At 37.2% G+C, this 72089-nt stretch overlaps 2 long non-coding RNA genes across 3 annotated transcripts; one reads left to right on the top strand and one right to left on the bottom strand.

The window, feature by feature from the left end:
* Positions 15516–26646, bottom strand: LOC110394484. Its single transcript, XR_002435652.1, has 3 exons — positions 26553–26646; positions 23487–23710; positions 15516–15814 (listed from the first exon to the last, which is right to left on the bottom strand). It is a non-coding gene; the product is annotated as an uncharacterized LOC110394484 (long non-coding RNA).
* On the top strand, positions 26700–62536 carry LOC110394434. Of its 2 annotated transcripts, XR_002435622.1 has the most exons (5): positions 26700–26859; positions 50007–50045; positions 50163–50187; positions 59943–60014; positions 62213–62536. It is a non-coding gene; the product is annotated as an uncharacterized LOC110394434 (long non-coding RNA). The 2 variants fall into 2 exon arrangements; XR_002435621.1 differs by lacking the exons at positions 59943–60014; positions 62213–62536 and having other exon boundaries at positions 50163–50812.

The following is a 72089-nucleotide window of genomic DNA, read 5'->3' as shown; positions in this document are numbered from 1 at the left end:
CATGTGCATGAAAATTTACTTCTCTTATTCATGGCAGTTCAGGGATTTCCATTATGGGATTCTGGTTCTCATATGTGGTTCTGTTGTTTGTCACCTTTGCAAACAATAAGAGGAAGCATCTCTGGAAGACTAGAGAACCTGCAGTGGCATAATGGGGAGTGAGAAAAGGGCTTGATGGCAGAAAAGGAGGAGTTTACTATACCTGAGATAAAGATGAATCTCCAGGGGAAAAAAAAAAGAGGTAAAAATATAAAGTGGTTGTTACTGCTCTTAAAACAAAGCAACAAAGCAAAACAAAAACCAGACAAAACAAAGTGAGTGATTCTCCTTTAAACTGTGTGGAGGCAGTGTCTGTTGATTATTTTGTGATTTGAATCTGAGTCCACCTCTGCTTCTTTGCTTACAATTGCCTCCTAAATTTGAAGAGACCCTTTCTCGGTTTCAGTTTAGATGTAGCCAAAATCTCTTGAGAATATCTTTGAAGACGTAGAGTACTATTACATCAGAGTTAAAACTGTAGACAGGATTTGGCCTCAGGCTTGGAATAACCCAAATGACTCTTCCTCAGCCTATCCTTGCTCAGAATTCAGGAAAATCTGAACTCGATGATACACTTATAGAGCTAAAATCTATAGAAGGAACTCTAGACCTAAGCGTCCTTGTCATGATTTTTATTAGTATTCCATATCATAACCTCATGCTGAAGTGCCGTAAGAACTTTACTTTATCAGATATAAAATGCTTCAACAGTTACAATTCTTTGTCCAGAATCAGCTACTTCTTGGTTTTGGGAAAAATCATAGCAAGGGGATGTCAGGATTGAAGAACTAAAATATCAATATTTGAATCAAAGTAACTTTTAGTAAATTACTTCAAATGAGACAATAATAATTTAAAATAATGCTTATTTTCATTGATGTTGTTAATGTTTAGTATTCAGTATTATCACAGAATATGTTTGTATTTAGTTACTTGGAAGTCTACTTTGATAAGCTTATAGAATTTTGCCTAGAGTTTCTCTGAATCTTGCACTGAGTGATTTCCTTGTGTAGTTATCACTCTTAGTTGCTGGATGGTAAACTTATTAGTAAAGGACTAATCTGTTATCTCTGAAACACAAGACAGAAAAAATGCTTGATCATCAAACGTATGCTGCTAGAGATCTTCCAACTGCGATCATCTTCTATAGCTCCACAAAAGAATCTTACAGAAGATAAATATATATAATATTGGAATATTTTTATAATTTAAAATAATTTCCCTCAATTGCATTAGGCTTCAGTGAATGTTGTGCATTCGATGGGCTTTCAGCTTTCATGGTAACTTCACAAAACTTATATCAGAGTCTGGAATAGACAATGATCATTCTGAACTGCTATTAATTGATGCAAACATGAAATTATTTTAAATGTTCCTCTCATGGATTCTTTTAGTAAAGTATTTTAAATTCACATATTAAAAATTAATGACAATGTGACTATAACCTCCTCTGAATGTGGGCTGACTGCAATCATTACATAGAGAAAAATATTCATATATCTTTATTAAAAATAAAGGGTTGAGACGCCCACATTTCTGCTTAAAAAATTGCTCTTCTAAACTGCATAGTGTTACCATATGTTGAAATATACTTTTAACTTTCAAATCAATACATTACCTAATACTTGTTTGAATAGCCTCTACTTAGCCTTAGGAATCTCTACCACTGCTTTTCTTCCATGTCTTCTGCATACACGCAGATAAAAAGATTAGGCAACTTGCTAGAAACCTTAGAGGATAACTTTGGTCTGAAACAATATATAGTAAGGCTGAAAGCACTTTAAAGTACTATCAATTTTTTAAATTCCCCCGATCCCACTAACATTGCATATAATTTTAGGCATTTTGTGGATTAATTAAAATGTCCATGGCATTAGCAGCACAAGAAATGTATTTTTTTTGTGTGAGAGGGCAGAAGAGTGAGATGAAACTAAATCTAAAACTCTTGTACATGAGTACATGTACATCTGGAGGAAGAAAAGGATCCCCATAGCTCTAAACCTGGTTACATCTGTTCTAAAACCTCATAAATTTCTGCTTAGCAGTCCAGCTGGGCAGAATCTTAAAAGAACATCAAATAGATACTCATCTTGATAAAGCAATTATGTTGTCAGTTCACTTGATCAGCATGAGCTTGACAAAGCATGCTCCAAACTTGTAATTTTAGCCTAGAGCTCACAAAACTTGAAGAGGTGATCTATGGAAAAGGATGAATTATCTGAAGATGAAGGCTTTTATGAATTGTTCTTTAAGCACCAAATCCTGGCCTAGAGTTATTCAAAAGTTAGGTGGTACCAGCCCGGGGGTTGGAGGGAGACAAGAATATTTAGGCAGTGAACATATTCTTGCTCCCATCTGACAGCTCCACACCATAACTGTCAGCCGTGACATCTATCTTAAGAGTATGGCACTTTTCAAGTTTTTTTTGTGTGTCATTCAGTGATGAATGCACTATATGAAATCCCAACCTTGAAGAGAAAATTCTCTCTGACTGCCCAGATTTTATGCCCTCCATGTGGAGCAGGGCAGAGGCTGCCTGTGCATTCCTGAAGTTGTATCTCAGGCCTGAAGGGTGAGTCAGAGACTCCAACCAAGATGGATGGGGAAAAGAGTTAAGTAGTTGCACAGTAAAGATTAGAGGAAATTTTTTTATGACTCTGTGCCTGGATCACAACTGAGCCAGGCAACTAAGCAGTGCACAATGTAAGAGAAAGCTAAACTACAGGAAACACAGTGCATGAATGTGCAACTTGTAATCATGAGATATTTGTCTAAAAGAACAGGATTTTGGGGTGAGTAACTGGGTTCTTTGTACTTACGTACTACTTAGGCTAAATTTTGTGTCTCAAAGTATCTATGACAGTAGTCACTGGAGTTTTATTATTATGTTTGACTCATCTTCTGCCTGAAATTACAACGTAAATTCCCAACAAATTTAAAAAAATAAATTCTATTTTCTAAGCCAAAATCATTGAAATATGTGATTCTAATTTTTACCCAGTTAAATGTAGTTAAAAATATTTATGGGGTCAAGGCACTATGCTTTGGATCTAGTGATGCATAATGTTCCGTTGAACCAATAAGGGATGGCAACTTGTCAGAAATACACGTATTAGATCAGAATAGTACTGTGTGTTTTCCTTGAAGTTCTACTAGCTCACTGCCTGGTGCTTTTCAATTCTTGCTAGTACATAAATTTGACACATTGAAGTATTGAGTATTCAGCATCAAGTTTCTGATAGAACAAATGCAGTCCCTTGGCTGTCCAAGAGAATGAGTGGTTTGAAACATGATCAGAACGCCAGAGAGAAATCTTTCTAATAGGCACTAGAGAGGGTAGACATTTTTAAAGGATAAAAGCATATGGTAGTCATACAAGAAGGTATTCCTCTGAGAAATAATTAACATGATATATTGATAGTAGTTCTTTCAGATTAACATTACTAGTCATTACTAGTTTCCTTTGCATTTACTTAATGCATTTCTTCCAAGGTAGTTACTTTCTTGATAGGCATTGTCTTCTAATAAGACAATGTGACCAACTGATGTATGTAACATTGCTCCAGCATGTTCTCAGAAAAAAAGGCTGAAAAGGCTGAAATACTATGTCCTGTTATGAAAGTACAGAAATAACTTACTGAAAGATTTAAAAGTTTGTAGAGTTTATTATAAAGGTATATTTTAAAAGCTACACAGTAAAGCTGAATAGTGGAATTTATAAGAGCTCTTATCTTTTGGCCTCTATCACTGAAGTAGATTTCTCATCCCTGTGCCTTTGCAAGCTTCCTTGGACCACTAAAGTAGTCTTTGGCAGAAGAAAATGTGAGTAACTCATAAAATACATCACACATTTTATGAGAAAATAAATGTTTTGTTTAGTGAAAAATAGGCAGTGTTTGCTAAGCAATAGGTTTTGCCTTCTGGAGCCTAGAACAACATTTGCTAATTTCACAGAAGCACAGAACAACAGCATATCCTGAATTGGAAGGAACTCCTAAGGATCACAGAGTCCAGCTCCTGGCTCCACACAAAGGACCACCCAAAAATTCAAACCATATGTCTGAGAGTGTTGTCCAAATAACTGTTAAACTCCTGCAGGCTTGAGGCTATGACCACTGCCCTGGGGAGCCTGTGCCAGTGTCTGACCACCTTCTGGTGAAGAATCTTTTCCTAACACCTAGATTCTTTTCCACAGAGCTGCTCTCCAGCCTCTCATCCCACAGTCTATACACATCTCTAAGGCTGCCCCATCCCACGTGCAGAATCTGGCACTTGCTCTTGTTGAACTTTATCTTGTTGGTGATTGCCCAGCCTTCCAATTTGTCAAAATCTCTCTGCAATTTGTCTTCCTGCATGTAGTCTCAAGACTGAAGCTGTGAGTCTCATTCATCTTCCAGCCCTGTTAAAACCTGGACTAAGTCACGCCCAGCAGCTATGGTTGCTATAATTTTTTAAAGACCATTGAGTGTTGTGTGAAGCTTTTGGCCTCGCAGTGTCTCAGTGTGAACTTAGACTCAAATAGAGAATTAAGCTCACATAATTATGTTTTTGTGAGTCTAGTGTCTGAGTTCTAAGTAACAGAGCTCTAAAGTGATTAATCAAAAAATATTCAAAACTTCTCTGATAAAAGCAGTTTCATATGGTTTCCTTGCAAATTATCTAATTAGATAACTAGATTAATGATATTTAACTTGGGAGTGCCTGATCAAACTTCCACAAGATGGATTATTCATAATTTGAGTATCAGTAAGATTTAGTATATCTTTGCTTTATATTCAATCCTTATTCTTCCTACAGCTATTTAAGATATCTTTGACTGAATTTAAGTAAATTATTCCATAGCCTCCTGCTAGTGGAAGGGCTGACATTTTGCCCGTTTCTATTTTGCCTCATGCTACAGATCCCTTGTAGGTTTGTAAGTTTATATCCTGCATTCTTCTGTTCTACCCTGTTTAGGACAATCAATCCGAAATCTGAAACATCATCACTTTCTCTATATCTTCCTGCAGTAGTTTGTAGAAGTTTACAGGGTGTGTTGCTTGCCATAATGAAAGTAATAAAAGACTCTATTTTTAAAAGTTTATCTGTATTGCTGTAACATATTTTACAAGAGAGATTGGCAGCTTAGGTAATATTACATACTTTCTAGTATATCTGAGACAAATGATATTGTTTTTGGTTGCTTCTCTGATAGAAGAAAAATGAAAGTCTGACTTGTGTTTGGAGTTCTGTCATCCATGCAGGGATTTGTGTTTTTTTTAAGGTTTTATAGGATACGTTAGAGGGAAGTGTTCTCTAGTCAGTGTCAAATTTTAAATTCAGTTAAAAATGTTTTAGTCCTACTCTCAAGAAAGGAAGTCACAATGATGATTTTTTTGAGGGAAGTAGAAATAGTCCATTAGATTTTTGGTGTGTTTTCTCCTCAGAATCACTAGAGAAATGGGAATGATTTTGAAAGAGGCAGGTGTATTTAGAAATCCCAAAGAGAATATTCATGGCCATTTCTTAGTGTACAGGATTTTTACAGGAATTGGTATAAACAGTGCTGACTTGCTGAGTTGTGGATTACAGTAAAATTACTGATAGTATGTATAAGCAGTCTCACTTATGTAGGAAAACAAATGCATATCAATTTGACTAACGTACTCTGAAATTCCTCCATGTCACTGTATGGGAACTATAAATATGAACTAGAATGACGTTAACCTGATTTTTTTTTTTAATACCAAAGACAGAAAGTGGAAAAATGTCATAAAATCAGATTTTGTTTGACTGTCACAACTTGTCACCTACGTAATTTATGCTGTAAAAATATGAATACAGCAGGATGCTCTGCATGATTTATAAAGATATAAATAGTAAACAGTGCTTGAAATATATATATTTTATTTCTAGCTATTCTCTAGCCCCATTGTGTAATGGTGAAAATTGAACACAATTCACAAATTTTAACTTTTTGTTCCCACTAAATCATTCACACTGGATAAGGACATGCTGAACTTGCAGATAACTCTGAGACCAGCTTTGTTTCTGAAACCTAACAATCAGGAAAATTTAGATTCATGTAAATACAGCCTTAGACTATTAGGAGGTGGCATTATTGTCACATTTTAAACCATGAAAATCTAGAAAAAATAGGGGCTTTTTGACAGGTGATATTTTTTCTGTAGAAGAACTCTCTGGCTCTACTTCTAAACAGTAAGAATTTCCTTGGGAGGACAAAGAAAAAGTGTGTATCAAAGACTGATAGAGAAATAAGACCACTAATTTTTAGGGGTGGAAAGTTTTGAATGTAATCAATGAGTTAAGAGTATGCTTCACTTTTTGGATTCAAATAGGGAATTACTGGTAAATGTAATACTAAATTCTATCTCCATAGGCTGATACACAGGATGGTATTGATCATAACACCTTTTATATCTGGGATAAGTGAACATCTGAGTAAGTAGTGAACCATTCACATGGTTCCCCATGTCAGTTCCATGACTGATTTCTACCCAAACTTTGTGTGGCTTTTTATTCCATTAAGAGCAGATCTTGATCTTAGATTTAGACATAAGTCATTTAGCTAACTATTGTTTCCACTTTTTAAGCACACTTCAACCACAATGCTGCTACCCCTAAAGCCAGTCTGATTTATTATCGTTATTATTTTTTAATTTTTTATTTTTTTTTAGTAGCAATGGTATCAAATGCTATATGTCTTGAGGAATATTTTAACGTCACATTATTTCCATCTCTGCGTAATCATCTGTCACTTTAAATACCCGTGTCAAGTAAAGACTCCAAGTCCCCCAGGCCAAAATGCTCATGCTTTTCTTCACTATAAATTAAGGTATATTAGGACTTATCTTCTCTTGCAGTTTGTTTTTTATCCCATTCTGGCTGCTGATGACCACCTGAACAGAACTTCCTCCTTGAAAGGTACTTATCTAATATTTATTGTTTTCCTAATTTGTGAAGGAGAAGAAGGAGACTTGGATGATACCCCTGCATTTGGAAGATGGCCTAAGAAAACCTCTCTTTGCCTGTCCCATAACAACTTCTGAAGTCTCAGGTCACTACATTGCTGCACTATGTCAACTGCTTGTTCCTCCCTCCCTATGGAGAAATTTATAGATGGGCTTATTGAGAGGTGACGAGAGAGAGGTGATACTATTAAAGGGATTGCTTACCTGAGTAGAGAATATTTGCTTTCTGAAAGGGATTCCATGGTCTCTCTTTTCAGTTATCAGTCTTGTTTTCCTACCTCATGTTAAGACACCATGCAAATCATCACTAAGTTATGCTCAAGCTATTACTAGATCATCAGTGTCAGGTTCAATCAATTATTGTAGCTTGGTGGAGGTATTAAAAATTTGTCGACAATGAACCTTGTGAGCCTTTTTAAAATATGTTTGTAGAGGAGACATTTTGTATCTCATTAGAACAAATCCAACTCTGCAAAGCTCAAAAAGGTGAAGACAAAGATTTGCAGGGCTGCGTGCCCCATCCTTCCTAGGCAGACTCTCTGTGCCTGCTAGCATAAAATTGCCCTTGCCTTGCAGTAAGTATGGCATAGCTGACATTTTGCCTAACTTTGATTTTGGCTTCTGCTGCAGACACCATCAGAGTAGAGAAACACTAGCCTCCATGCCTTTAAAAACATTTCATCTGATTCCCTGATGTCTCCTGTTCCTCAGTTTCTGTGAAAGAGATAGGCAGTGAAGGTCACTGTAAAAAACAAGCGCAGATTATCCTTTCTCTCTTTCTCATTAATGCCAAGCCATGCACATGCATGAATGAGTTTTGTTGCTGTATGAATATCCTGAAAGGCTTGTCTTCAGGTACCATGCTTTTTCCACATGTTACTGATTGTACAGCAACCTTTTCCATACTGCCTTTACCTAGTCTGTGACTCTTTCATGGAAGTGCTCACAGGCTTGGATCCAAGTCCCTAGGGCTTCCATTATCAAGGAACAAATCAAGACAAATAAGGAGGTAATGTATTTATATTTTCTCCAGAGAGTATTATAAAATAATTCTGTTGTCTGGACAGGTATACATTACCTTCAGAAGTGCAGTTAGTGTCAAGAGTATGCTATCCAGAGGGCAGGTTATTAGCTGCTGTTCTCCACATATTTCCCCAGAAATATTTCCAGTCCAATCATTGGAAAGAGTTGATAACAGTTTCCCTTTCTGGAAAACAATGGAATTGCTTCCTGACAGAGGTACAAGCTAGATCTTGAAGCCACCATCCATAAGTGTACTAATGTATCAAGCAGACATGCATACTTGACCATTGGAAGCAGCAGTAGCAGTCAGGACAAGGATGTCCTGTATCAGTATGTTTCTGGTCCTATACAGACCAGTTATTTCCTTCACTGATGGAACAGGTTTGGTTTGTACAGTAAGGAAGACAAAATTAGTGGTTAGAACAGAGCTGACAGACAGGATCCCATTTTCTAGCTGTCAGTAAAAAGACTGGTTCTATAGTATGTGATTTACCTGCAGAGGCCAGCTGGTTGGCCGAGCTAAAACTTGCCGCCATATAGGCAAGTTGAAGGCGGCTGTATTTACAACAGGAGAACAGGAGATACTATACAAACAGATGACAGGGACCATACTTTTGTACATTGCCTCATTTAGGGCTTATACTATAGTCCAGTAATACTGTAATAAAAATCAGCTTTGTCTTCCAGCATGGAAATGAGCTTGCAAAGCCATAAAAGTGCTCAGCATTCAGGATTTCTATGACTTTCTGTGGCTAATGAGTAGAGTGATTCTGCGGAACACAGCTACTGAGAACTCCATTTTCCATATATATGTTTAGCTCATATTTTGTCCTGTCATTTAAACTGCATAATACTTTAAAAACTGTTTAAAGTAGATTAAGCATAGACGAGTTTTTGAGATCTTCTGGAGTATATATTTAAATATATGTTTAAATGATCTTTTCCCCTAGATGTATGTGTGTGTTTTAGGGAGTTGGTTCACTGTAGTAGGTAATTATATGTCAGTTTGAATTTTTCCCTTAGGAGGTTTAAAAATGCTAACACTTACTGAAACTGTATTAAGAACCATTGTCTTCATTGTCTGAGTATTTTGTAATCTGTCTGAGCCAATCTTCAACTTAAAGGTGGTTTATTTTGTACACATTACATCAAAAGAGGTTTCTTTGGCAATATTTAAAATATGTACTTTGCTATTTTTTTTCCTTTATTTTTTTCCTACTGGCAGTGTTTTGTATGCAAAAATTATGTCAAGGGAAGATCTTTCCTTTAAAAACTTATGCTTGCACCTATGCCTGAAGTCAAGAAAAGCTACTATTGTTTATTTCATTAGATCATGCAGTCAATTAATCAAGATTTGAATGAGAATCAAGATGTAGCCTTCATTCTGTCTGCTTATTAACTTTCATTATGTGTAAATTTAAGGTGTAATTGTTAACAGGATGGATTATGCTGTAAAGTTTTTTTCTTATAACAGCATTCCTTCACAGGTCCCTTATTAAAGCATACCCAGGGTGATATATTATGTTAAGAAGGTTTAAAACATAAGGTGACAATGACCTTCCCTTTAATTAACTATGATGGAAATAAAGGTGAGAACAATGATGATGAAGCTCTGCTGGAGATCATAAATCATCTTCTGCACTGGTTAGACAGGGCACGGCTACAAAAATAACCTTGCAATTCACAGGTTAAATGGCTCTTCCATTGTGCTTGCGTTCACTATTTTTATTTACTTACATACAAATAGTTTTTGTTGTGTGGCAGTGCAAAAAATGTCTGATCAATCAATGAGTTATTCTCTGAATATACTTGAAAATATGTAAGATTTTTATTTGTTAAAATATTACTAAATCTTCCAGCTTTTAAACAGCAAAGGGGTATATATACAGCAATGGCAATTTTGGGAGACTTCTGTGTTTTCCTCTAGAACCCTGTGCTGTAAAGGAAGGAAAGCAGAATACCATTTTGTTATAAGATTGTTCTTTGTTTCTCCTAATGATGCTTTGCTTTCTTTGTACTATATGAGATTGCCAGTTATGTTTTTCACAATGTGTAAATGGTTTCTAATTGCTCTAATTATGTTTAAGAGCATATCTCATGTTCTTACCAATAAGACCACTTCTTCTTTTTCTAAATACTTCACTGTATCTGGGAGTTATAGTCCTGTATTACTTAATATAGCAAACAGAGTTCACAATATAATAGGAACACTTAAATTACACTCTAGCAGAAGTCATAAACACATTGACAAGTGTCAAAATTTTTGTCATCTTGATTATCAACAACGTAGAAAAGGACATTAAGGGCTTCTTGTTTGAATTGGCATGTGCTGGATAATCCTATAAAATCAGAAAAGGTTCAGAAGCCTTCCTAATAAATTAAAAAATAGTGAAAATACTAGTGAATGTTTTTGTCTTTCTGTTTTATATCTCTTGATTCTCTGTAAAGGTGTGCTTTGGGTCTTTGAAAATGGTAAACTTGGAAAACAATGATTTTACAGTGTTTTTTAACAGGCATCGAGTAGGAGAATTTGGGGATTTATTTGAATACTTTTGTAACCAAAATGAAAGAGGTAGGTCTTTTAGAACCAAAAACACCTGAAAGAAAGAAGTACAACATCAGAAAGCCCAGAATGAATTGTTTGCTCATTTTATATGTTGCGATGCCAGCAGGCATTGCTGGAGTAAGTTCTGGGTGGTAACTTTTCTTAATTTCAAGATAGGAGAACGGGGTTTTATCTCAGGCTGTTTCCCAGTTTAGCATGTTAAGATAAATGAATGGAGCACCTTTGATATTTTGAAGTGCTGAAGCATAACAGAAACATCATGGATGGAGAACTAGCTATCTGGAAATTACTTCTGCTATGAGTAGGAGGACTTCCTAGAGCAGTGAAATTTGTTGTATATAAGTAATGTTGGTATATTTGATTTGTTTAAACAGAGTGCGTAAGAAGGAAAATCTCAATTCTTATTACTTCAACTGAGATTTAATTTTTTTAAAGTGCAGAATAACTATGCTTTAGTCTTTTCTCTGTGTTTGCATGCGAGTGGCAACGTGCCTAGGTTTTGTGACACAAGAAACATTATCGAGCTTGAAATCCATTTTTCTGTGTGTGCTGGGAAATATGCAAGCAGTGCACTCAGAATTCTGCAGTTTCTTGTCCCTGTTTCATTGTTGTGAACAGGATACCTTGGATATGCATTACTGTCAAACTGGTTTCTCTGGTCCTTCCTGCACTGCTTGACCTATGAGTCATTATAGGATGAAGCCAAGGCGTTTATTTTGTTTGGTATCATTAATCCAGTGAAAAAGAGTGCACGTTCCACCATCATTGAAGCACTCTGAAATTAAGGCCAGAGGGGTTTCATATCATCCATTCTTTGTGCCTTGCATAGGCTCTAAGAGCTTAAAAAAAATTCCTTGCAACAAATTTACAGATTTTTATAGTAGATAGTGTGACCCTGGAAAAACATTTTGAGAAAGTAATTGGAGTGACTGGGACATAAACTATTCCAAATGCTTCAGTGACAGTAGGGAAGTTAGTTAGATTAGATACCATCCCTCAAATAGATCTCAATGTTACTCTGTATTTGGTGGTTGGCATAGAACAACAAATGTTGAGGCTATCTTCTGGACAGAGAAGTAATAAAAGAGGATCTACTTAGGCTAAGCAGAAAGGAACTGCTTTTACCTAGTCCCTAAGCTAGTCATGTTCTTTGGTCACTTGTTTGGTCCAGCTCACTTGGATTTTGTTGACCATCTTGAAGCTCTGAGCACTTTTTTGAATAAGTTACTCCAGCATGACATGAGAAGAGCTGCAGATTCAAGCATGTGTATTCAGGTAATGCAGACTGACAGGATTCATAACAAAATAAAGACTTGTTTTCCTCTTGTGGCTGGAGGGAAATGGCTGTGCAGGTTTCTGGCTTAACAAAAGCCAGAGCACAGAAAGCAAGAGGAGTTAATTTCATAATTTAAATTCTAGATAGCATTGTAAGACAACTTCTAGGCAAATGATGATGCTTTGACACAACTTTTCTTATGCTGTACTTAAAAAAAGTGTCAGCATTTAAATCAACAGAAGCACCCTGTCCCCTTGAGCTGTCTGAAATATGATTGCACTCAGTTGTAATGCTTTGCTTTGATTCCACACTAGGATGAGAAGGTGGCTTTATTGACCATTAATGAAATGGAAGCCTACTGATTGACCTTGGACCAATCTCAGATTATGAAATCAGGAATTTTGAGGAGTGGTTAACAAAGCCTTCTTTCTTTACTTAAGGAAGTGGGAAAGTGAGAAAACTGCATTGACTATTACACTCTAGGAAAGGGTCACCCTCAAAGCAGATCTACTCTCAGAGTTTCATCCAGTTTCCTGATTTTGGGATGAACGATGTTGTTCTAGACCCACCCTCATGAACAGCTTCCGGAAGTCTTGGAGTTTTTGGGTTTTTTTTTCAGGTTTTGTTGAGAATATTCTTACCAAGACTAGTAGTTACCAGGCATAATGGCTGAATATTTTGCATTACCTGCACAATTTTTTTAAGTCATGGGGTCTCAGAAAATTAGCCAAGCGGCTTAGAATGAGAGAAGCAAAGGGGAAAATAACAGCGTGATTAGAGACCCCAGTAAATCAAAGCCTCCCACCCAAATACTGAGTAAAATTATCTGGACTAGAGTATTATTAGCTCTCACGGTGCCACTGGGGTGGTGAGAAATTTTATTCTGAATCCTTAATTAAAAAATGGAAAAAACTGGAAGGAAAAGGAATTTGTCGTTGAGCAAGTGAAAGTCAAATCAATTTGACTGTGTCTTTTTAAAAGCAGATTTTGCTTGGTTTGTTACCATTTTCATTTTTTCCCATACTCGGTGCTAATCAGGCATGACAAATAGGCTCACCTTTGAGCACACTTTGCACTAATAATGTCATAAAGTAACTCCCTTTAATTGGTACCTCAGGCCACTGTCATCAAACAAGCTCATAAAAAGAAATTAGTGACAGCTTTCACTTCTGCTGGATTTATGAAAGATTTCTCACCTATGCCCAGCCACTTTGTGTTTACATTACTATTCTAGGTTTGACCTTTAATCAAAGAAGAAATACATTATGTTTTCAACAGCAAGCTTTAATTCAGACATGTATTCTTGCAGTGCATGTTTATTGTGAAAACTTTGCACTTAGAAAATACAAACAACCGTCAGCTTACAGGCAGGCTTCCAGTTCATTGTAATGTAGTAAATATGTTTTAGAGCCAGATATGCTTTTTTTTTTTTTAATTTGTAATTTATTCCACAATTTATATGTTTTTCCTTCACAAATTGTATAAGCAAAACTCTCATATGTGCTCATTATTCAAAACTGTTCACCCGATAACTTCTGTGAATAATTCTTGGTCTTGGTCTGTAGCTCATCCTCAAGGATCTCATTGTGAATATTTGATCATTGAAATTCCAGCTCAGTGACTCATCACCTAAATCATATGGTATGCTTCTGCCAGGATGGAGGAACATAGCCTTTAATTTTCTACTTAATGATTCAGAAAGCGGTGAGCACTTGTCCTCTGAAAGTCAAGGCCCTTTATCAAATATCCAGAACTTGAGGTCTTATCTTAGTCATTGGTTTTAGCAGATATTGGAGGTAATAGCTTATAAATACAGAATCTAAATTCTCTCTCTCTCTCTTTTTTATATTGATTTTTAAATTAGGTGCTTTAATGAATGCTCCTACTCTTATGTCCTTTTCTTCCAGCAAGTATTCCAGGCAACCAACAGACAAACGTGAAGATTGCATTTTTGCAAAACATAGGATTTAAAGTAGAATAAAAAATTGCTAACAGTAGCAGAAATTATTGCTAGTGTGCTGTAATACATGGTCACAAATTGTAATTTGAAAATAAGAATTAATATTCAGATTTACGGTATAATTCTTTCTATTTTTATTTGAGTCCACCGTAGAATTTTTTATTTTGATTCATAACAAATTTCTGAGAAGATTTAGATTTGAATTTCTGGATTCTACAGCACAAACTTATGGCTGTAACTCTAATGATTTTAGAAAGCCAGAAAAAAAAAAGTCCATTCTGGTTCAGCTGTTTTCCTTTTTAAAGAATACTAATTCTTCTAGTAATAGTATGTTTTGTGATATAAATTTTGTGGGAACTGTATTTTGCCTTCTCAAGTGCTTTATATTAGTTCTGGATATTGTTAAACTATAAAAAGATTAATAGGTTTAAATAAAGGTGGTTTATTTAGGCTGTACACAATGTCTTGGTGCTGGACCAATTTGGCCTCTTTCAAACAACTTAATTTCAGAGGTCTTCAGTACAACCTAATATGTAGAATAAACAAATTCAGCATTCAGTGATATTTTTTTTATTGTTCATATAAATGTGCATTAAGATTTAACAGTGCGTTTGGATTACAGCTTTCCATTTATTTATAATTTTCTCTATGCCTAGGTCTCTATAGATGGCTGCTGTGTTTCAGGCTCTCAGGGTTGATGGGGACCTAAGTTAGTGCATTATGAGCAACATTAGGAAGAAATTACAATTCTCAAAATCCTAGTTCTTCCTAATTTATTTTCTTGTTATACCAAGGAGAAAGTTATTTCAATATTTTCCAATTTACCTATCTACCTGGCCCTTTCCTGTGCAGGTCTTTGCCAATACAAAAGTTGTGACACCATTAACCTCTCTACGAGAATATACTCGCTGTCAAATGCATGTGTACTATCCAAATGACAGGTTGGATATTATACTGAATGTTGTTAATAGTACTTTATCCGCCATCACTATCTTCTGTTTTATGAACTACCTGAAGCTGCTGTATATTCTTTCTTACTCTGTGGGTAAACTGTGTATCCATCAGACTTAGACCTAGCCTTAAGCAGAATACATGTCTATCATAAAACTGCTGATGAATTAAAGCATTTTGGACATGTTTTGCCATCATGTAAAAACATTTATCTATGTTTTTATAGGGAACATGTATATTTGAATAGATATATTGGGAACATTCTGCAGCCCACAGTATTCAGGAAGAATTTTGCTCTAATTTGAGATACTTCTAGTTAGATTTTAATGGTGTTTGGAGAAAAGGTGACACAGTGACTTTAAATGAATGTTGTAAAAATAGCTTGTAAGTTACTAGAAATTCAACATTAATATAAGTTTCATTATTCTTTTCTTTTTCCCTGTGGGTAAAACTTTTATGTAAAATGCTATCACTTGCATAGTTTATACTCAATAAAAGTTTCAGGCAATGCTTCTTTTTTTTGGGCTGTTTGCAAAAATTTGCAAACCAGTCAGGTACTGATACCAGATATGGCAGCAGACACATTTGGGAAAAAAACCCTCTCAATAATGCCACAAAATATTGTTTCCTAATGTGCTCTGAGGTTTCAAAATTCAGCCTTCCAAATATTAGAAAAGTCAGTATGGAATAGAAATATCTAGTTTTTCATACTGAAAAATTCAAAATATGTAGTTAAATCACAGTTGCCTTTAGCTAGATGAATTCATTTGAATAAGTTCTTTCTCAGATCCAATAATTCCTGAGCTCTTTTTTGGTTGGTTTGATTTATGATAGATTTAGTGAAAAAAGTGAAATAGCTCAAGAAATAATATCTTCCTTACTGTAATAAATTTCCTTTTACAGTGTTAGAAAAGATCTACTATTTCCTGTTGATCAGCACTGTTTTCAAACACGGGAGCCTGTCTTCATCTTCTAGCAAATAGGGAAGAACCAGTGTGGGAAGGATGATGCAAAACTTCTGCTTTAGGCTGGGGAGAGGAAAATTAAAATGAACAAAATTAAAGTCTGAATCTTCATCACAGGAAGCAGTAACTGTACTTATCAGTATAGAGGGTGTATGACAAGCAGCTTAAAGATGTCCTCAGTGGTGCCCTCCTTGTACAAATTTCATTTACTTTGCAGGCTGCTTTCTAGAGAAAGAGAGATGGGAAGGAATTGCCCAATGTGAAGAAAAAGGCACTAACTTCCTGCAGAGCCACCAGACTGCAAATGAGGTAATTTAACCAGAATCTATCCTGCTTCACTAAGCCAAATGGCTTGAAAAGGTACTTTGTGCTCTTACGTTATCTTCTTCTAATTTGTTCAGTTGACATTGGAAATATGATAAAGAAACCAGTCAAGGATGCCTTGCTTTGTAAACAGTGTTATGACAGCACCATCAAGATTTACAATTAGAAGGTAGTGCACTCATTTCTTGTCTCAAGTAATGGCACAGTTCATACAGTCAAGTTGTAGTATTTATTAGATATATGAAGAACAAAATTTGTGCTGGTTTAAAGGATTTATCTGAATTGCTCGAGGTGAACAGGGATGTTCTAAAGTTCATATATTAAAATACCTAGTTTTCAGACATAATTCATTAGAGATTTTTCATGGAAGCAGTTTATTTGGTGTGTTAAGTTAAATCAAGGTAAAATCTCTCCCATTTCTTCCCCGTATTGAGTCTTTCTAGAATCAGTGTTTCAGCTGGGGCAGATGGCTCCTTAACTGCAGGGCTGATGCAGCTTTGGGTCACAAGGGGAAAGATTTTTGGAAGAAAAAAACACCAAACAGATGGTGTGCATTTTTTAAAAATGTTTTCAAACATCCTGCTGTGTCTGTAGGAGAGGAACAGCAAAAGAGGTGGCTATGGTCGGGACCATACTAGAAGTAATGCTCCGAAGTTGATACAATGGCTCATGTATTTCAGTCCTTCCCTCTATTATGGTAGTATGCAAGTACAGGTGTGGCTTGTGCAGCCTTAGTAGCTGCAAAAACTACCTGAAGGAGAAATTCCTTTCTTCTAAAGCTAATGCAATCTACTTTTCAGGTGGTGTCCAGAAAAAGAATATTTGCCCTTTGATGTTTTTAATTACCCGTACTTACGGTAATGCTTTTAGACTTTTTAACTGTAAGAATTACTGCCCTAAGTACCTAAAAATTGTTTGCCTTTGATGAATGCAAATATGATAAAACATTTAAAAGCACGTTAGCATTCAGAACTACAGTAAACCTGTTTCAATGCTGCTTGCAGTGAATATAGATAATTTTTTTTTAATATATTGAAATTCACAGTGCACTTTCTAAAAACGTGGTCTCAGAACAGTCTCCAAGTAACAGTTTAAGCACATTCTGCATCCCCACACTTGTTCATGCGGGTGACAGGATTTACATAAATAAAACTGTTCGTCCCAGTGCAGTACCATGAGTTTTCTATATTAAAACTACTTCTTCATATCCATTATTTATAACCACATTTTTGACATTTCTGTATTAGTGCACTACCATAAAGAATCTCAAAAGCCAGTTCCATATGCAAAAATTAAACACTAAAAAAAAATTTCATTGTTAATAAGAATGTTTAACTTTTCTTATTGTCTCTCTTGCTAATAACAGCCACTTTGGATTGTTTCTCATGTTTTCTAACGCTGGCTAGTTACTTACATTGAGGGTGTCTTAGCCCAAAATGTAATTCTTTTCTTTGTGGATATTTTCATGTGTGTGAAAAATACATGTTTAAAACAAAAACAAAACCCAAAATGCCTTCTTTAAATCTGCAACTCCAGTAATCAATACTGAAGTAATAAGTTTAACTGAGTTCAGTATTTTTACGCAAAAGTTGTGGAAGTTATTGCCTTAATCTCTGCGAGTGTCAAAACATTAATTTGTGTCAAGAACATATGCTTTCAGTACTTAAAACAAGCTTGTTTTTGTGCTGTTGCTCTGCCTTGTTAGTTCTTACACTTCAATTGTCTAGAAAGGTTGCCCCTCTCTACTATACAAAAAAAAAAAAAAAAAAACAGGCAAGCATAATTTCATCACTGATTGAATGAATGCAGTGAACAGTCATTCCTGGCTGAGAAAGGCTGGGGTTCCTGCCATTGTTCTCTTGACAAATAGTGAATGTCCTCCCTTTCCACTGTCTGACCTTGACTAATTGTGGAGAATTGGTGCAGCTGTCCCTGGCTCATTCAAGGCTGCAACACAAGGGCTTGTAAGAAACTTTAAGCTGCCATCATAAAACTCCAGTTTGAGGACTTCATCGCAATGCCTGGTGCCCACTTTTTTTGTTGCTGTTATTTGGCTTGTTGCTATTTACTTCCTCTGATAGTGTACTTTATAGTCATTCAGTTTTCATCTCACTTGCTTTTGTATATGTTTCAGAAATCTATAGATAGTAGTGAGAGCATTTCTGAAATGGCTAGATAAAGTCACATGGAAAAATACTTATGTTATAAAACCATCAATTAAAGGATGTAGGAAATTAAGCTTATCTGGAAAGTAGCAGAAAAGAATGTTTGTCCTTTTATTTTTCCTTCTTAACACCACAATATGTTGTTGGAAAATTTTTGTCAAAAATGTCAGTATATTTATTTGGAAAATGAAGAATATAATCAGAAGAATCTTGTGCATATTAACACAGGAACACAATTTCTGCTGCTTTTAAATATTAAGGGTAACTGAATACTTTAATTGTTGTATGCACGAAAGCAAACTTTAAAGCTTTTTCCTGTACAAGAAATTTTTCATAATATAAATAGTGCTTTAAATGTCTATTAAAGATAATATTATATGTAATAGAAAAGGCAACCTGGAAATTCTACTGGAAATCGCTTGAGAATTTTTATTATTTGTTTTGTTTAATGTGGGTGAAATATGCTTTGTGAAGAGGAACAATTCAATGTGTCTAGACTACTTTAAGTCACACTTAGCTGTTAATACTAGGGTTAAATGAGACTTGTTTGAGTGGCAAACAGGTCTTGTATTTGGGTAAATTCCATTTGTATAGAAAGAGCAATTGTCTCATTTCAATTAAGGTTGAACCTAGAGTTCCCTAAAGTTCAGTTTGTCACCTACTGTGTCTTTCAGTCAGGCTGTTTCTCAATGACAGATACTTTTGATAGAATAAGCAACTTTCTGTAAAAGTGTCACGTAAAGTGAAAGGCCTTATTTGCCTGCTCCACCTATATAGCAAATCTTTCAAGAATAAAGAGAGCTTCTGGATCCTTGGATTGTTTATGCCTACAGGATGACTGTTCAAGTCAAGCACATTAAATAAATTAAGAAAATCAAATAAAGCCTCCACAAGAAGGAATCTGCAGAAACACAAGTGTCAGATTATCTGGTAAAATACTTACTGAAGGAATGAAAGAAGCAGATGAATTTTCAGAAGTAATGAGTATTTAGTAGTTTATATTGGCCTGGAAATGCCTAAACCAGATCGGGTGTGTCTATATAACACTTTACTCCATGGACTGTTTTTCCTGAATCTGCCACAAAGAGTGTGACTTGTCCCAGCGAGCAGAAGGACTTAACAGAACTATATTCATAAGATGTTTTTTTTCCAAAAATATTTTACCATTTTTATCTACGTTTTTAGGCAGATCAGGTATTCTGTTTGACATGTTGTTTTCTGCATGGGTGTAGTAGCAACTTGTGGCCTGAAGTACTGCAGGCAAATTTGATTGTTATGGATTCCTGGTATTTTAATATGTTGTTAAGAAACACTTAGAATTCTCTTAAAAATATCCCCATCTTTTCCTTTGATACTTAGACCTGTACTTGAAAACCATTTAATGCCAGTTTGTAACCTGCCTGAAAACTTTCACCTGAGATTAAAATTTATGAAATGAGTTGGTTGACTAAGAAGTCTGGCCTGAATGAGAAGTCATAGTCTAACTACTATGTCACTCGACTACAATGCACAAGTTCCTCCTTGGATTGACTTGAAGGAAGATTGATGGCCACGTCTCCCTTCCCACCTGCATAATAGCTTTCTGACAAACCTTGATCTCTCTCTAACTTCTTATGTAATGGAATATAAGAATCTAGTGTTACCTGACTGCCAGTTTTATGGTATCTGAAAATGATCACCTTTTCTTTGAAACATGGAGTGGACCATATTAAAGAGTACACTGGCAGTTATTGAACATGTATAGTTGTATTTTAAAGCTCAAAAGTAGAAAACAAAAATTCCTCTAATTTGTTGAATGGCAACAAAGTAAAATGCATATAAGGAGACTTTTTGTAAATGATGTGGTTGTTAATACGGCATCCCTAAAGGGCAGTCATGACATGAGGGCCTTGCTTCTGGTTGAACTGAATACATAGGGCCACAGTGGGAAGTGCAACTTTTTGGACTTCCACGTGGCTCCTTAACAGGCTAGAGAGCAAGAAGAAAATGCACAGGCAGTGGAAGCAGGGACAGGTAACCTGGGAGAAGTATAGGGATGCTGCTAGGCTATGTAGGTATGGGGTCCAGAAGGTCAGGGCCCAACTGGAACTAGACTTGGCAAGAAGTTCAAAGAAGAATAAGAAAGACTTCTGTAGGTACATCAACCAGAAAAGGTAAGTCCAGGAGGAAATATCCTTGCTAGGGGTAATACAGGCAGGCTAGTAATAATGGACAAGGAGAAGGCTGAGGTACTCAACTACTTTTTTGCCTCAGTCTTCACTAGTGACTGCTCTACACAGAACCCTCGAGTGGATGGTTCAGAAGGTGGGAAATGGAGAAAAGTGATGCCTCTCCCACCAAAAGTGAAGATCAGGTTTGCAACCACCCGAGGAACCAGAACATCCACAAGTCTATGGGTCCTGATGAGATGCATCCCAGAGTTCTGAGAGAATTGGCTGATGTAGTTGCCACCCATTCACAATGATATTTGAAAAGTCATGATGGTGAGGTGAAGTCCCTAGTGACTGGAAAAAAGGGGAATGTCACACTCATTTTTCAGAAGCATAGAGAGGATGACTGAGGGAACTACCAACCTGTCAGCCTCACCTTTGTACTGTTGAAAATCATGGAGGAGATCCTCCTGGAAGCTATACTAAGGCACACGGAAGTGAGAGAGGTGATAATGGGATAACCAGAACAGCTTCACCAAGGGCAAGTCCCGCCTGACCAATCTTGTTGCTTTTTATGATGGTGTAACTGCGTCATTGGGAAGGGAAGAGAGACTGATGTCATCTATCTGGACTTCAGTAAGGCCTTTGACATGGTCCCCCAATGGGGATACCTTTCTCTTCAAATTGGAAAGATATGGATTTGTTGGGTGGACTGTTTGATGGATAAGGATCTGATTACGAGATTCTACCCAGAGCGTAGTGGTCAATGGCTTCATGTCTGGATGGAGCCCCTCAGGGGTCAGTACTGGGACTGGTGCTCTTTAACGTCTTCATCAATAGCATCAACAGTGCAGCAAACTCAGCAAGTTTGCAGATGACACCAAGCTGTGTGGTATGATTAACATGCCTGAGGGATGGGATGCCATCCAGAGACACGTAGACAGGCTTGAGCAGTGGGCTCAGGTGAACCTCATGAGGTTCAACAAATCCAAGTGAAAGGTTTTTCATCTGGGTTGTGGCAACCCCCACTATCAGTACAAGCTGGGGAATGAAAGGATGAGCACTGCTGAAAAGGACTTGAGGGTACCGGTGGATGGTAAGCTGGACATGAGCCAGAAATGGCCCTTACAGCCCAGAAAGCCAACTGTACTCTGGGCTGCAGCAAAAGAAACGCGGCCAGCAGGTCGAGGGAGATGATCCTGCTCCTCTACTCTGCGATGGCGAGTAGAGTAGAGTACTGCATCTGGATGTGGAGTCCTCAGTACAGAAGAGACAAAGACCTGTTAGAGCACATCCAGAGGAGGGCTGCAGAAATGATCCAAGGGATGGAATGTCTGCTCTATGGGGACAGGGTGAGAGAGCTGTTCAGCCTGGAGAAGAGAAGGCTCTGAGGTGACCTGATAGCAGCCTTTCAGTATCTAAAGGGGAGCTATAAGAAAGAAAAGGACAGACTTTTAGCAGGGTCTGCTGTGACAGGACATGGGGAAATGGTTTCAAATGAAAGGAGGGAAGTTTTAGACTGGATATAAAGAAGAAGTTTTTTTACAGTAAGAATAGTGAAGCCCTGGAACAGGTTGCCCAGAGAGGTGGTGGATGTCCCATCTCTGCGGACATTCAAGGTCAAGCTGGACAGGGCTCTGAGAAACCTGATCTGCTGTAGGTGTCCCTGTTCACTGCAGGGGAGTTGAACCAGATGATCTTTAAGGCTCCCTTCCAACACAAATGATTCTATAATTTTATGTACATTGTGGCCGAGACTGCAGATCTTGCAAAAAAGTCCTTCAGCAACAATGCCAGTCTGAGTCCTACTTGAATCTGCAAGTTTTTGGTTTTTTGCGTGAGAGTGTGCTGCCGTCCAATTTGTGCCAGCACAGATGTTGCAGGCAGTGAACTGGCTGAAGGACGTATCAGAAACCAGGCAGTGAAGCTTATGCTTATTCTTTCCACCATTTTATAGTGAGTTAGATATGATAGGAAGCTGGAATATGCTCAGAGAGAAGGGATATTTTGAACTCATATCACACTGATAATATGGCAGATGCAAAGGCACTGCTGGGGCATGTTTTGTGTGTTGCAGGTGGATAGTAATTGTGAGATGTTTTGAAGAAGAAATCTTTAATCAGATATTGTTGCCAAGCACTCTGTACTATGGAAACTTGGCCCTTTCTTGGATGATTTTAACTGTTGGTATTTTAGATTTTCTGTTGTGTGTAGATTAGGATTTGATTAGTATGACACCACCCTCCTGCTGCCTGTCTTCAAGCCTCCCTGGCTCTTGATTTCAGGCACAGAGAAACAAGCTTATTCTCCGCAGTGGGTATGAAGGAGTGAAACAGAGCTTGCCCATCTTTTGCCTTTTCCACTTCTGTCTGCTCAAGCAGTAAACTAAGGTGTTGGGGGGAAACAAGGAAGCAGAGTTGATAGCATTTCAGGGTTGTGTTTAGGTATGCCTTTGCAGAATCTCAGCTGTGCCAGGCAATGTAGTACAAACTGAATAGTATCTAATTCAAGCTATCCTGCTTTGTTTTCCCACAGTCTTAGAGACTTAAACCATCAAAGAGGGTTGCTGGTATGTGGCTGGCTCCTTGAGATGCTTATCTTTTTTCTCTATAGAGCCCCTGGCATCTTAAGAGAAGCAGTGCTTCCAAGGAACTTCAAGGTCTAAAATAAGTGGGACAAGAACACAGAGGAAGAGACAGGGTAGCCATTATTCAAGATGAGTTAGAGATGGCTTTTGAACAGGTAGGATTTCTGTGCAGGTAGGACCTGTCTTTGTCCAATGTCTCTCCTTTTCCCTTGTGTATCTGTTTATTAGCTCTCTTCATTCCTTTCTTTTTTGATTTCCCCTCCCTGACACAGTCAGAGGGGTGAATGAATCCTGTTACAACTTCTCTCATCTCTCCCTGTCCATGGGAGGGAAGAGAGAACCCAGAGACCTAAATCAGAGAAGCAATGAACACTGGTTGTGGGAAGTGGTGAAACAATTACCACATTTTAAAGCTTGTCACAATGCAAATAATAAAAACAAGTATAATGCTTTTTAAAAATTAAAACTGATTTTAAAAAAAGGTTTTCTATGACATGATTGAGAACTACCTGTTTATTTTGCCAGTAACTCTCGCCTGTGTCTGGTTTTGCGATCCCAGTTTCAGTCTTCAGGACTCTGGAGCAGGGCTGCAGTCTTTGTGCAGAGGAGGTCCACAAACTCTCTAGTCATTTTTGGAAACATTTCTGGATAATATTCCGTGGCTGAATTCTGACATCCTCAGTGGGTTGAGTAACCTTCATGAATGCTGACTGACTGCTGTACATATTCATGTCTTGTTTATGTTTGCAAGGAAACACAAACAGAATAAGTTTCAGAACACAGCACAGAAGTTATACACTTATTATTATTATTTTTAGGAACACTGGCATTAATTAGTTAGGCCCTGCATAAAATCACAGACTTTGTGAGCTTGCTGTGCAGCTTGACATGTCTATACTAACCTATCTGGAACATTTTAGAGCAGCTATACTTATCAAGCAGAAGTAAAAATCAGAAAGATCCCATATTTTCTTGTCATTATACTGCCTGCAATATTTATGGCATCCTACGCACAAGAATGTATATGTATCCAAAAGTAAGGATTATACGCAAAGGATTACAGACAAGCTAGTTAAACTACTTGATTTTCATATGTACAGGCACATGGCACGACATGATTTCAGCACAATGAATCTGTTTCTTAAAATTCGATTACCTAGAATTACAAAGAAAGGCTTGCCTATTCTTTTGAATAGGAGAGGAATTGGCATATTAGATTTAATGCTTTCTTTTCAGGAAAACAAAGCGTCAGACAGGGTTGAAGTGTTGAAGTGCAATTTTCCGAGTAGGAAGAGAGTACTGCTCATAGACAGAAGACAAATTATTATGCGTCTGATTTCTGCAAATCTTACTTCACAGGAATTGTATAGCCAAGCCAAGTGATGAGGAAGACATGCAAGGGTTAATACGATTTCTATTCCAGCGAGTTTTGCTTGCCATTATTTTCTTTTTCTTTTCTCCCTTTTAACTGATTCATAGCATAAAATCTTCCTGGACACCTAATTATCAAGCCAGCTCACAGTCACAGCTGTCTGCTTGGAGAACCCATTAGATGCAGCAGTTGAAGCCTCCATAATTCCCCAAACTTCCCGGTTGTGAATATTAAGAAAAGATTTTTACATGTCATATGCAATTCGGAGGTGGTGTGAATGGCGTTGGAAATGACGAGCTCTGAATGCTTGTCCATCACTCCATTCACTGGTTACAGGTGGTCTCATTTTCCACTTTCAGATATCGGCTAGCTATGACAGCAGGCACTTAATTTGCATGTTCGACAGACAACAAACGGCCCTGTGCATGTCAAAATAGGTGGTGATGCGTGACAGTTCCTACACAATACTGTCTCCTCTTTGCTTGACCTTTGACCTCCCTGCATGTCTTCTCTCACAATCAGAAAAAAATGCACTTTTTGGCTTTGGAATAAATTTGATACCAAATTGATTATTTTCCTTTCTTCTTTTTATTCTTCTTTTTCCTCCTCCTCCACTTTTAAAGTATGCATGCATCCAGGCTTTCATCTTAATAGCTACGAAACTCTGCCAGAAGAGTCTCATAAAATTTAAACATAGGTAAGAAGCCAGGGCAGGAAGCTGCTTTGTTAAAATTCATTGTAGTTAAATTGCTTGAAAGTTCTTTGTAAATGCAAATGTAACCTTTAAAAGAGACCTTAAGTTGGGTTAATATTTGTTAAAAATAAAATTAAGTTAAAAAAATCACAGAAGTGCTTTATGTTCATTTTTCCTCCAGGGGCCGTATATCCATCTTCATATTTGCAAGTTGAGTGCACATTTCATCAGGACATTCCTGCAGTGTTTTTATGGCTGCTGTGGCTTGTATTAATATTTAGTAACAAGAATCATGCTTTTTAGCATCATTAGAAGCACACTCTAAGTTTGCAGTTTTATTTTAAGTCAAAATATTGAGAAGTTACTAAAGTGCAAGAATGTTCAAATGTTGGCAGCTCTGTGCAGTTTAGCAGGCTGTTCCATGTTTGGTTCCTGAGGATGACAGCTTTCTGTGTGTGCTGCTTCTTGGTTGAATCACATCAAAGGAAAAACTAAGATGAACTGGATTCAAGCACAGCTCAGCATTGCAGGGTTCACCCGAGCACCTGAATTTTAATTCCAAAGATATATGTTCCCCTTTGTCTAACCAAGAGTGACCATAATCCTCTCACAGATCTTATCTGAGCTGCAGTTCTTGTTTTAATTAAGAATTAAAGCATGACAGCAGATAATCACACCTCTGGGGTGTTACAAGATTTGAGATGTGGTTGCGTACCCAATACTCAAGAGTGTGATTATTCCACAATAACTCCACCTCTGCAGAGTCATCCTGTACAGGGCCACAGTTATGGGCAAAACAGCAAAATTGTTGCTGCTGGCTTTGAACATTGGTTGGGACCAGCAGTGATCTGAGTTGATCATATGCAATAATGAACCAACATTTTCTTTCTTTCTTTTTCTTTTCTTTTCTTTTCTTTTCTTTTCTTTTCTTTTCTTTTCTTTTCTTTTCTTTTCTTTTCTTTTCTTTTCTTTTCTTTTCTTTTCTTTTCTTTNTTTCTTTTCTTTTCTTTTCTTTTCTTTTCTTTTCTTTTCTTTTCTTTTCTTTTCTTTTCTTTTCTTTTCTTTTCTTTTCATTTCTTTTCCTTTCTTTTCCTTTCTTTTCTTTTTTTCTTTTCTTTTCTCTTTCCCTTTTTCTTTCTTTCCCTTTTTCTTTCTCTTTCCCTTTTTCTTTCTTTCCCTTCTTCTTTTTCTTTTTCTTTTTCTTTTTCTTTTTCTTTTTCTTTTTCTTTTTCTTTTTCTTTTTCTTTTTCTTTTTTCTTCTTTTTCTTTTTCCTTTTCTTTCCCTTTTTCTTTTTCTATTTCTTTCCCTTTTTATTTTTATTTTCCTCCCTTCCTCCCTTCCTCCCTTCCTCCCTTCCTCCCTTCCTTCCTTCCTCCCTTCCTCCCTTCCTCCCTTCCTTCCTCTCTCTCTTTTTCTCTTTCTTCATCTAATCTAGCTAATCTTTTTCTCTAGACTTAGAAAGTTGAAGGACTTTTTCCCCTAAAATAGTCTCCTCTATGTAGCAGCACCTGGTGAAATGTGACTGATGTGTATCTGCAGTTTTAATTTAAGACACAAGATGGTCTCTGGCGTTTAGCTAAAATGTTTACACTGTTGTCCTGGTGAGCCTTTTGTGATTTTCTTGCTGTTCTAGAACACCTTGCTGTCATTTTGAACTGTGACTAATGTCAGCTGACCAGATCTCCTCCTCCAAAGCAGGGAAATCTTTGAACAGAATTGATCATTGAAAAGCTCAGACTCATAAAAGCGATTTCCAAGTGGTGCTGGGACAGAAGTGCAGAAGTGTGGCCACTCTGTGTGGTTTGGGCAGTGTGTGTAAGTGCTGATTTCCTTCTAACAGGAAAGTTGGTCAGGCAGAGGAAGGTGAAGGGGAAGGTAGGGCAGTCGTATCTCTTGCCAGTCAGATTGCTGAGAGCTCAGGAGGGCATTTAAATCTCTTCCTTGCTTCTGTCAGCTGGCATTAGCAAAGACACCAACTGAGGGAACAGATGCTTTTCTTCGAGAGAAACAGCTGTTTGCGGTGGGCTACTCTTCAGCAACACTACTACCACTCTTCAGCTACTGACTGAACTGTTAGCTCTACTCTAGTCCACTCAGAGACTGTTTTCTGAGTGTAAATCTTAGACTTTGTAGCCAGATGAGCAGTAGGGCTTTAGTAATTTATGATGTGAGGAGGTTTGGGGAAGAATCAAGCTCTTGTGCAGATACAGGCTGAGGCACACAAAGCAGCTTGCTCTACCAGTCACTGTAAGAACAGAAATGCTTGAATTATGGTAAAGTTGAAAGTAAGCAATTGTGTACACTGAGGCAGGACTGAGGTATTTGTGAGTGGCTGATGGCCAGCAGCCATTAGTCTCTCAGTGGGGCCTACCATCCCGGGCCCAGCACTCCGCTAATGGCCATCCAGATTCTGGATCCCATTCGCTTGAGCTCAGCCAGCTCAGAGCAGCATGCTGTCCAAAGAGGGTAGATTAGAGAATTATATCCTTGGAGAGATCAAGGTGTATTCAAATAGGGAAGGGGAGAGGCATGCAGCTAGCCTTCTAAGCACAATAGGCTGTGTTTTTATTGATTTATTTTCCCCTGCAGTAACCCAGCCAGAAGTGAATTAGATGGAGCCTCAGTGACAGAAAAAAAACCCTACAGTGATGTGCAGAGTCAGTTCTTCATCCACTATATGTATTTTCATATGTACTTGCTTTGGCATGCGTCCTGAGGTGCTCAGAATGGGTAATCTGCTTTCTCCATAGAAATCCACAGCTGTAGTAAGTAATAATTCATAATAAGATGCCAAATACTGAATGAAGCCCAAAAGAATAGGGGAACTGCTTTGTCAGAAATCCCTCCTTAGCCAGTACAACAACAAAATCTTTATGAAATTTAATTTCTTCCTTGATTTTTGTGAATAAAGGAAACAGGCCTAGTACTCTGCTATCCAACACTTACTTGAGTGATCGTTACTTGAAATTCTGCCTTTGCATACAATTTCCAAGCTTGTCATTTCTCAGCCTCACTTGGCAAGGTGTCACTCACAACGACCCATGATTTTAAAGGTTTTTGGTGTTGTAGTAGTAGTGAGTTCTGCAAGACATTCTCAGAGTCTGAGGCTGTAAGGTAATGACTTTTTTCAAAACTGTGAGGGACCTAGGTCTTATCACTTTCAATGGAAACAAAGCTGGCAGACTTAGCGAAGATAAATTTAGTGGTGTTAATTCAGTTAGTAGAAAGTGATACATTAAAGCAACTGAAAACAAGATTAGCCTAGTTTATTTTGTCCTTAGATCTCAGGACTATGAATATAAGACTTAAAAGCTCTTGGTGATCTTTCTGTTTAAAAGGAAACCTTTATTGCAACATCGCACTTGTTAACACCTAAGGCTCTGAAATGTATTTCTTAGTAGCATTTCATTGCTGCTGCATATGTTTGTATGTGATTGTGTTTTATTGTGCAGTTTTGATATTCATTAGAAGAGAATAAATTTTATAATGTTATTGTTTGTTTACTACAAATATATATTTTAAATGTAAACTTTCTGGACAAAATAAAGAGGAAAGGAAAACAGATGACAATTGCTTGTGGACCCATAGCTGACCAAATTCCATTTACCTATCTCCGTCCTGTCAGTTCAAGAACTGTTCTAATAGTTCTAACTTTTAGTGAACTTTTCAGATTGTTTTTTCATGTAACTGATGGCTTTAGCAGAACCTGAAAAATGTCTTGAAGTTTCTGTTAACCTTGATGAGGTCCTAGTATGTGGAAGTGGGTTGCCAGGGCTGTTTGTTCCAAAAATGTGATCACATTCCCTAATAAATAAATAAATAATATATATATATATATTATGTGGTGAAAGCTGGTAAAACAGAATGGATTTACAAATTGAAAATGATTTGAACCCTCTAAAGAATGTTTAAGAAGCACTTCACTTTCCATGTACTCTGTAACACAATTGCATCTCATTTCAGGTTAAAATATATATTCCCTTTTATGACATCTGGAGTAGGCAGTGTTTGTCTAAAGCCCATCTCAATGGAGCCCAACATCTTAAATAATTTCCTCAGCAAGCACAGTGTCAAAATTTCAACTTGGCCTCAAAAACAGTCCTAAAGTGTATTGCTTCATCAAAAGGAAAAATTGTTTTCTTAAGTTTACTTAGTGTCTCTGTTTTCACTTGCTAAAATGATAACATTATCTTCACTCATCTTTATTTATATATATGCTGCAATTAAAGGAAGTATGTTTGTTCCTCTTCTCTTCTTAAAGTATTTGACAAAGAAACCCTAAAGCATCATGCTCGGTTTATGAAACCTACTGTGTAACTGCCTTGGCCAACTGAATCTGAAACAAGATCCAGAATTTGAGTAGGAAAGCTGCTGATTAAGGGTGGGACTTATTTAATACATGTTAAGGTCTTGTGCTAAATTTAAACTTATTAAGATCCTTCTGTAATCAGCAGACAGAGTGTGATTTTTTCCAGGAAAGGGTCAAAGAGATAAATCTACCATCGTCTAGTGAAGGAGTATACTCCTGAAACCATTGTTTCAGACTACCTACAAAACATTCAGATGGATGTTAGGTCATGTCTTGCACATATTTATTTTCATTGTAAGTACTTGGTACTCCTGTGTAAAAACAACAACAAAAAGTCCTGAACAGAATATGTGAGAGTGCAGTCATTGATTCTGAATAATTTGTTGGACTCCTATGGCGCAATTTAGGGACTTACATGAAGAGCATGAGAGATACAATCACAAAATGATTAGTAAAGGTAGAGCAACAGACTTATAAGAAGCATTATTTCAACATATCTTCTAGGGTTTTTATGGTGTTGGAAAATCTAATGATGTCCTTACTGTTATTTCCAAAGGAGATGGAGATAAAGGACTTCTTCCTCTTGGGGCATGCTCCTTCTTTCATGAAGGAAAATAGATGCGAGTTTTACAGGTTGCCCTTTCCAACTTGAGATGTGACTTTTTCACTGCTAACTCCAGTATTGTGACTGACTAACCAAATTAAGAATGTATAACTTTAACAATGTTTCACCAGGTCAATGGTTCATATTCATGTATAATAAAGTCAGCTCTGAGCTCAGCCCAGATCAACGGTCCACTTCTGAACCTTCACCTAAGAAGCACCATGAGTTTCACCATTGGTCTTGTTGGTTTAGGGTTCCTATTTTTTTTGTTTATTATCCTTTGAATGCATCTCTATGCATTTTGGCAGTGCATTTAAACTACCACAGTCCCACAGCGGGTCCAAACTTATCTGCAAATATTGTGCTTTTTCTTAGTTTACTGTTTCTTGACTGTTGATGTTTCAGCTGTCAGCATGCACATGGCATGAATATATTATATTTTTAAAAATTTTTGAAAAAAGAGACAGAAGCTTACTTCTGACTTTGTGAGTTTGGATTTTGTTTTGGTTTGTTTTTGTCTTAAGTGTGATATGTGATGACAAGTAGATCATGTAAAAGTCAATCTGGTCAGCCACATCTAAAACTCAAAGCCTTACGGCTTCATGTTGCAGGAGACCATGATAATCCTTCTGAAATATTCTTTAAATGCATATGCTGTGTAACTCAAAATATTACATTACAGCATATTTTACATTTGCATTTATTCTTTGAATGGTAAAAAGTTATTGTATATAAACTTATGCATTGTCACTACCTACTTTTAATTCTTTTGCAAGGCACGTGCAGCTTTAGGAACAGAAATGAGTTTAGTTGTGTTATATTGCTATATGAATTCTCAAGAGATATTCAGCAAAGGGTGCTTGGCCTACAGTATCCCCCCCTTTTCTGTGGCTAGGACTGTATTTCACATTATATGTATCATATGGTATGGATAATTTCTTTACTAGTTTATACCATATCAATCTAGTTTGTTTTGGTAGTGTCACAAAATGTTTTAGTCAAATTATGTCCTAAATGGAAGTATAAATCTGTTCCCTAATATGTAAATTCTAATGACTCTACTACTAGAAACTACACTACACTACTGCTATTGCTATTAATATAGCATACAACTTATAGCATACTAACTATACTAGTGAGAAGATTACTAGTGACTTTGTAGTCCTTAAATTTGGTCACCTATTTGAAATACTTAATATGGAAAATGAGAGTATGTGCTCTCTGTGTTTATCATATCCAGTGCTGTAAGATGTACACTTGGAATTTTGAGCTACTTTCTTCAAAATCTTGTCCTTAATATCTTGCCTGATGTATTTCATTATGAAATGTTACTTAACGTATTTACTGGATCTTTCATTTACACTTGGGGATGCTGTCTACAAAGAGAAACTTATTGTTAAAGGAAATTCTCTAGTTGTAATTTGACCAATTGTTTCCTAAATTTCTAAAACTACACATTTTCCCAGTGTTACAGTGGGAAAACACACTCACATACATACACAAAACAACTGAGATATTTTCAGTTTTCCTTTTTTATCCCCCACATTTATTAGTTATTTTGAACAATCTAGTGCCTATATTCCAATTGACACTCCAAGGGTCTCATTTTCAGCTGGCCCAGAAGTGAATACAATCATGAGCAGCACAAAAACTTTGACCTCTGTCCTGGTCATGAAAATCATGAACAAGCGAAGGATTTTACAGAAGGACTATGTCTACATAAAATACATGTTGTTATTTGCAAACCTGATCTGTTAGAACAAAGGAGCTGATGTGTGTTGTTTCAAAGATTGTTCCTACTTCCTTCAATGCCAGGTTCAGAAAGAAATCCAAGCTTTTGGAGTAAATTTCCGGTTTAGTAATTTCAGGTAATGACCCAGCGTTTTGGCTTCATTTAGAAAGTTTCCTCTACTACAGTTTGTAGTTCAGTGCCCTGACTTTAGATGAGAGCTTTTATGAGTAGAATCTCAAGATGCTGCAGTTGTGAGTTCTGATTTTGTACTTTGAACCCTCCGAGATGATTAGAGAGCCAACTCTCCTTTTCAGTAGATAGTGCTATATGATTTACTTCCTTATAAGAAGGCAAGAAACCATAGCTAACCATAATGCAATTCTTTTTTCTGCTGATAATTGTGTGTCAGTGTAAATTTTTGTGTAAATTAAAAGTTCCCTGCTTACTTTGCATCAATCATCTTATGAATTTCTTTTTTTTCCATAATATGTCAGTCTTCGTGTGTATGACACAGGGCAAAATTTGAGCATCTGAGATTGGATCTATACACAAACTGTGTGTGGCACCATGTCACCTCAGATTTAGGTCTCCTCTACTATGTGTCCACTTCTGTACAGCATGGAGTTCTTGACATTGCCAGTAAACTCTTACTGGCACAGATGGGACCTAAACAAAATTCCTAAATCTCTGAGGTGACCATATGGCCAATGGAGAAAAAAGCAAAACCATTTACTCTTTAATGATCTTCCTCATATAGGTTATCCAATAAGGAAAAAAATATCAAACAAACTCATTGTTTAAGATAGCTGAATAAACAAACAAAAAAAACCCCACAACTCTCCTTTACAACTTCTAGTATCGTTTATCGCAGTTTTCCTAAGCAGTAAAATTGTATCACTGGCAATTAATAGTTCTTTCATGCCTATTTCCATCTTATTCCACAATTCCAGGATTAATATTAGCTCACAGAAGCTATTGCAATAGAAAATGATTTTTTGTCTTACTTAGTTTTTAGATGAGTAAGTTATTTCCATGAAGAAAGTGAAAATCTCATGATACTGTGCAAAGTGAATATGAAACAGATCTTAGAATGCACAAAGATATTTCAAACTGCTGGCAGCTAAGTCATGTATCATATTTGAAAGAAAAATAAACACTTTTGCTGAATTTCAGGTTTAACTGTTTTATTTTCCTCTTATTTCCACATCAAGTGCACCTTTTCCTATCAGAAATTTACCATCTTGTCTTACAGAGGGGATGCACTAAAGAGATATGTTTTGTATCTCCCTCTCTCCCACTGTCTCTTGCCTAAAGGATTCATCTCTTATTGGAAAATATCAGTCAGTTGCAAATGTTGATATTAAAGTAATGAAGATAATTTCTGTTATTTCCACTGAAAATATTAATTAAACATCCAGAAGCTCTAACCAGGACTGCAGTGTTCAGGGCATTTTTAATAATTAATATGTGTGATAACACAGAACGTAGTGATGCAGACATCTCCGTGATCTCTGCTTATGAAAATGTTTGCTGTAGCAATACTGAAACCTCTTAATGTTTAACTCTTGGAAAGGTTGTGGGAATTTTTATTACATAGCAAGTGTAGAAGCAGAAAAATGAATGAAAAATTTAAAGGCACCATAAATATGGTTCAGTCCTAACTCCTGCCATTTATATGACATTGTGTTAAGCAGCAGAAAAAGAGATGGTATGCTGCTAAACTACTCAAAATATCCTAAAAATTAGTTCTGAACACAAATTACGTCCTTTATGCACATTATAGAGTGAGCTGTGCAGTCATACTTTCTTTTAATTTCTATTGGTACTGTATGTTTCTAATTTTTATCAGTACAAGCTGGGGCCTTTGTGTCTCTCATCAGCAAAATTCACACTTACACACTGCAAAACTTTTTTTTTTTTTTTTTTTTTTTTGTGATAGAATATCCTGATTTATGTAGAGTGGAGGAATCACCTCCAGCATTTCCTTAAAGTGAAAATGCCAAAATGCCATTAAGGACAAAGATCAACTCTTGTGGTTGTTTTTTTTTTTATGTTGTTACGACACCAATTGAAAAAATTATCTTTTGAAATATAGGTATTTACATCTATGATACAGATAAAATGTCAAACCATTTCCAGGATTAGTTTTTGTTGACAAGATCAAGGAAAATCTTTGTTTTAATTCTCTTTATTCTTTTCTAAAGGTATTCTGAAGTCTTCATTTAGCTCTCACAGCTCAGAATGAGATTGCACTGATTGCATTAAAAAGTACAAATCAAAAAAAGACCATAAATGTAGTTAATGACAAGTCCTTAAATTAGTGTCAGTATATAAAAATATTGTAAGAGCATACATCGTTTTTGTTCAGTGCTACCTTTGTTAAGCCTTGATTGTAGCTACAGACTATTCTAAATGGAAGAAAAATTTGGTGCATACATTTTAAACTATCAAATGATTAAAAAACTTTTTTTTAAACTGAATCAGCACTGTAAGCAGTACCTTTATTATTACATATTTTTTTAGTACATTCAGTCCTTCTGTTCATGAAATTAAATTATTTGACTACGTAAATAATATGCATAGTAAAAATAAATTTGGATATGTTTTTTACTGGAAGCTAAGCATTTAGAAGTTCCGAACTATGAGAATTAAATAACAAAATTTAAAGTTATCATTTTGGGTTGCAACAGATGAATGAACATGTGCCTAAATATATGTATAATTACAACTTGGAAGAATTTACTGTAACGTTATACAAAAAAGAATCACTTAACAGGTAGATTGATTTAGTCTACTTATGAGAATTTTGAGAATTGGCATATTAAAAATTTAATAATTTGCATGGCAGAACAGGGCTGAGACTGTTGGGACCTTTGAACACTGAATTTGCACCCTCGCACAGCTGCTATCTGTGATGCTGCTGCCTTGTAAACATTTGTGCTTGACTCTGTACAACAAGTATTATCTTGTATATATAAGTATATAATAACTAGATCCCAGTCTCCAGTCCTCAGGCTTCTTGTTCAAGGTCTATTCTGATCTTCATTTCCCCAGTTAAAGCATGGTGCTCAGGACCTCAGATATCTTCCTATGTCTGTTTCTGGTGTCCTTAACCAATTAACCTTGCTCTTCTACTCCCTCTTTAATAACTTTGCCATTCTCCTTATTGGCTTGATCTCATCTTTCTCATCAAGTTCCTTGTAAAGTTATCTAGTCATGATTTTTCTTTCTTGTGTTCTCATTTTGTCCAGCCAGTTTGATGTTTATGCTCCACACACTCAAATATTCCTCTGAGCTGTTTCTTGACATATATGTTCATTAGCTGATGTAAAAAAAAAAGTACATTATGTAGTGAGCTAATTGCCCTACTTGTTTAGGTATGTTCACTTATTTGTGTTATTTAACTCCATGACTCTGAATGGGAAAGGATCCCATTCCCTCCATTTTTCCCTTTCTTGGCTGAATGCTTCCCATGTCGGTGGTACATGACTGTACCACCTCCAGCGCTCACTGGATATGTATGGTGACTTGATTTGCTAAATAGGCAGGAAAAAAAACCAGTATTAAATAAGTAGATGTTTTTGTGGTGTGAGTACTTTTGAACACCAGAAAATAAGTACAGATGAATCAATCTACAGTTGAAAATGTATGCGAGCTTTTATCAAGAATGTTTTGTAATATTACAGAGCACTGCAGTGGTATTCTTAATGTGTAGGATATGAAATGGTGGGATGAAGCATAGTGTTTAGCACACACAGGAATCTGCAGCAAAACACTTGTCCAGTAGCTGGGAAGATGAACTGAAGGGTTTTCATCTACTGTTAGAAATTATTTTGATTTTTTTTTTTGTACAAGTGCCCTATCACCTGGGGACTGTGGGTATGTGTGAAAGGGAGACAAGATGGAACCTAGGAGGGCTTAAGTAGTTACAGCAGAATGAAAAGAAGTAGTTACCAAGTGTTTGCAGCACTGACTCTGGCTGGTATTTCCAAACACCTGGTTGGAGCCTGAGTGATTTTGATTGTCTTTTTAGCTCCTGGAGTGAAAAGAGGCCAGGGAAGTTCTGGAGGCCAAATAGTTCTCTGCAATTAACATGTTGGCAGCTCTTGTGTCTGAGGTGAAAACACCCTCAGGCTTACTTTCCTTTTCTGTGTCTTGTTGCTACCTGTGTTTTGATTGTAGTAAACCATGACAAGGCTGAAATCTGAACTATCAGAAGATACAGTGCATTAATTAGGGCTTTGCTCTTCACAACATCTTTTTATCAACTGATCTTTTTTTCTTCCCCTGAACCACACCCTTGCAGGAGCCGGTTGCCCACTGTTGTTTCCCAGTGGTAGTTGTGGTTTACATGACCCTTTGTTGAATCTGTCAAAACTACATAAGCTTAATTTGTTTGTGCAGCTCACCTTTTAATATATCCTTTCATAAATCCAGTTAAACAAATCTAATTTTAGTCTTTTGATCTTTTATCTTCTCTAATCCTAAATACTTTGTCTTTATATATATTTGGCTGTAAGTGGGAAGGGGTTCTTTCAGTGCCTTAGTCTTGAATACACCACTCCTTCGGTGCTGCTCTAAATCATTCTGATTTTTTTTTTTTTTAATTTTCTTAAAGGCTATTTCACTACCTTTTTGTTCTTCTTTTTTTTTTCTTCTTTGTACTTGTGTGTGCACAAATATTCTGTATTGGGTTCTGTGCCTCTTAGGAGTTTTCTTTTCACGTTGTAATGCTGCTTCTTTGCTTGAAACTCTGCAGTGTGACACCCTGAAGGAGAGATTGTTTTCTTGTCTGCTCAGGCTCAGTGATACACTCTTTGCTCAGAAGGTGTAATATGATATAAGAAACACATTAATTTCTTGTCTCTTGTATGGGATTGGGTGGCAGATAACAAATACATACATAGTGTCTATGATTTGCTTTGTAGGAAGCTTATTCTCAGTTTAGTCTAAGCTTTATTAATGAGTTAACTTGTCTGAATGAATGGTGAAGTTAACACAGTACTAAAGAAGTGGTTATTAGAAATAATAGAAACATCTTCTCAGGGTTCTAGTGATTGTCACTTACTTGGCTATATTTGGTAAGATGCAAGTAGGAGGGTAGAAATACTTCATATACATCTCTTTGGTATTATTAATTACAGGAAACTTGGCTATGACTTCGTCCTCCCTGTCCCATATCCAGCTGTCAGTACTGCATCTATGTTTCTGCTTTGGTGGGTATGTTGTTGGGACGTGTTGTCCATTCAAGTTGTTTTTCCCACTCATCTGAGTCTATTATGACTGCACCTTGCCAGACCTTGGACACAGCCATATGTAAAGCCAGGTTCTCTAGGGAGGTAGAGCTGATTTATGATTTTTGGCTTGGCTGCACATTAACAAAGCAGTGGGGAAGAGGTGTACACAGCATACTGTTGCTGTAGCCTTGTAGGTTTTTTCACTGCATGCTGGGTTTCTGGACTGACTCTTACATGCCAGCAGTGGCCGAAGGAGCTACTTCTTAATTTTGATTTGGAGCTTTTTGTTCTGTAGAAAAGATGCATCTAGGGCAAGCCTTAAAAAAATAATAATGAAAGAGTCATTGCTTATGAATGTTTTTTATCAAAGATATTCAGTGAAGAAGGACTTTTGTTGCAAAGATAAGTCACTGTTTTTCTGTTGCCCTGTATTAACTGCAGTAGGGCAGTACTCTGGTCTGATAGTGCTTTTGTGCACTGCAATCTGTTATGAAAGGATTAGGCAATCAAGCAGCTGTTTTGAGATACCCTGCAGTACATGAATCCTGTCTTACCATTTACCATAAGGGCAAAGATGTTGCTGAAGAAACGAAAGAAATGCCTGTTTATAATGAGTTCAATTCCTGATTTGGTGAATCTAAATCGAGTTTCTTTATATGTTGTATCTGCAGTAACTCACAGTGAAGTAGAGAGACTGTGAACTAAAACAAATACATGTAGAAAAAAGTACAAAAGTGCTTTAGAAAAAAGGCAAGGTAATGCTTGCTTTTCCAGGAGAACAGAATTGTAAGAGGAAGAAAGGAAGGCATTGTAAAAAATGATTTTGTGACAGCAATCCCTGTCTTTATTGTTTCTGCAGATTTCAAGAATTTCAGAAGGAATGTGTGGATTGCTCGTTGTGTAGTTGGATTTTGAAGTAAGAACATGTATAATTCTTTTTATATTTCTTTCAAAAAAAATATTTCAGATTCATTCAGGTTCTTTGTGGCAGCCATATAAAATTTATATCAGATACAGCAGGCATATTTCTGTGCAGATATTGAAACAGTGCAAGGATACGTTACTAATGACTGTAATATTAGGGGGAAAAAAATAAATGCTAGATGTTGATGGGTGCGGGTGCCTTCTTTCTAACCAGGTGTGCTGAGAGTAAATTTGAATACAAGAAGAAATAAAACTCTATGATAAAATTGAGAACTTGTGAAAACCTTCCCACCCACCCACCCATTCCTCCTTTTAAAGTAAATACTGAATAGCTGTAAATTAAAGATGCAATAAGGGTATTTTGGCTAAGATGAGGTTTTGGGAGCAGCTCGCTTGGAGCTGTCAAATACCTTCTGTTGATCTGATTCTTTTAATATATTAATTTGCACAATGAGTCAAATTTTACACTTTGTTATTTGTAGCTCAGCTCCATGAAAATATTTTACCATCATTTGCCAATAGTTAACACTTGTGCATAAAATACTTGAAAATATACTTTTGTGTTGATATGTATTTTATGTCTTTTCATTCTTTGATATTTTGTTGAACATCAGTCTTCATTTTGTTGGTCTTTAGGAGTTAGTTTATGATTTTTTTAAAATAAAACACACCTCCAAATACTATATTAATTTGCCATATTTTCAAGTGCTTTTCCTTATATGTTTATTTAATAAAATATTTTGGGAGCAACTCCAGAAATATTCCTAGAAAGTAGTTTGTGAGCAGTGTTATGCAAATCAGTTTATTTAACTGTGTTCACTTAACAAGCTTGTACATATTTATAATCTGTGTGCTTTAAGGTTTGTCTGTTTACATTTCAAACCTGAAGAAAACTTATGTGCTTGGAAACCTCCCTCTTGTCTGATTTTTCAGCTTCACCAACTGGTGGAATAACAGGCATCAAAATAGAAACCATGATTACTGTACCCTTTACTGCCCATTATACAAAAATGGTGAATGCCATAGGACAGCCTGTTCAAAACCTACTGAATGTACCTATAGGTTATTTTAACAATGTGCAACAGTGGGAACAATGGGAAGGCCAGTATGATGTAGTAATAAAGCATCAGGAAGTGCTTCACAAATCTAGTAATTGATCATAGAATCATAGAATGGCTTGGGTTGAAAAGGACCTCAAAGATCATTGAGTTTCAACCCCCCTGCTGAGTGCAGGGTAGCCAAACACTAGACCAGATAACAGAGTGTATTTAGAAGGAGGTTGACCAAGGCATTTCAAAAATAAAGGCAGCTTGGGATTTCCTAACTGAACTTTATTTAGGAATGGTTCTTTATAAAATTTGAGACTGCCTATTAAGCTTTACCTATTTTACAGAGAACTGTATCCTGAACTATCAGTACTGTTAACACATCTAACACGTCTTATGTATGCATTGACTGATGAATTAGCATCTTTAATTGATGCAGAAAACAAAACACAGTAGTAAAATCTCTTCTGAAAACAAAAGAATTCCTGCGGCAAGTATGGCTTTTCTTAACAATACCTGTAAATATGATGCAGACCATATCTCTTGCAGCCTCAGACTCTCTTCAGCTAGATAGATTCGTGTGTGCAATGGACATTAGGCGCAATTCAGAAGTAACAAAGTGCAGCAAGCATGGTGACTCAGCAGTGTTGTTGAAAACAAAGTACTCAGAGCTTGTACATCCTCGAGGCAAGTGGCTTTGCCTAACTATGCAGACAACAGTCAGCATTGATCTCACTTGAAATTTCGTAATGGTCTGAACAGACAAATAATGAGTAAATAAACTTTCATTCGCTTTCAAAGAAAGATGTAGATTCTGCCTTGCAAATACATACATTGGGTTACAGATGTCACAGAAAAACAGATTTTTCTGCAGCTTCTAGTGTATAGAAGTCTGGATTTTTTTACATTGAACTGAGCCCTTAGCTAGTAAAGAAAAGCAGTTTAAAAGGTACTTTGGCAGCTTTAGTATGCTCAAAATGTACACTTATTGCCATATCGTATCGAACACATTTGTAGCCTCTTTCACGCTAAACTTTTCTTAATGTGCTTTACAGAAACATATCAACATATTAAAGGGACACTGTCAAGGTTGTTAGTCCTAAAAATTGACCTACTTCAACACTGGACCCATATTGAAGCTTTTACCTCTAAAATTTGTTCTGTGTACTTCTTCTTTCACAACTCTTCTACACAAGTACTAGACATAAATATAGGCTCAAGTTAATTTTTCTATTGAAAGTTGAGGAAAGATAGTGTAATAGTCAAAGTTTAATTTTGGGATCTTTAGCAGTGGTTCTTCTTGAGGTTAAGGTGTAACTGCTGTTGCCATCAGTGTGAGGTTTCTGAGGAGATCCCAGTGCAAACACAATGTGTGACTCAGAGCGATGAATGTAGGCATTGGTAGGTTGATACGTACTGAAATGATTAAAATCTCTTGATTGGCTGCATGGAGTAAGATGTCCGTTCAGAAAAAAATCTGTTTTCTGGCTTCCTGAACTTACAAGCTGTCTTCCAAAATTGACTTGCTTGCATTTGCTTGGAGCAGATATGCTCTACTTTCCCACAGATTAGGCAGTATGTTAGAAATGAGGTACTAATTAACCACTTAAAGGCTTGGATCTGCCAGCATTTTAGTTTATGGGTACTGATTCAGCAAAGCATTCATGCAGCTCATTGCTTGCCAGGCTGGGAAAAAAGCTATCAGACTGCTGAATTTATTTACATGACTGTCCTGTTCAAATCCTAACATTTTGCCAGTGCTTTATAATCTTGCAGCTTATTTATTAAATAAAAATAGAAATAAAGTCTATTATCTCCAGAGACAAATAGCTATAAAGAAAATGAAATAGAGTCATACATCAGAAACTCTGAGTTGAGTGTGAGTGCTGAGCTCATAGTGTTTGCTGTTTCCCTCCTAAGTTGTCATAATGACAAGTATTCCAAGTACAGGGCAGATAAACTTTTAAATACAACATGTACTGATCCAAAGAGTGGACATTCATTTTTAAAACTGAAATTCTACATATAGCTATTCTGGTCGAATGTGTTACAAAAATCCAGTTCTGGGTGCATGGCTGCACACGACTGACATCTCATCCCCTCTTTATTTGTTTTGGCTAGTAATATTAAGAAAAGAAATTACTCATAGCTGATTTTTTCATGACAACAGACCTGATGGTTTTACAGAAAAGCTGACATTTGTAAAGTCCTGTGCCAAATCCCACACCAAGTCCCACATTTCCCAGGAGGTGTGATCTGGCAGTAGTTTTGCTGGATTCATACCAAAGAGAGAATTTAGCATCCTCCTGCAAATAATTTGCAAGCCGATGCTACTGGAAAGCAAGTGAGCAGTACTTATTCATCTGCATAAACTGGTTTAATGTATTTAATGAAGAAACATTTTATTTTGTTATTCAGACAAAGTGTTGGTCTATCACACCTGTGTAGCTATCAGAAAGACCCACACTTTGTTTCAAAAGTCTAGTTAAAAGAAGTAAAACAGCACCGCTATTTATATTCCTACTGTATTTCCTCAGTGGTTCAATATCTAATAATGTTTCATGGTACTAATATTTGGGGATTTGGCTGTCATCAGAAATGAACTGCCGAGGAAGCACTTATTTTAACAGAGATGCTATGTTGAGAAGGGTATAGACTTGCATTTCATTTTGTAATGTCAGAAAAATTTGCTATGTTTGATTTCTCTTCCTTTGCTCTCTTCTTTAGGGAATTAATTTTTACAACAAATGGACATTATAGTTGGATTTTAGAACTGATTCTGTGCAGTTTTCATGGATGCCTCTGGCTAGCTGAAGGCTGCCATCATATAACTGTTGCTACCAGGCAGGCTACTTGGTTGGTCTCAACTCCCATTTTTTTCCCCCTTCCCCTTAGGAATATTCACCGAAGTTTGTATCCCTCCTGGCTAACCCCGTGGCTGTCTTAATAACCTGAAGCCTGTCCCCAGGCTAGCTGTCTTGGTTTCTCATCCTCTGTCTTGCAAACCCAAATGTAGTTAATGTGACTTCAGCAGAGGGTCAGGATTACTCTGGGCCCGCTGTCGGCTCTCTTCTGCTCTCTTTTTAAGCTGCTTTGGGTCCTAACACAGGACTTCAGCAAAAGACATGAACTAATCTCTATTTCCAATTTCTGACAGCTCTTCTGTGTCCACCTGGGGTATATTTGCTTGCTTAGCACAGACCAGTAGAGCAGTGATCAATAAAGGGTTTAGATATAGATATGGCCCAAGTAATGTGAACCCAACACTTCCTATGGAGTTTCTTTGAGGAAGATTGGAGTTGCAGTGCCATATTTATGGCACAGATGTGATCAACTTGCTCTCATTATCACTCCTTTGAAAACCTTGGTGTAAAATCACCATAATTTTGAGTGCTTTATCTCTATATAAAGTGATAACTGAAGGAACATGGTTTATAATCCAAAGATAAATACAGAAAAGGTTGTTTTTTTGAGAACCATTTTCATTTTTTTTCTGTTAATCTTCTTTAATTTTTGTAACTTGGTCCAAGTGTTGTGCCCATTACTATTTCTACTGGTAGTTTTTAAATTCTGATTCCTTCTGTTTTTTTTCTTCTGGTTTTTTTTTTTTTTTTTTTTTCAATATTTGCCAGAGAAGACCTTCCTTCAGAGATTTGCCTCAGCGTCTGGCAATTGTCCTGTAGCTACGGTGCTGTATACATGAACTTTTATGTGTCTCATTTTTATTGTATTTATCAAGACATATCTGAAAACTGTGGTAAGGCAGTGGAAAACTGTGTTAAAGCTTCAGCTGCTGGGTGTTGGGAATATCATTACTGCCATCAGCCCCACAGCTGCAAGATCATTTAGGACCCAGTTACATCAACTTCCCTCAATTACTAGTTCCCAAAATTGCTTGCCAGTGGTGAATCATAAGGTGTCTTATAGGGTGAGTAGTTTTCATGTAGTTTCTAGAAAAAAAAATGACAACAGCAACACATGGTAGAATCATAGAATAGTTGAGGTTGGAAGGGAACCTTGGAAACTGATCTAACCTTCCTGCTCAAAACAGGTGTGACCTCAGAGTTAGGTCACTCTTCTGTTCTTCTTATTTCTTGCTTATATACTGTTCATGTGTAGTGTTTTCATATGCATAATTTTCATTACCTAGATCCTTAATCTAGAAAAAACATTGGAACATTAAATTTTTAATGCATAGGCATACATTGACACACCTTTCAAACCATGATGCATCATATAAGGCTATACAATAACATATAAGTAAATGATTAGTTTACAATGACTGTGAAAAATGAATATTACAATAATCCTCGATATTACTGCTCTCAATAAGACTTTTCAGCTTATTCAGGTCATTTACTTTCTGATTTTGTGGCTTTAATGGCCTTCACCTGTAAGGATTTCTAATATGGAGAGAACTGCATTTCATTACTTGCACATTATTTTTTCCTGATACTTTCTGAAGTTCATTGATTATTACTGATATTTCTTTCACATTCTGTTGCTAACTTCTTATTTTAACATTTCTTTGAATTCCAGTTTGACTTATGAACATATAACTGTCACTTGTGACATGAGAGCACTTGCCATCTTATTCCTGCCTGTTTGTCTATGGAATGTCCAAGCTTCCTATGAGTTCTTGTCTTAATGTAGGATACTTTACTAATTTAATTTTATTTTTCAATGTCTATCATATTTAATTATCTACTGGCTTTTGTTTGAATGCCTCTCTTACAGCCTGACTGGAATCTGAAGTGGTCAGAGTTTAGAGTGTTGTGCCTCCAAAATATACGGAAAGATTCTTAGGAAAAGGAAAAGCATTCTCAGTGATAGAAGAAAAAGAAATGGCAGTGTATTTGCAGTGATTCTAGCTGAAGTACATTAACTTTTGTTCATGTATTTCTAATAGAGACAGTTTTTGTTTATGCTGCAAAGGAAAGAAGGAAGGAGTAGATGTTGTTCTAAGCTTGCCATTTAAAGACAGATGTTTCTCAGTAAAAGAGGTCTGGTGGCTCTCTGTGACAGTGATGATACAAAAATGCCATTTACTTGATTTTTAATGAAAGCATCAAGTACATATTTCATATCTACTCAAAGAGAAGAGCTGTCTTGATTTTTCTGTCCTGTATATTCACAAGGAAATACAGCTGCATTGTTCTGAGGTCTGACTCTGCACTTTTGCCTAATCAGAGCAATTTTCCTGCTTGTCATGCATAACATTACTACAGCTTTAAGCAATTAATTGGATAGTTCTGTACTAAGATATCCCCAAACTGAAGACTCGTGGAGCATAATAGATGAGCTGTCTGCATCAGAACTGCAGCCTTAAAGATGACAACCTGCAACGTCCAGCAAAATTTCTTTCTTGAGTGGCAGTCCTTATTACTGACATACATTTGATGTATTCTAAGCACTATCCATTGCATGTCAGTTTATAGACCTTTAATTCTGCAGACTTTTCAAATTTGTTTTGAAATTCTCAATATGAGTTTTAGGAGAAAGTCTCACAAACTGAGATCCTGCCCAGTTCTACTTGACAATTGCAACGTCATTATACACCATGTTTTGTAAAAAGTAGAATTTGGGTATCTTTGACCAAGTTTCCTTCTCTTATCATGATGTACTAAGCAGTGACTGGCTGTCATTCTCCACCCCAGAAGGAGCCAAGTATGTTTAATGCACACCGTAATGGTTTTTGTAGAGGAGTGGTAATTGATAGCGGATCACTAATGATGAGAAATATGATGCAAAATGATCTGCAGTGTAATGGTTAATTTCTCCCATAGCTCAGAGTTACTGTGTACGCAGCTTATGGCAAAGAATTATTTCTAAAATATTTTTTTATTAAGACTTTTTTTTTGTAAGTCAGCTAGACATTAATTTCATGAGAAAAATACACAATTTGAAGATGGCAATGTAGTGTGATGACAGATTTAAACGTCAGGGGAGGCCAGGGTTTTTTGAAATCTTCCTGTATGCTTCACTGCCTTGATGTTAATTAATTATGATTATAACTAACTTTTTTTGTCATTATATCATGTCTTTATTATTTTATATGATAACTATTGTACTTTCCTTAATTAATACAGTGGTCAATTAGCATCTTATAAATGTACCAGTTACTTCAGTACAGCTGTAAATAGAAAGAAAAGTAAAATAGTAAAAAGTAAAAGTAAAATAGTAAGATAGTTAAATAGCCATGAATATGTTTTGGATCCATATACGAGGACTTTCCCCTTTAATTTTCAGACCTTTGGTGTGTCAGTTATAGATTACTGTGAGCTTTCTGTCCACACAGTCCACGTATTTGAGTTGAATCATGTTCAGGACAGACCACAGCACTGTAAGGAGCCACATGCGCTTACAATAGTTACCTCACTATTTTCTCCTCTTTTGTCTAGTCTGGTCTTGGCATACTCTGGTTCTGATATTTCAGGATAAATAGGATTGTGTTGTGGCCAAGTAGATGCTGAGAGAGTCAAAAAGGCTCTGGCTTGGCTGTTGAAATCCTACTTAGGGAATTTAAAGCTTGCCAACATCCTGCTGTAATTTCTGAGTCAGGTAATATCCTTTCCAAAACAGCCATTTAATAGCACACAATCTTTTGAAACTCTTGATTGAGGGCAGCCATTGTCACATGAAGTCAAGTTCCTCTCAGCAATTAACAAATTGACTGGTGTCAGTAGAGCTCATCCCTGGCTTTGCAGTGCTGTTTTTAGGAATTACAATGGTGTTTGCTGTCGGCCAGGATTCATCTTCTCTAAGAAGAGGAGCAACAATTAGAAAGGATTAAGAAAAATTGCCTTATCTGTGTTTTGTGACTTAGATGAGGGATTAGCCAAAATATATATTAAAAAAAAAAAAAAGAAAAAAAAAAGAAAAATGTAAAAACTTAAAAAGTAATACAAGTTAAAGATAAAACCTGAGTGTGTTACTTGTCTTGGAATATTAATTCTAGACTTGCAGGGAAAATAAAAGGAAGCAACAAGACACTGTTAGACTCAGTTTTGTGTTTTGCTGGGAGCCTCTGATGTTTAGGAGAGGCCAGGCAGCAGGTCAGCCATGTGGGCCGACTTTTAAAAATAAAAATGAAATATGGGCAATCACTGCTACAGTAACCCCAGTGGTTACTCTATCAGTCAGAAATGCCCTTGGGCAGAGGCACTTACTGTTCTTACATGACTGGGGATTGCTAAATTATTTTCTTGCAGGATCTTCTTACTATAGCTCGGCTACTCAAGAACTATTTACTTTACTTTACTGCAAAGTCAGTCTGATGGACCAATCTTCTTTATCCATCTATTTTCTCAACGGGTTCACTAATATTGCGAAATATACGATTATATATACAGCCATATATATATATATATATATATATATATATATACACACGTTGCTGGAGCAATGTAACCAGTAAACTGCATCAAAAAATGAAAAATACATAATTAATCACTTCCTTATTGCACATTCTAATGAAAAAAAAACAATGCTTCAATTTTACGTATATGTCATTTTCCTGCAAGTTTCAGGCTGTCAGTGTCTGAAGGAAAACTTTCTTCCAGCAAGACTCAGAATTAGGCCTGCCTTACCATCTTTATTCTTTACAGGTTTGTTCTCTAAAGTTGCTGGTTCTCTGTCAGGAGGAGTTTAACATGTAGGGTCAATGGGTATCAGTTTTGTCCTGCCTACACGTGGCCAGGGGACTGCCAGTGGTGGCAGGAAATGAACAGAGACATTTACTTAGTGATTAGTTAATCACGACATGAACAAGTGTATGGGAACTGCTGAGTCATGGCCTGAACCACTGATTGAGCACCTGGAGGAAAGACCCAGTCAGCCCTGGGAGCACAGGTGAAGGCAATTCACCTGTGCAACCAGAAGGGGTGGAGCCAGGCTCCACCCCTCTTAGGCCTCATTTAAGGGCTGACTGCCCCTGAGGAAGGATCTCTGCCTGGAGATCCTTCCTTGGTGGGAGCCTTTTCCTGCGAGCCCCAAATCTTCCGATCCGGGTGAGCGCTGTATTTTCATTCCACCTTTTGTAACGCTGTTTCCATTGCGTTAGTCCTGCTTATCGCTGCAACAAGCATGACTACTTATATTTATTCCTTGTCCAGAATAGAAAGAAAAAGTTTAAAAAGAGTCTAGATATATGCCACATTAGCGACATTACCAAACATTTTAAGAACTAAAAGAAAAATGTAACAGCATCACTTACAGCACACAAGAGATTTTATGTGATAAAGGACATAAATGTGGCACTGACATTCAGTACCACATATACAATTCTAGCAAGATTCTGAATATTACCAATTTTAGTAAAAAAAAAATATATATATAATGTAAAAAATAGTTATGAAGTATTTCAAAATAAGTCCTGTAATATTTTTATTGTAACTATTAAATCAATACATTTTAAAATTTAGAAGTCATTTTTTAGAGTTGAAGAACAAGACACCCTAATAATTCAGAATTTATCAACGGCTTTTGCGATCAGCCTTGTTATTATTAATTTATTATCTTTTTTTTTTTTCTTAACAAGCATAACTGTTTAAAGTAATGTGAAAGGCTTCTTAGGTCTCTGAAGTGTTTGACACAGGCAGTTTAGAATTATTTAGACTTCCTTCTGTATCATGAGGATACCACACTTGGAGAAGCCTCATGTTCCTGTGAAGAGTCAACCAACGAGTTGGCTGGTTGTATACATACTTTAGCAAAAGCTATTGGGCAGTATTGTAGAAAAAGTTTTGTTGTATATCACAGTCCAGAATCTGTGTATTCAAGTGATTGCTTACATACTGGCTTACTTAAGTAACCACTGATGTCTAAACATAAGTATTAAAACAGAGAAAGAAAAGAAAGAAATGGAATAAAGTAAATTAGTTTGGCATAAAATATTAATGAAATCTGTTTCATATCTTCTTGCAAATGAACGCTTTTCTGAACAGGTTAGCTGTTATTAATCATATTTACTTGTGACCATAAATGTTGCCATTAACAGATATTATACTCAGTGAAGGGGAAACAAGTAAAATGTTCTCTTTGGTAAACAGAGTATTATAAACCCTTACCTCTTGTTTTTGATTTGTTGCATAAATCAAGAAGATAAGCATTGAAATATACGGAGGTGCTGAAAAATGTGTTATTTTTAACATCATTCTCTAAATGATTGATGTCTTTCAGTGTTTTATACTAGAAATTGTTAGAGACAAGTCAAAACTAAATTCTGGCTTTCATAAGAGTAAGTATCATATATAGTTCTGCTAGTATTTGTTCAAATTACCCAGTGAAATACTGATGTTTAATCTCTTAATGGTATTTATTAATAAAGAGTGAGTAATCATTCATTCCTCAACATAACCAATTAAAATTTGTCAAAATGATGAGATGGTTAACCTTTTGTAAAACAGAATGGAAAACAATCTCCGCTGTCCTGAAATGTGCAGTTTTTTGGGGGGGTAAGAGTTGTGGATAGCCTGAATATTTAAGAGGATTTCCTGACACAGTTTAAGATAAAAACCCAAAAAATAGTAAAAGAAACTTGACAGGCTTTGCTAGTACAATAAGAAGCAACATTTTTTGCCATTACTGTACATATCTGTAGCTAATATGATTATTGTAAAGCATACATGTCCAGTGTCAGTATCACATAATTGCAAAACTAATGCTTTTTTTTCCCTCTGATGTGGAAAATAGAGTTTCTCTGAAGGACTGACCTCATCCTTGCTGACACTGTCTAGTTTTCTACTTTTATGTATTGTCATAATCTGTATTTCACTCCTCGTGTTTTGTTCTGGCAGTAAATATTTGCCCTAGACCATTTATTTCTTCCCCTACTTCGCAGGAACAGGAATTCTAGCAATTTGCTATTTTTATTTGTGTACACGGTTCTTGTCCAGCATCTCTGTAACACCTGACAATTGCTTTTCCCCTTCACTTTCTCTGTCTCTCTTTTGTAAGGGATTGAGCTGTGTTTTATCCCCTAATCCTTTCAAAATGCTGCCTACCTTTCTAAATGATGGCAACCTTCTGACAAGGCAAGGCGGTGACAAAGGTGAATGCCACATCAGAAGGACTGCTAAGTCTGTTGTGACAAGAGAGGAGGAGTGCTCTGAATGATTCCATGTGGGTCTGAAGGCACTTCCTTGCCTTGTGTGTCTGATGGGAAGAGAGGCTGGGGACCCAGGGTGCTCGTGGTTTTCTGTACTGATGCTCTGTCAAGCATGCATCTCTCTCTCCCTCTGCTCCTTCCTGCATTGCTCTTTCCCCTCCCTTCCTAACAGCTGAAGAAAGGGTAAAATAGCAGAAGGCTTTGCTAGGAATTATGCAACTCATGTTGAAATAGGCAAATTACCTTTCCCGATCGAAAAAGCAGAGTGAGTGAGAGGAGCTAATTTGTGCTAGTGTGTGTCAGATGCCCTGACTTCCTGGATTGCAGCCTGGATCGGTTGTTATTTCAGTCCTGAACTCACTTTAAGAAAAAAGCTGCGTTCTTTTTTCTTTTTTGTGCTTAGTAAGGTCCTCATTTACATGAAGCTGTCAAATGTTATGACATTTAATGTTAATAATGCCACTTTCATTATTTTCATAAATGTTTCTGGTGGTATTGTCATAACCAGAGTCACTGAAGAAAACTCTGCTAAGATGCCCGTTACAGGCCCCTTACGGAGGGCAGATGCCTGCTATCTCCAGCATTCCGTTCTTGTGGGGCAACACTTAGAGAACTTAATCTTGCACTGCAGTAGTATTTTCTAATGACATTCTCAGAAGCATACTTTTGCCAACGGCATGCCAATAACTGTTGAAAAGAAAGTTTAAATTGAAGTGCTCAGCTACTCTTTTGGTACTGTTGCTGAGAAATAGGAGGGCAGTTTCAAACTAAAAGGCATAATTATAATATCAAATATGTTGATCAATCTGAAAAGTCATAAAGGGAGACTTGATTGCTATTTTATGGTACAAGAACTTACATGACGAGCTGAATGGAATATATAGAATATATATAAACCTAAATGCTGACAAATTTAATACAGGTTTTGCTGCTGTTGTCATAACCAGAAAAAGCGTTTTTATTTTTTGGATTCCTAACAATGTTGTACTTTTTCCGTTCTAGCAGAAGTCTGGAACTTCTGAAGCTGAAATGCACAAAGAGGTAACAGCAACATTATGTTTGTTCTGTAGAGTAATGCATATGCAATTTAATATGAATTCAAAGTCCCAAAAGCTGCCTCGTTTATGGAGGGTAATTTTATTTTTTTTCACTTTACAGAAAGAGAAGATGAGACTAGATGACGGTCAGTAGAACTTTTAGAACAGTAGTAAAACCAGGACTGTAAATCAGTGTTTTCCCATTCTTATTCCTGTCTTCGCTCCAGTATGAGTGCTGCTCCACGAGAGAATTACTGTCCTCATAAAATTCCAGCTCAGGTTTGAAAATCCAGGTGTCCCGGATAAGCATAAAATTTTGTGTGCTCCCTTCTAAGAGAAAGTTCAAAAGACTTAGATTTTTTGTGTAATTTGGATAAGCAACTAGAATTTCATGCTTATCCAAATAGTGCTAAACCTCTTAGTCTTTGAACTTTCCCTTAGAAGGGAGCATCAGAAGAAAATTAAACGAGAGGAGTGTGTAGAAGGGTTCAAGCAAAGAGGAAATACAGAAAAAGAGAAGGGATATCTGTGTGTGTGTGTGAATTTGGAAGCACATTTTGCAGTGATACGGAAGATCTACTTTGAATGTATCAAAAGAGAAAATGTTCATGGAAATACTGCACATGTAGTTCAGCATTGTGCAGGAGCAAGCCTTCAGGTCCAAACTTTCAAAATGGCTGAGACTGTATTCAAGCATTTGAGTATAGTTGGTAAGTTTATTAAAGTCTTTGAAAATCAGTCCATGCGCAGTACAATAGATTGGGGCTAGACTTTAAATTCTGCTTCTAAAAATGAAGATGACTGTCATGTGGTAACCTAATTTTCTTCCTTACGTTCCAAACAACACAAGTAGTTGTGGTGATGTGCTAGTAAAATAACTGCAGTTAAGAGTTGCTTGTCCTTTAGCGTCTTTCCCACAAATGCTTTTTGTTTGCTTTGATATTAAGGCTCAAATCATTAATAAAAACAGATATTCTAATAAAATGTCTATATACCTATGTTTATAATGCATAAATGAATGGTTTTGAGACAAAATGTAGCAAGAAAGGATAAAACAAAGTAATAGAGTCGAAATCATTTTTAAAAGGCAAACATACTCAAATTCTATATCACGATGAATCATCATTGCTTTACTGAGCCCTTTATCCAGTTTCTCAGTGAAACTGGAAGGTCTAATTGAATCTGAATTGAATATTGTCTCAATGAAGCAATGAATGCGAGTAATTCTGAAATTCGAAACTGTGATTCAACTGAATACCTGTTCAATTGAAGCCAGTTCAATTTAGTTGAGAACTGTTTTTCCAGGTAGAGCTTGTTCACAGCTAACTGACTACTGACATGCATTAAATATACACTGAGAACCCGATTTTGATTCCTTCCATGTCAATAACAAGTTTTTACTGAAGTTAGTGATAAGAAACTTGCATATCTTTAATGTTATAATTTCTAGAAATTAAACAGTTTGAAATCTGCACAAAATTTTTAGCTTGTATTTTTGAGAGGATATATAAAGCATGCTAAGTGTTGTTAAATAAGTCTAACTATATGATGAACAGGTGAAATTTAAGTTAAAACTCAAAAATGTCAACTTATATCTTGAGAGTATGGCACGTTCTTGTGATGTACTGAATCACCTTCCTTGGAAAACCTCTGTTTTTAACCTTCTCCAGCAGGGCCACCCAGAGCAGGGTGCCCAGGCCAATGGCCAGGCGGCTGCTGGAAATCTCTGAGGAAGAGACCCCACAGCCTCTATGAGCAGCCTGTGCCAGTGCTCCATTACTCACACAGCACAGAATTGCTTCCTGATGGGAGAACCTCCTGTGTTCTAGTTTGTGCCCAATACCTCTTGTTCCGGCCCTGAGCACCACTGAGAAGAACTTGCCTCCATCTTCTTTGGTATTAGTAGTAACAGCGCAGTGTTCTGTTTTCCTTAGGGTATCTTTTGTTTCCTCTTTTTTTTCCCCTAAACAACTTGAAGACCCCACCAAGTTACTGCGATAATTGGACTCCTACAGTGTGCAGCTGTATTACTGATGGTTTGTACCCCTGAGCTGGCACCTTTCTGTACCTCAGCATTGACCTCTCCTCTCACAAGAAAGCACTTGCACAATAAGTTGTTATGACACAGCTGCTGTGATAAAGATAACATATCACAATAACATAGATCAGCCAGGGATACTTCTACAGTTGAATTGCACATCTTCTAATTAAGGCGGGCACATCAAATTGCGCTATTCTGCTGAAAAGAAACAAACAAATCCAACATAGAAATAGCAGCACTTCGCAATACTCATTGCAATAAACACTTATTTAATTGAATTTCATACTTTGGTGGGGTTTGCATCCAACATTGTTAGTAGTGGTCTGTTCACAATATTAGAGAATTATAATTACAAAGAATTATAAAGTGTAGAAAGGGGAAACTGATAGTCAGATTAGGGCATTTGACAGTTGGCATGAATCTGGTCTACTAAGAAAAACAGATTTACTTTGTTGCTATTAAGGCGTGTTGAACACACTCATACTTTTGTTTTACTTCTGTTTCATCCATTTTTTTTTCTAGATGTGTGAGGATACTTTCCGTGAGATGATAAAAAATTGTTGATACATTGATCTCCTATCATTACTCGTCTTCTGCGAATTTTAGCAATCTTGTGGTTTTTCTCTCAGTGAAATCTGAATTAAATGAGACGTGTTTCGCTGAGGTGAAGCTTTATCATATGCCCTAGTAGAAGTAGTAGCATCTAGCTGGATGCTATAATATTAATAATATTAAATAATATTAAATAATATTAATAATATAATATTAAACCATAAGAATATAGAAATATGCTAATGTTGAACCTGGGGTTAGTATTTACTAATACCTAAAAGTTTTGCATGCAGTGGAAAAGTTAATGCACACATTAACATTAGCACTTAGAGCATAAAGACATTGAAAAAAATGGAAATGAAAAGCATCATCCCTTAATGAACTGTGCAGTATGCAAGTATGCAGTCTGGCTGCACAATCTCTGCTCAGGAATCTCTAAATTTGGACCATTCCGTGGCCTAGATCTCTGTGGGACTTAAGTTAGTACCTCAGACAGTCAAAATTGCTCACTGTTTCCTGTCTCTTACTGTGTGCATATACATGCTGTTCCACAGTATTTTAGGCTCTTTAAAGGCTTTTGGTGAAAGTCATCATAAAATGAACCTATTTAACTATCTATAAATCTAGGTACTGAATTAGCTTATTTACCTTCATCCAAATACTTGTTCTAATGATAAATGTTAACATTTTTTTTACATTTTTTACTCCTTGAGAGCAGTCCTGCAGAGAAGGACCTTGGGGTCCTGGTGGATGAAAAACTGAACATGTGCCAGCAGTGTGCTCTTGCACTCGGAAGGCAAATGGTATCCTGGGCTCCATTGGAAGAGGGGTGACCAGCAGAGAGAGGGAGGTGATTGTCCCTCTCTACTCTGCCCTCATGAGGCCCCATCTGGAGTACTGTGTCCAGGGCTGGGGCCCTCAGTACAAGAAAGACAGTGAGCTGTTAGAGAGGGTCCAGAGGAGGGCCACAAAGATGATCAGAGGGCTGGAGCACCTCCCCTATGAAGATAGGCTGAGGGAGCTGGGCTTGTTCAGCCTGGAGAAGAGAAGGCTGCAGGGTGACCTCACTGCAGCCTTCCAGTACCTGAAGGGAGCCTACAAAAAGGAGAGGAGTCAGCTCTTTACAAGGATAGATAATGGCGGGACAAGGGGAAATGGTTTTAAGTTGAAGGAGGGAAGATTTAGGTTAAATATCAGGAGGAAGTTCTTTACCGAGAGAGTGGTAAGGTGCTGGAACAGGCTGCCCAGAGAGGTTGTGGATGCCCTGGCCCTGGAGGTGTTCGAGGCCAGCTTGGATGGGGCCCTGCGCAGCCTGGTCTAGTATTAGATATGGAGGTTGGCGGTCCTGACTGCGGCAGAGGGGTTGGAGCTTGAGGTCCCTTCCAACCCAAGCCATTCTATGATTCTATGATTTTTTAACTTTATATGCAATAGATATCTGATATAATTTGTTTCCTGCATTTCAGTACTATCAAGATTAATGTTTTCTGCTTGACTGAAATGAGATAGTTTTACTTTATTGCAAGGGTTTGCTTTCTGTTTTATAAATGAAGGAATTCATGATTTCTTTTGCATACATGAGGAATTTATAAATTTGTGTTTTTCTTTTTCATTTGGAATATATATATATAATTGCCTTTGAATAAAGCTTTCAATTTCTTAATGAGATTGAGTGAGATATTTATGTATTTAACCTCAGAAAGAAAAAAAATATTTAATTTGGTAGTATTATTTAGAATATATCCTAATTATCTACTATCTAACTATCCTATTATTTAGAATATATCCTAAAAACAGTGTTCTTGAGTCCTCCTCTTGTTTCAAATCCAAATCGCTCCAAGTTCAAATCGCTCCAAAAGTAATGCCTCCTAATTATTTCCGTGGAAGGTACAAGAGATACAAAGAACACAATAACACTGTTTGATAGAGCAAATTCTCAGCTACAAAACACTATTTTTTATCATAGTCACCACCATCAGCTGTCCCTAAGAAAGGGATATCTGGACCTGGGGATTGGATTAGATGGACCTAGCCAGTAATGGGAAGCTCAGCTGTAGGGACATTTGCCGAGAGGAACTGAAAGTTTACCCTCTTAATAACACCTAATTTTTTCTTGTTTGATTATTTTTATTAGCATTTCCATCTCCTGGCTCACATGTACAAAGCCTACTAGTAACTTGGCCTTACAAGTTTGTGCCTTTAGGATAACACTTCTGATAACACAGATCTGCTATTATTTTCTAGCAAGCCTCACTTTTAGACTTTTAATAAAGTCTTGTGCCAAACATCCAAAAATTCTTTGCTTCTGTTTTATTTGAGAGTTGAATCTGCCTTGAGAAGAGTTTTTTATTGCTTGCTGCCGTTGGCAGACGAGCTAATATCCCTTCCAATCAAGCAAAGCACATAATTACTTACATGAAAAGCAAACTCTTTGGGAAAATTCTCAGCTAAACCCATCCCTTGAAGGAAAATAGGAAGGGCACTGGCAATTAGATAATCTGCACTTCAGACATGAACAAACACATTTACCAGATAATTAGTAGATACTTTTCTAAGTATTTCTGGCACTGAGATCCAAAAGCAGTGCTAAGGCAGGTAAGCTCATCTGATGAGAAAAGCCCCGTGGCTGCAACAGCCTGCTAACTTGAGAGGGAGAAATGCCACCTGTTGTAACTCCTTGCATGCTTCAGACACTCAGTGTTCTTTGTCTTGAGTCTTCAGCTGCTGTTATCTATTCTTTCTTGAGCTGGAAGGCAAGAAATGTCACATTCAGAGAAAGAGCAGCCTCCTGTGAACTACCTACTTATTTCTGGGGAAAACACATGCTCTGAAAACCTTGAGACTGGTATCTTGGGCAGAGTAAGGTGAGGGAGCAGATACATTGAACAAAATTACCCAGAAATAACTTCTAGTCTGTGTTAATGTTGGAAATGGGGACCAGATGTACTATGCTATGAACAGACCCAGCAGTATTATTTTGGTAGTAGCTAGTCTGCCAGGGAGTTTGAGATAGATGACTCCAGACAATTGACATTGATCTCTGGAGGCCTATGGATTTTGGTCTGGAGTACAAAAGACCTTTAGAAGCAAACCCTTGAAATGCTTTTGTGTCTCCAAAGTTAATGTGTGGTGCTCCTAAGGAAGTTCTGACAGTTGAAGTAGGTAATGATGGAGTTACTCGTCCACTCTTTAACAGTGATTAAAAGGTTGAAAGTTACTGCAGAGACAATGTAATTTCTGTGTTTGTGTACGTACATATGTGTACATATAGATGTATACATACATATATACACAAAGAATATATATATATAAATAATGAGTGAAAAATTTCCAGCACTCTACTTTCATTAGGTAATGATCAAGAAATTGAACAAATGATGGAATGATCTTACAGTTTCATTCAAAATATAAGGCATTCCAGGCTAGACAGTGTTATTATGAACAAATCTCTTTTTTCAAAATACAAAGCATCTGTGTTACTTGAAGCCACAAGTTTACAAAACAGTCTTTGAAATGTTATTTTCCTAGTGAGTTATATGCTCATAGAAAGTTATTTTTTACTTTTTCTTTAATGCAGAACAAACACTGTGTTCAAAAATTAAACATTTAAAAAATAATAGCTATGCATCTTTCCAGACTAGTATTGTGGTACACACTTATAATACTATGTGTAGTGTACTATGATTGAAAAGATGATCTCTTCGAATAAGTTGCATGCTTTCCTCCAAAGTACGTTAGAAATACATTGCTTCATTTGGCAAGATTTTAAAGAATCTCAGCATGTCTAATTTTAATCTTTTGTTATATGATAATTGCCAACCACAGGTTGTACAAAAAAGAGACGGTTGTAATTCTGGCACTGTAGCCAAACACCATTTCCTCCAGAAGGCAGCTTTCAATTTTTTTTTTTTTTTTTTTAATACTTGTGCTAATAGGGTGAATATTAAATGAAACTTTGTAGTTCTCAAGCATTAGAATCTGTCCCATGTGTGCTGCTGTAGTTTCAAAAGCTATATAGGAAATACAGTGATATTACTTTGCTCACAGGGAAGCAAAATTCTCTAATGTTTGTAAGACATTCTGAGACCTACACACAGAAGGTGCTTTGTAAATGCCTATTTATAAAGGCACTGAATGTTATTATAGCAGTGTGGCATTAAAGATAATGTAACAGAAACATTGTATTCATACTGGCCAACGGATTATGAGTTGTCTAGCATGTTAAGGAAAAGTTAATGCTATTGGGAGAGACCTATTACTTTATTTGCATGCATTTATATAGCAGTTTTAATACAGAACTTGTTTATTCTGTGTTTTTACTTTTATTTTGGAAATAAGATCACAAGACTGTAAAATATCTACCTCTATCTATTGAGAGAGGTATTTTTTTAATGTAAAGTTATCTATCTGAAAGCTAGACATCTAAACACACTAGTCATTTGTATTCTCTGTAATCAGCATAGAAAAACATGCATCTCCTGAGGGCAGTTCTTCCATGGTATGCATCAAAAGTAGGTGGGATGAAACACCCTCTGGAGATGTCTATCTACATCCATTAACTACAGAGGGAGCCTATTTCAGATTAGCTTTAGCTACCTAGGAGTTAAAGATCTCATGGAGCTGAAGATCTCCCCTGCTGCTCCATTAGTGAAAGATGCTTCCAAACCTCACAGATGTTTAAAAAAAAGATAGAATGAAACCCTGACCCTACTAAACTCAGTGACTCCACAGACTTCAGGCCAGCACTGCTGCTGTCAGGTTCAGGTCTGTTTATGCGTCTGCAAAATATCCAACTTCAATCTAAGCTTTCTCCTTCTTAAATAAAGGTTGTGATTGTGTGAAGCTGTTTTACAAGCACAGCAAGCTTTTGCAGCTGCAACATATTGAAAACATGACTGAATTCAGGAAGAGATATAATCTAGTAATGTCTATTCTTTACTAAAGCAAGTATGTATCTACTGTATTTAATTATTTGCTTATTCAGTTCAAGCAAATTCCTAAATATTTCCTGCCTTTATTCACTTACTTAAAACACTGAGAGTCTGGAATTAAGGCAAAAGCAGAAATGGCAGACAGATAACCGGCGCCTGCTTTAAGCAGAGGCTGAGCACAGGTAGAAGGTAGTACCCGCTTTGCTGCAGTAAAATTGAATTTTGCCACCCCATACATAAAAACAAAGTAAGTTACTTTTCCCTTATCTTAGAGGTGACAAATTGAATTTTGCTACTAGGAAACTTTGATAAGGCCCTCAAATCGATAGTCCCCTATCTGATTTCCCAAAACTCCTGCCTCCTGTTTGGGGTGCTGATCCTATGAGCAGGAGCAGATACCATGTCTGACCTAGGCTGACAAGTCGGACTTGTAGCAAACAGACAGAAGGAGTAAATGTATATTTACAGTGATGGCTTCCTATCTGATTACTGGAGAAATATTTATATCTTTACATATTCAGTTAGCACCGATCATTATTTATGTCACAGGATATCTCTAAAATGGGAAAGGTTCTTGAAACACAGAAGATGTAATGTCAGATGAAACAAAATTTGCTAAGAAGTGTAGAGTAAGCCTGTTCACGAAAGGAATTGAGCAGATAATAAATATTAACCTCAACAAAATATATGCAACGAGAGGTGTACCCAGTATTTTGTGAAGATAGAAATCATCCAGTAATGTGCACTGATTTTAATAGTTCATTAGCTGAGTAACAGGTATCAAGATATATGCAATACTGAACACAGGTAAGTGCAGACTTCCTTTACTTCCAAATTATTCTATGTAATAGAAACAAGTGAGCATAAAAATGAAGATAATAAACTGTTAGTTCTAAAGCCTGACAACAGTCTCGGTTCCTGGCTACTTAATTCATATTCAGCCCCAGGATGCTCCAATGAATATCTTTAGGAAATGTATCTATCATACTCTAATATTCCTTATTCATAGAATTATAGAATGGCTTGGGTTGGAAGGGACCTTATTCAATATATTGTTATCCCTATTCAATGTTACGTTTATTCAGTCAATGCATTTGTTATTCGATGTTTTAGAAGTTTCTTGAATGGGCTGCTTTGGTGAGTTTTTGAAGAGATTGCATGTCTCAGCATCAAGGCAAGCCCTGATGAATTGCAGGTAGCCATTAATATAAGGTGTGTATGTATCCGTGCTGTAAGCAGCTAGTCTTATAACAAGAAGCACTGGATGACATTGAAGGGGATGGTACCACTTCTATCTATCCTTAAGCAATTTGAGATTCATAAGAGCTACTCTGTATGTTTTAGGTTTCTCCCTCCTAAAACAATGAGAATTTTACTATCTTAATCTGTAAACACCTTAAGAACAAACTTAGCGCCTGGTAGAACATACAGAGGAAGCCTACAGTTGGAGTTTCCACAGATCCCTTATTATTTATGAAAAATGACTACACAATCACTTCTTATAATTTGAAACTGCTAAGAAATCTCAATATCAGGGAATTTATATCTTTTTTTTTGAGCTGAGTATCTTCTTTTTTTTCCTGAGAAAATACTTGTATTTGTTTCTTCTCATTTTTTTTTGTGATGTTATTTGCCTTCCATTGTCCCGCTAAGTTGAATGTTCTGAGAAATGCAGGGTATTTACAATAGTCCCATTTTTCTTCTTTTTGTATTGACCTTGTGAGACTCTTTAATAGCCTGTGCTCCTCAGCTGAGATTGCATAGGGTCAGGAAGGTCAAGATGGTTTGCGAGCTCTTCCTTGTGCGACAAGTAAGTTTTAGCCACATATACACCTAAATACTGTCTCACGCACTGATGGCTTTCTGAAGCTGCTGTGCTCGTACACCCTTAAGAAGATGGATTGCTCATGATCTGTGTATGAGATGCTGCTGCTGTAGTCTGTCTTCAGCTCCATCTCACATATCTCACCTCTGGGCAACAGCACATTGTAATTGATGTTCACTATGCCTCAAGGGGTTAAAGATTAATGCACCACAAAGGTATCATGCAAGCTGCAGTTTCAAAAAGCTCGACTGTGATCTGTAATATTAGGTTTCATTAAGAATTTAAAAAAGAAGTTGTACTAGAATGTAAATTAGGCCAACAGCTGTAAATAGTTGAATGGAGTCATAACTTTCTGAAACTTTTTGTTGCTTGGGTTTATGACTTTACCATAAACATTGAATGGGATTATATTTGACAGCAATATTTTCTTTATTACAAGTAGTGAAGCAGTATGCAACAACAGTTGTTATTTTAAGAATTTCAGAACAATTTTTGTAGTTGTAAGAATTTAAAAACGTAACTGAATCCAGAAACTCTGATTTCCCTGCTCAGATTATAACTTCTTATGGCTTCAGTGAGAAGACACAAAGAGCAGAATAAAGTTCCTCCATAGATACAGTCCAGGTATGTATATGCTTATGTGGACACAAATGCGTAAGTTAATAAATAAGCATATATAAATACCCTCTCACCTTCATTTTTAATTTTTTTTCTGTGAAAGATTAGCTCTGCGAACGTTCTGTCAAGGACACTCATAACAGGCAGATAAAGTGTTACTGCAGTGATTGTATAAAAAGCTGAGTAACATTAAACTTTGAATGTGAATGGATTTTCTTCCAGTAACAAGCTTAGATTTCATATCTGATTTAGACTTAACAATAGCAGTATAAGGCAAAAAGAGAAGAAAAAACCCTTTATGTATATTCTGTTTAAATTAAGTGTTCTATTTTTCAAATTAGATGTGTAGAAGTTATTTCACTGAGGCTCGAAATTAAGTTCACTGAAAGCATTTGGCAATTAGCATAAATATCATAGGGGATGATACCAAAAATGTTAAAAAATGGCATGACCTGAATATGCCATTAATATTAAAGCTACCGTTTGGCAGATATTTAAACAACAGTGAACATCACCCTTCTACCCTGGCTCACTAGCGATGTCCTTAAAGAAAAAAATCGTGTTTGGTCTTCTCTGAAGCCAGGCTCAATTTTAACAGTTCATATATAACAATAATTTTGTTTTATCTAGTGTCATTCATTCAGTATTCTCAGGCAAGTTCAAAAGGTTGGTTTAGTAAAGGTATCTCTGGTCTTCAGTCCAAGAAATTATGCTAAAGAATATGTCACATGCTTGCATGAAATCCAAAGCTGATTCATTCCCAAATTCCCCAGTAGGTCTGTCCTTCTGCTGGTAATCTACATATACAGTCCCCTTGAAAAAAAAACATAAACGAGTTGTAAACAGTAGCAAAGAACAAACAACATGGGAAAGATGGAGACTGGACAGGACAAATTATAAAAGCAGTGTATTGTGACAGACGTAGTACTTAGTATATCTAGATGTGTAGAAGTTTTCCCAATAGATAGAAATTTCCACGTCTAGAATTTCTTCATTTTTAAAAATATACAGTTTACTCACAGAAATATTCAAGTTGGAGGTGAGAGACTGCCATTATCCACTTGTGAACGGTGGTCCTCCTCATACTGACTCAGCTCCCACTTCAGTCCCCCCAGTTATGTCAAACTAAACTAGTTTGCAAGCTCTCCAGACATCCTAAATGCACAAGCCTTCAAACACCATCTGGTCTGACCACGTCAAAAGCAGCATGTGCTACTTTGTGGTAACAGGGTGGGAATCATAAAGCAAGTTGCTGGGAACAACAGTAATTACACAGTAAGTTCATTATACAATTATCAGAAGATAACCTGCCATGGTATTGTGAATCATATCACCACTATAATGCAAAAGGATATTGTATTCTGGAGTCAAATGCTGTTAGCATTAAAAAAGCACCAGAATACAAAAGTCTGACAGAATAAATTATGGGAATAAAAATAATTTGAGGTGAGAAACACTGCATTAGAACAAACTGAGATCCCTGCATGATCACAAATCTTTTCTAATGTTGCCATACTGTTTTGAATGAAAATACAAATTACAGAGAAAATGTAAAAGTGATTTTCAGTATTAGTGAATGGTTAGTGCCAGTCTTTTTCAAGCTTGATGTAATTTTCTTTTTTTTAATTGTTCTTATTCAAAGAACTCTTCCTAGTTTTCCCAAGGGACTGAAAACATACACACTTAGCTTTATGACAGATATAGTTTGATTGAAATGTACAAGAGTTTCTTAACAAACAGATCCTTTTTCATTCATAATACACTGGTACTGAAACAAATAACAGCTATAATTCTATGAAGACTATAACCATGCTGTTTTTGTTAAAAAAAAAAAAAACAACCAAAATTATATAAACTCATGTCACTATCTACTCCAGTCTCATTGTACTACCTTAAAGCTTTGCTGCCTTTGCCAAAGATTTTTAACAAACTTAGATGTTTTTTAGATGGCTTCAAGTGAATAACATAATCCACATTACAGTATCTTCATAGTATCTGCTTCTTTTATCTTTGGTCTCATTGAACTAATGTAAACAACTGACAAACTGCAAACACTGAGGGCTGTTCATTACTATGGGTAGTAATTGGTGCCCAATCTCACCTGGGGCCTGTAGGCATGATTATAGGTAAATTCTAATTACAATCAAATATATAAATATATAAATTTAAACTTTAGCCTAACATATTTTGGATTTTTTTTGTAGGAGTGCCTTGTGAGAACTGCCAAACCTTATACATCTTTGAGGTGGGAAAGAGGGGAAGAGAAATGGCATTTGACAAAAGGATCACTCTGGAGACTCTGTGAATCACAGCATCTACAGGGAGGACCAGGGATGGAGAAAGTGGCAGATCAGAAGATGCTGGAATTGGTGAAAGGGAGCTCAACACAGGAAAGGAGGCAACTCAAGGAGGAAAAGCATTACAGTATTTTGTAGGAACATCAGGGAAGAAGCTGGAAAATCTGGAGGAAGCTGGAGAATGTTGAGTCTAAGCTGAGGAAGAAGAGACACTGCAGAAAAACAAATGCTTTCTGAGGTGAGGAGAACTTACTGACCTGTTTATTTTTACATCCACGAGGAATATGATGCTACTGCTGTCACTGCTACTTTTGGTACTGACATGATACAGTAGTAATGGGAGCAAAAGTAGGTGTCAGACTTGAAACAAAACAAAGAACACAACAGCTTTCATTCATATCTCTAGAGTCCCCAGCAAGCAAAACTATTTTGTTAATATTTTATTGTTATTAGTCATAAGTTCAGCAAGGGAACTATTACAAGTGAAACACTAGAACAGACTGAGCTGACAGTAAGCTAAAACATGCCTAGGGCAACAAACTTTTTTTCTAGTATTATGGCTTTCTAGTTTCTGCTTGTGATGAATAATGTGTCAAAAGAATCCCTAAACTCCATTACTGATTACTAAGGTTGCTGAACAAATGATCTGGAAAATAATACAACTTTGAAGCAACTATTTGGAAGTCACCACTTTTCTTTGTTAAAATATCCATGTTAACCTGACCTTTCAGATTCCTAATTCAGCTGCCTTATATTTTTCCAAAATGCACTTATTTTTCCAAATAACACTGAGCTTCTACCAGAGAGGTACGTTAGGAAATCTCAGTCCTGAGAACATGAACAAAACTTTTTTTTTTTAAAACTCACTTTATGCTCTACCACTGGTTGAGCAAAATTCAAATTCTGATTCCCAACAAAAAAAGAATGATACTGACTGCTTTCCAGTTTAAGTATTGGTGGTAGGTCCATGTAAGAACTCTGCTTACTTATATTTATAGAAATTCTAATCTGAGACTCATTCTGATGAGTGAAGGTCAGTTGTCTGAAGCTAAAAGAAATTCAATTTATCTTTGAAGCAGCACTTGAGGTTGTTGCTAATTTCAGCTCCTGTGTCTACATGAACTATAGACATTCAATTCTCTTATGCTGTTCCTTTCATTTTTAGATCCTCAAGTTGATTGGAAATGGAATTACATGGGCTAACATGTTTAGAAACTAAGTGCTCTAATATTTTGTATGATGAAGGACTTCAGAAATGTTTTGTATTTTCCAGCTATACCGACTGACCTCAACAGATATTCCCTCTTCCTACAGCCATTGCCTTACCTGTTTCCGTTGACGTTATATATAGTCTTAAGTCTATTACGTGAACTCCATATAAAGTCTCATTTAACATTCTTATTTTAACATTTTGAGAATAGCACAAAACTCCTCACTCTCCTGTTGTTTCTGCACCAGAATTACTACAACTTTCCGTGTCATTTAACTCACATATTTTGCTCTATTAAGCCTTCTCTGCTAAATGCTTCAACTGAGAATAAAGAGAAGACTGACATGAGTGAGGATGGATAATTTTAAAGTGAGCAGCCCAGACAAAAGTGAATGGTGAAGATGTGATGTTTTTTCCAGTTGGAGAAACTGCTGTTTTCAGTGAGAGCCATCACAATATACGGGCTTTTAAGAGAGGATGATACAGCATATATTTCTGTTTTTTTCACTGGTGTAAATATTCTTTCCTGTAATAGAGTTCTTGTGGGGACTGGAAAGGCCTCTCTGGTCAGCATGAAGCTTGCTTTCTGCATGAGAAAGCATCAGGATTATGGAAAAGATGAAATTATTCTCCAGAATTGAAAGACATTTTAAGTAGAAGAATTTTCCATATGTCACGGTGAATATGAGCTATTTTCATAAAATGAAATAAGAAAAACATAGTCATTAACTTAAGAGGGGATCAAAAAATTTTTTTTAAAAAAAGGAAAATTAAATCAGGCTTATTTTTATATACTATGTACTTCTGAAGGAAATGACAAAAGATTTTTTTTTTCTGGGTTAGTTTTTTATGAAATCAAACTACTTTCAAATTTTATGAAAAAAAATTCAAAATCACTCATAGCCTGAAGAAAGTGCCAATGAAAAGGATTATTGAGTGAAGTACCTTCTACTCAATCATTGTGGTTACTTGCACATACAGAAGAATTCACAATTGTAGAAGTGAGTCAGATTTTGTTGCCCAATTGAATTGGAGGTGGAAGACATACATATATCCTTAGTGAACAAACTTAGATAGACACAGCAATCTTAAATCCATTTTCATGTGATTCAGCAGAGAAAGAGGTAAACGCAGCTTCTTTGTTCTTACCAGCATTCTCACTGTGATAATAAACTCACAAATGAGTCAACAAATAAGCTGGTGTTTACCATTTAAAAATATATTGCTTATCCTTCTGTTTTAGGAAAGGTTTGGTTACATTTAATCCTTCTAATCTCTTGATTGTACAGAATTATTCCAAAGCACGTTGCCTTCCTCCCCACTGAACTCAGCCAACATGACACTATCTTGTTTTTCCTGTAATCAGAAGCTAATGGGGACTATACAAACTGCTCCCATCCCTCTACCCCATTCTTCTCCACCTCCCTCTGAGGCAATCAAACTGTGTAATCATTAGAGAGACTAATCGAGACAACAGGATTAAGATCTAGGAACTCGCTGTAAGCCTCCACTGAGTAGTTATCTCTAAATAGGCCAAGAATAGAAGCATGAGTAAATCAGAAGTTCTCTAGGAAAATCACTGGTCAAGTATGAAAGAAGGATATAAACTTAATTTTGAGTAATTACATTAGCTTGTGTGTAGAGCCATGGCTAATATACAGATAGCAAGTGCATTCGTTTTTTGAAAGATATCTGCTCTTTTTAAAATGTATCAGCACTCATATTTGGTCATTTTGTGTGCTGTGTTTCTTAGCTGTCTTAGAGCATTCATTCCTAGGTGAGAATTCTTTTTGTATGTGCATGTAGTGATGGCCTGGCAGTAAGTTTTTATGCATGTGAGTGCTTATTCAGCAGAAGATGACCCAGAACCTGAGGTATAAAGTGCATTAGAACTATTCAAAAGCTCTGTGACATGTACAGAACAATGTACATAAAAGAGAACTTGAGCATTAAAGAAGAATCAGCTTTGAGTTCTTTGTATGTTTGAAATTGTGTGTCCGTGTAGGAATGACAGGCTTTCATTTAAATGTTGCTTAAGCAAGAAGAGAGGAGATTTGCAAAAGAACAGAACATATAAAGTGAAACAAAGGACCTTCAGAGGCTGAGGGAAAATAACTTTCAGCTGTTCATTGCTGAAGATATTAGAACTAAACAGCAGTCTAGATTGCCATAAAATCCTTATAAACCGTTTTTTTTTAATATAGGAGAAAGCATGTTTACAGTTGACCATTCTTCTAGAACAAAATATATGTCTTTAAAAGAAGAGAGTCTAAAGATACAGCATGAATCTTTAATTTTATTTTAACAGGCCATACTTGCATACGTATATAAATACATACAGATATGTCAAGACAAAAAGTGTGTGCAGGGTGTGTGTGTTGCTTTGTGTGAGAATATGAATATGAATTGTGAATGGAAGATGAGCTGACTGTATATACAGTAGTTGGTAATGGGTAGTGGTAAATGCACTAGTCAGATACTAATAAAAAACACAACATTTTATTTTTGACAGTAATTAACTGGTGATTTATTTTACAAATGTGTCCTGGTAACCCAATAAATTTGCTAATTTAGTGTTAGGCTGTTTTATTTGTAACCATCAAATATTTTACTGCACATATCTGTGTCATAGAGAATTTTGCCAGTATGCTATTATTTCCCTCATTTCAATAAATTTGTTACACAAATATCAAGAGGATAGAGTGTTTGAGAATTTAGGAAACTGTAGTTGCTGTACTAACATGCATAGACATGAGAGTATTTTAGGCTCTGCTGAGCATTCCTGAGAGGTGTTAATGACCTTAAGCCTGTCAAGAATGTCTCCAGCTTGTACAGCAAAGACAATTCAACAGTTTAATAAAAAGGTGTAACATTTCCTACAGGTGAGCTCAAGTGATCAAAGGGTATAATGGAGCTTTTGTTACTTCATTCAAAGAATGCATTCTGGAGTTTAACCTTTGTGTTTGATGTAATGTCATCTTTGAATGCTAACAGCCTTTTCTAGGAAGGATTAAGTTGTTTGAAGTGTTTTTTGGTCTTTATTTAGGACCTGGCTTTGGAAACCAAAGAACATGTGGAGTAATGTGCTATCAATCACAGAAAAGCTTTAAATAGTAGTATCTAGAAACATAACTAAAAGCAATGAAAGGGAAAGTCATGAGTTTGGTTAAATTTGATCATACAACTTCTACTTTCAAGGTAGATGTCTGGAGTTCAATCATACTAGGGATCAGTAACGCCTTTGGAGAACAAAAATATTTGTGAAATCAAGTGGGTCATTTTTGTGAGTATGGTGCATTTGCATTCTCATTCTGGGATAGAACTTTCACCACAGGAACGGATAAACAAGCAGCAGTAGATAATAACAGGAAAGCTGGAACTATGCAGGCCAAATATCTTCTCCAATTGTCTGGAAGGAGTTGCTGTTCTTATGGCAGAGAAATACTGTCTTATGAAACCCTCACAGTTTTCATCTCAGCATCTATATGAATATTACCAAGCCTATGAATGTGGTCAATGGTTATACATATACATATAGACTGAGGGAAGAGATGCTAGAGAGCAGCCCTGCTGAAAGAGATTCGGAGGTCTTGGTTCACAGCAAGTTGAACATGAGTGAACAGTGTGCCCTTGCAGCCAGGAAGGATAACTGTATCCTGGGGTGCATCAAGCACAGAATTGCTAGCTGGTCAAGGAAAGTGATTGTCCCACTCTACACTGCACTGATGCAGCCTCACTTTGAGTACTGTGTGCAGTTCTGGGCACCATAATTGTCAAAAAAGGACATTAAATTATTAGAGATTGTCCAAAGGAGGGCTAAAAAGATGGTGAAGGATCTAGAGGGCAAGAGGTATGAAGAGCAGCTGAGGCCCCTTGGTTGGCTCAGCCCAGATCAGAGGAGCTGAGGGGAGGCCTCATGGTGGCTGCAGCTCCTCACAGGGAGCAGAGGGGCAGCGCTGAGCTCTGCTCTCTGGGGACGGCACCAGGAACCAAAGGAATGGCATGGAGTTGTGTCAGGGGAAGGTCAGGTCGGGGTTAGGGAAAGGTTCTTCACCAGAGGGCAGTGGGCATAGAAGAGGGCAGTGGTCACTGCACCGAGCTTGCCAGAGTTCATTAGGGAAAGGTTCTTCACCAGAGGGCAGTGGGCATAGAAGAGGGCAGTGGTCACTGCACCGAGCTTGCCAGAGTTCAAGAATTGTCTGGACACTGCTCTCAGACATATGGTCTGATTTTTGGGTGGTCCTGTGTTGAGCCAGGAGTTGGACTCTGTGATCTGTGGACAGTGAGAGTGGTGAGGTTGCTCAGAGAGGTGATGGATGCTCCATCCCTGGAGACTTTCAAGGTTAGGCTGGACTGGGCTCTGGACATCCTGATCTAGCTGTGGATGTTCCTGTTCATTGTGGGGGAGCTGAAATAAATGACCTTTAAAGGTCCCTTCCAACTCTAAGGATTCTGTGATTCTATTCTTGTGGGTCCCTTCCAACTCAGGTTATTCCATGATTCTATACTGATGTGCTATGCAAATAAACTTTAATTTAGGGGGGTGAATGTGGCATGGATAGCAAGGTATGGTGACTTTTACCATATTATTTTAACCTCAAATTAAATATCTAATAGATCATCCTGCCAGATAAGAAGGTAGAACCTGTAGCTTTGATGGATCTGCCCAGTTTTTCTCTGTTCCTAATCCACATTCTCACTTTGACTTTCCAGTCAAGAACATAACAGCTCAAGAATTAGAGCCCTTTATTTCCTTATGTGGCACTGGTATGTGGCAAAGGACAGATACTGAATGGTAATATGGGACCTGACTTCTAACAAAATTCAGATGTAACACTCTCTAAATTTACGTGAAATGTTTAGGAAAAATGAACAGAAATGTTGGTAGCGGAGATGATGAGTGCTTGTTCCTGAGTAATGAAGACTGATATGCAAGGATAATTTCTTCTAGGAGTTATTTTCAACGGATAGATTGACTTAGGGTGAAGTACTAATGTATACTAATATTGCTTTCCTGTGTCATAAAATGGTTCAGGCTGTCTTTCAGAAACAGCTGTCTTGACAAAGAGAGCAGGAAGTTCTTGTGGTCTACAGAATGGTTTTAGGCAAGGGAGAAGGTTCTGGGAAAATTCAGAATTGTTCTCACATTTTGAAGAAACTCTTTGAGCTTTAGCCACATAATTGTCTTCAAAATCTGAGATAGAATGACATGAGAACCTAGACCCTGACCCTACTGTTTGCTGTCTCCCTGGAGCCTGGGGTCAGGGACATTACTAGGAGATTCCCTAGTCTGGTTCATTGCTCTGATTATCATCCCTTACTGATTGTTCAGTCTGGCAGCAATGAAATCACTGAGAGAAGCCTGAGGGTTATCAGAAGGGACTTCAGGGGACTGGGATGGTTAGTGGATGGAGTGGGAGTATAGGTGGTGTTTTCTTCTATCCCTTCAGTGGCTGGAAGGGATACTGAGAGGACCAGGAAAACCCAAATAATAAAAAAGTGCCTGAGAGGTGAATGCCTCTGCAGGAATTTTGTTTTTTTGCACAAAGGCCGGTTTACTTGGCACCTGGCCAGATGGCTATGGATGGGGTCCACCTGGGTCAAAGGCAGAAGAAGGATTCTGGCCCAGGAGCTGTTTGGGCTCTTTGACAAGGCTTTAAATCACGTTTGAAGGGGGGAGGGGGTGATAATGAATCTACCCCTGACAAGGTGCTGGATAGCATAGCTAAAGTTAGAGGGATATAGTGCTACTGGGAATTTTCAACCTGCCACATCTTATGGTGAATATACTAGGCATCAAGCTGGCCGAGCTCATCACCAGGGCTTTAAACTACATTTGATGGGGGAAGAGGAAGTGCTGAGGAACAGAGAAGAGTCAGGGAACACTTCGCTTTAGGAAGCAGTGGAAGAAAACCTCAGATTTTCCCAGAGGATTTTAGGAGGGCTCCTGCAAGAAGGTAATGCAGCCAAAAGCCCAGCTGAACTGCCTCTATACCAGTGTACACAGTGTGGGAAATAAATAGGAGGAATTGGAAACCATGGTGCAATTGGAAAACTATGATCTTACTGCTATCACTGAAATATGGTGGGATGACTCACGTAACTGGAATATTGTGATTCGAGGGCTGTGAGCTTTTTAAAAGGGATGGGCGAGGTAGGAGGGGTGGAGGAATTGCCCTCTATGTTAAGGAGTGGAGAAGACTCCAAGGTGACCTGATAGCAGCCTTTCAGTATCTAAAGGGGAGCTACAGGAAAGAAGGGGACAGACTCTTGAGCGGGTTCCTTCCGAGAAGGAACAAGGGTAAATGGCTTCAAGCTTAAAGAGAATAGATTTAGTTTGGATATAAGAAAAATGTCTTTTACAGTGAGGGTGGTGAGGCACTGGAACAGGTTGTCTAGAGATGTGGTATCAGCCACATCTCTCTGCAGAAGAGAGCCCTGTCCATGGAGACTTACAAGGCAAGGCTGGATCAAGCCCTGGGCAACCTGGTTTAGCTGTACATGTCCCTGTTTATTGCAGGGGATTTGGGCTATATGACCTTTAAAGATCCCCAGATCTAAGGATTCTATGATTCTATGATGTCTTGGTTGAGTTTGTGATCTTGAGGAACATGGTCCTGGCAAAGAGCAGAGTCAGGATCCTCAACTTCAGGAAAGCGAACTTCAGGCTGTTTAAGAAATTGTTGGTTGAGATCCTCTGAGAAACTCCCTTAAGGCACAAAGGAACAGTACAGAGCTGGCAGCACTTTAAGTATGCCTTTCTGAGAGCACAAGAGCTCTCTGTCCCCCGGAATAAGAAATCAGGCAGAAAAGGCAGGAAGCCAGCATGGCTGAGCAAGGAGCTGCTGCTGGTCAGGCTGTGGGAAGGAAAAATACAAGCAGTGGAAGTGGAGATGGATGGACTAGGAAGAGTATAGAGCTGCTGTTTGGTTGTGCAGGGATGGGGTCAGGAAAGCCAAGAAACAGACAGAATTGAACTTGGTGAAGGATGTGAAAAACAGCAAGAAGGGATTCTTCAGATACCTTGGTCAGAAGAGACAGGCAAAGGAGAGTGTACCCCTTCTGGTAAATGGAAAGGGAGAAAATGAACAGGCGTCCTCAGACATGGAGAATGCTGGAGTACTTGAGTTCTTTGCCTTGATCTTCACTGTCAGACAGACTTCCCATGCCTCTTGTATCCCAGAACTTCTAAGTGGGGGGTCAAAGAGTAAAATCCCTCCCAGTGTAAGAACAGAGCAAGTCCAAGACCAGCTCATGAGGCTGAATGTGTACACATCTATGGGGCCAGACAACATGCAACCGAGGGTTCTGAAGGAATTGGCCATTGTGATTGCCAAGCCATTCTCCATTATATTTGAAAAGTCATGCCTGTCAGGCGAAGTCCCCAGTGACTGGAAAAAGCAAAACATCATTCCCATATTCAAGAAAGGAAGAAAGGAAGACTCAGGAAACTACAGGCTGGTGAGCCTCATGTCTGTGCCTGGGAAGATCATGGAGTGGATCCTCCTGCAACTATATTAAGGCATATACAAGGTGAGGAGGTGATCTGAGACAGCCAGCATGGCTTTGCCAAGAGCATATAATGCCTGACCAATCTGTTGGCCTTTTATAATGGAGTGATGGCATCAGTGGATAAAGGAAAGGCATATAATGTTGTCTATCTGGTCTCGTGCAAAGCCTTTGACATGGTCCCCCAGCATATCCTTATCTCTAAACTGGAGAGATACCAATTTGAAGGCTAGACTATTCGGTGAGTAATGAATTGGTTGGATGGTCATAGCCAGAGGACTGTTGTTAATGGCTCTATGTCCATGTGGAGGTTTGTCATAAGCGGTGTCCTCCAGGGGTTTGTCTTGGGACTAATGCTCTTCAATAGTTTTATCAGTCATGTAGATGATGAGATCAAGTGTACCCTCAGTAAGTCTGCTGAAGACACCAAGCTGAGTGGTGCAGCTGGCACAGTAGAAGGGAGGGACAGCATCCAGAGGGACCTGAACACTCTTGAAAGGTGGGCACATGAGAATCTAATCAAGTTTAAGAAGGCCAACTGCAAGGTGTTGCTCTTGTTTCGAGGCAATCCCAGATATGAGTACAGACTGGGAGAATTCACTGAAAGCAGTACTGCAGAGAAGGACTTGGGGGTCCTGATGGACAAAAAGCTGGACATGACCCAGCAGTGTGCTCTTGCAGCCCAGAAGGTCAATAGTCTTCTGGGCTGCATCAAAATAGGGGTAGCCAGCAGGGAGAGGGAGATGATTATCACCCTCTATTTACTCTGCCCTTGTGAGGCTCCATCAGGGTATTGTATCCCAGCCTGAAGCCTCCAGTACAGGAAGGATGTGAAGCTGTTGGAGTGGGTCCAGAGGAGGGCCATGAAGGTAATCAGAGGGCTAGTGCACCTCTCTTATGATTAAAGATTGAGAGAGCTGGACTTGTTTAGCTTGGAGGAGAGAATGCTCCATGGAGACTTCATTGCAGCCTTCCAGTACTTCAAGGAAATTTACAAGCAGGAGGGGGACTGTTTTTTTATAGTCTGATAATGACAGAGCGAGGGGGAATGGCTTTAAACTAGAA

Source organism: Numida meleagris, chromosome 2 (genome assembly GCF_002078875.1).
Source record: "Numida meleagris isolate 19003 breed g44 Domestic line chromosome 2, NumMel1.0, whole genome shotgun sequence".
Lineage (NCBI taxonomy): Eukaryota > Metazoa > Chordata > Aves > Galliformes > Numididae > Numida > Numida meleagris.
The sequence above is the reverse complement of the archived record's forward strand: the minus strand, read 5'-3'. Positions and strand labels throughout refer to the sequence as shown.